Raw genomic sequence first — 72089 nt, forward strand, 5'->3', positions numbered from 1 at the left:
GTCTCACATCAAGTGAAGCCACCTCCCATAGATCACAATCTTCAAGCAAGTCTTCCATCTTGAGTTTCCACAACTCAAAATTACTGCCATTAAATTTCTCCACCTTCATTTTTTCGTATAATGAACTAGTCATCTCAATCTGCAAATAAGATTTAGAATGCTCTGCACAAAAAACTCCCACTCAACTTGTGATTAGCTCAAAAAACCATACCCAACAACTAGGATCAAAAGTTGATCAAGCTTTGATACCACTTGTAAGGAAACTCAAGTGTGGAAACAACTTCCTACACTAATCCCTTAAGGAGAGTATTGTGCATATTCTATTTAAATCCTTACAATTTAAGATTTGATATTATATAAACAACAATATTGTAGTCAACCATGAATATAAAAAATAGATGGAGAAAGAAAACACAAACACAAAGATATGTCGGTGGGGAAAAACCTTTTGGTAAAACAACCCCACCCCTCCAAAACCTGCATAATGTATTATCTTCAACACAGTGGTTACAACACACTTGCAATGCAAGTTCTTCTAGGACACAGAAGACAAATCTAGTTGTAACAAAACACTACCAATAATACACTTTTCACTCTCAACTATCTACAACCCTAAAGTCGCTTATATCATGCACTTTCCATTTTAGGGCAACTTCCAAAGAAGAACCATATTAGGGTTTTACCATTCTTTGAAAAATTAGGAACCCAAAAAAAATTTCGAGCCAATGCCTCGAACCTTGTGCGCTAGATGGAGACTTGAGTTTACATTACTCGATGATCAATTGCCACATGTCTTCAAGTCTTCACCCATCATCATATCTTCCAAAGATAACTCTTACATGTTATAGGAATCTGTCATAACTGTTTTAGTCATGATCTCCTTACCATTCAAGATGCTGAAACATGCAAGTGGAGTGACATATCAACATGCCAACTAGACGTGTACACTCACACTTAATTACATTATTTTCAAAAAATACATTTACAAAAAAAATAATAAGAATAGGAATTATCCAAGGTTGAGACACCTTATTCCTAACACTAACCGGGATTCAAAGTCTCCTAACAGGGATTGATATGTATTGAATATTGTTATAGACTCCTGACAAGGTCCATCCTCTAATAAGGAATATTTATATTAGTACATCATCTTCTGGGTACCATCCCCACAGAAGTTTTGCCTCTGATCAATGGTTTCCCCAGTTAACATATCTAGTATTATTGTGCACAAGTATTTTGTTGTGGTTTATGATTATATTGTTCACAGGGTTAAGTTTTATTAAGGTTGATATTCACACTGCCCCCCCCCCCCAGTTATATTGATGGACTATATATTCTAACAACTTAAGTGATGTAATTAGATTTAGGTGTCTACACTTGATACTAGGAAAAAAATCACCTAGATATAACTTGGCCAATTTTCACATAAATTTCATCATACATGAATTGGGAGTGTTCATTTGGGCTCTAGATACAAGATGAAAAGCTGAGACCAATAAAATTAGCCAATTTTTATAATTCAATTTGGGGATAGATCAAAGTAGAATTGCAGAAAAAAAAATCATTTAAATATCATCAAAAGATCTCTCAAAGTGATCATTAGTAGTGGAAAAAAGGTGGCACAAATTGTCAATAGACAACAATTAAAGAGCTATGTTTCTCGTGTACTTTCTTCTTCATAAAAGGATAGTGTTTTGTGATAAGAAAATAGTGCATGCCTAAGTTCTTAGTTAAAAAGGTACACAAAAGAAAGGGTGTTGAAGGGTCATTATGTATAAAAGAGTTTTCACATAGCCATTTAAAAAAGAGTTATCAATCAATCGTCAATCAGATTATAAATGTTCATTAAAATCAAATTAAATATATATTTTAAAGATAAAAATTTAAAAAATAACATATTAATAATTAATTTTTTTGTTGAAATTAAAAATAATGTGAAAAAAATCGTTTAATTGATGAGCAATTGTATTAGTTAAAAAATATAATAATTAATTAATTAATTATATATTTAACCCTTTTTTAGGGTCCCATCTCCTTTTTCCTTTTATTTTAGATTTTGTCAAAACACATAAATGTATTTTTCTTTTAAAACTCTATAATATATAGGTTATATATTTCTCCGTAATCCATGGGGTGTTTTAAAAAAAAAATTGATGTCCTTTGTTAAAAAAACAAAAATGTGATTGGCATTTTGTTTTAAGATGTTGGAACATTGCAAAAACATTGTGATTGATAAATAAACCTTACCCAAAAGGCCAAAGAAATTATTGCAAAAATGTCTAATCCAATAACAACAATCATAAGGCTAAGCATCTGAATGATGTCGAAGAAATTCCAAGGAGTAGTCTAATCTCAACAGCAAACTTAGTGTGATGTCCACTAAGTGTAAAAAGCGTGCATTCCTCGAAGAAATCAGGAGGCTTCTGACAAATTCGGCATTTCCTTTTTACCATAGGCCTATCTACACATCCATTGGTATCTTTTCTGCGAGTCGGTAACTAAGCTGGTTTAATCCATAAATTTTACCTTACCTTGATTGTACTTGTACTTGCTTCATCTATATCTTCCCACCAATATTAACTCTACACTTAATGTACGTTGGTTCTTATTGGAGGGCAGAAGTCTCTTACAAGTATTGCATTTCTTTTGTATTGTTTCATAATTTTAATTTGATTTAATTTGTGTATTAATTTATTTCTCTTTTGAATTATAATAATATATATTGATTTTTTCCTTAGGTTAAATGACATAACTTATGATGCAACATAGTTTATTTTTTCATTCAAAATCATAGTGTCAAGTTTTTAAATTAATTTTCACTTCTAGATTAAGATTGTGTATATCCTTTCATATAAAGACTATATATATTATATTCTTGTATTTTAGTATCTTCATAGTATTTCATTATTTTTTCTTATATATTTATACCTTTATAATCTTTATATGTCTTTATCTTTATCTTTTCCTTTCTTGTATATCAAAGCATTTCATTATAATTTTTAATTTTTATATTTTGAAGTGCATTATGTACTATATTTTTAGTCTATTTTCTTTTGCATTTTCTTTTCTTCTCTATTTATTGTTTATGTGTGTGCTTTCATTTTTCATTCATCTATTTATTTCCTCTTTTTTATTTTTCTTTTATTTTTTTGGTTTAGGTTTATTTTGGTTTGATCTCTCTCTCTCTCTCTCTCTCTCTCTGAAGTCTACTATAATTTTTCACTTCATATGGTTGATACAGTGTGACCCAAAAAATGTTTCTTGTCTCAAAAAAGATATACATAATCTCAATCAAGAAGCAAAAACTAATACTATAGATTATGGAAACATATTTGCAATACAACCATTATATCATATTGAACATATAAGCTTGGCATATAGAAGTTAAGTGTCATTATAAATTTCTTTTACATAATATAGTATATAATATTTTTAAAGTGGAAGTCTACATTTAGATAGAACATTATTATACTTTAGTGTAATTTATTTCCAAAAGTAAATGTCAAAATTCTATATTATCGATAATGATTAAGACAATTAAGACAACTCTAACTCTTAATTGTGTACTGAGGGGTCTTTAAGAAATAATTTTTAAAATATAGATGATGCAAAATAGAAATTATGTTGTGAAAGAAAGATTGAATAAAAATAAAAATAAAATTGAATCAAACTTATAATAATAATAGAAGAAGATTAGAAGTAAGATTGCAATTAAAAATAGAATTATAATCCAAGCCATAACAATAATAATTCTAACATTAATTGAATATGCTAGTAATTACTCGTAGATAAGATATTCTGTTAGCTAATATCTGAATCAATATTACTAGGATGGATAATCTATTTTTAATTTTGAGGAAAGGATTGTTAATATGTTGATAATATCTTAGCTATTTTTTATCATTAAAAATGGTAAGAGGGTGTTGGCCCATATAAAAAGCTAGCACATTAATAATACCAGTGACTTTCAACACATAAACAACAACATAGAACTTGCCTCTATCAAAAACAAAAAACGTAAAGTTCAAAGTATCAACAGTATCGGTAGTGTCATGCATAAAATTATAATAATAGAGTATTTACATCACATTGGGTAGGGAAACATTCTAAAGCCATCCAGGCTCAACAAAAACTTAGGAAAACCCATGAAGCAGAAAACTAAAAATTTCTCAACCGCTTAGACAATAGTGTGGAGGTCCACTCTTCCTTGAGGAAAGCCACGTAAACTTCTCAAACAGGGCATAAAGGGTCACCAAACAAGCATGCATAACTTTAATAGAAAATTTATTGGAGTCCTCAAGACGGTTGTTGAAGTCGTCGACCTCCCTTCTCAGTTCCTAAATCTTTGAGTCTTGCTTGTCAATTTTGTCCTTCACTTTGCCTACGTTAGCCTCCTCTAGAACCTACACAACATAATATCTTAGCTATTAATTTGCTACATTTGAATGATTTATCCATGATAAATACTTTTAATATCGAAAATATAACCTTGATTTGAATTGAATTAAAACATAACCTTATTTAAACCCTTAATAATCAAACACTAACTCATCAAATTTGATTAAGCTTTAAAAATAACCTCTAATAAATAAATCCTTGTCAATATGCTGACTTTAAACCTAACTCTAATTAAATCCTAACCCTAACCAAACCTAAAGGTTATTAATTTAACTTTAAACCGAATTACTCGAATGTCCCTAATAAAAAATGTTTTGCTACAAAATCAAATCTTGACGAGGAAACAACCGTAGGGATGACGTGACGACAGTCAAATTCGAGACGGCGAAGTATCGAACTCCTTGAAAACGCTGTAGTAAGTAAATATAAGATATACGAGGAAATTGTGGTTATCGATGAAATTTAAAAATTTAGAAATATTTCTCTGGATTCGGAATTTCTTGGAGCTGGTTGCATGAGATTCATAAAATATTTCAACTTCGAGCAAAGAACTGCACCAGGCATGTGCAACAATGGGATTCCTCACCCGCAGGAGGTCACAAGTTCGAATTCTCAGACGCTTAAAACCGTAGTAACATGAAGAGTTAGTCACTGTTCAGTGCGTGGGGCCTCGCAAACAGTTGCGCCGTTCGTCCGTGCCTACGGCTCTGCTTACAGAGCACCGTATGTATTGGCACCTTTAGCATCCACTCACAAAAGCACGCGGCTGGAACAGGATTCGAACTCTTGACCTCTATATCTTTGCCTGTGTTCCTGTGACTTGGAAGCCTGCGGAAATAAATTTCAGATCTGGTGTAATCTTGAGTGCAAATGAAGAATTTTGAGTGCAAATGAAGTATTTTTGATTGCAAATGAAGAATCGAGCGCGGTTCATGGAGATATTTTGAAGAATTCGAGCGTTTTTGAGGGCGGGATGAGCGTACACAGTTCGGAGCCAAGCTTTCCAGATGCGTCGTCTACTGTACATGCTCAATCCAACCCCTGTTGTTGTGGCTCCGGCGAGGATTCTCCGGAAGGACAAGAAAGCAAATCTTCTTGTCTCGTCAAATCGTCTTCCGTGCGGCAATGTCTCGGGTTCGAATCCGAGGCAGGGGTTTCTTCTTCCTCAGATTACGATCTGCTCTACGAGACGATCGAGGGGTTGGAGAGCATTGAGTGCGGGAAGTCAAAGAAGAAGGGGTTTAGAATGAAGCGGAAAATGTGCCGATCGGACTGCAAGAAAATCGACACTGAAAAGCGCAGGGAAAATGTCTGCGGAAGGCGCCAGGCTTGTAACTGCGTAGCGAGCTTTGCTGCAGACTGCGCGGCCGTGTGTTGCTGCCCTTGCGCAATTCTGCACATCTTTGTTCTCGCCTTTGTCAAAGCCCCTTCTGTTTTAGCCAGAAAAGCTTTCTGCTTTGTGAAGAAAAAGGCTCGCAGTAAGAGAAAACTGGAGCAGAAGAAGACGAATGATGATGAGAGCGGGGACGAGAGTGGGGAAAAATCTCGGTATTACACGCCTCCATGGTCTTGCAGGGAGTCTCCAGAGAGGCGCAGTGCTTTGGACGGATCGCTTAGTCCCAAATTGGACAGCCAGAAGATCTGGTCAGAGTTTTATGCTGCAGGGCACATGGGATTCGGAGGACTCCCATTTGAATGGAACAACGAACCCTAATAGTCAGCCTCGGAAATCTTTTAGCTTATTTATACAGCCATGAATTTAATTCAATGTAGGTCTCTTTCGTCAGGTTTTTCTCCGTCTGTGTTTCATTACAAATCCTTTAATGTGAAGAGCCTGGATTTCGCAACAAATCCGCAAATATGAAAGAATTTCAGGAGTTTCGCAGTTTCCTTTTCAACGGCGGAAGAAATTCTTGTATGCTATGCTGATAATCTCATTGAGCCTGCATTTCATTAGAAATTCGCAAATGTTAAAGAGTATAGGAGATCTGCAGTTTTCATTTCAGTTGCACAAGAAATTCTTACACGTTTTGATGATATTCTTGTTGAGCCTTTATTTCATCGCACGAAATCCGCAAGTATTATACAATTTTACAAGATTTGCAGTTTCGTTGAGCTTCACGAGAAATTCTTTTAGAGTAATCACAAAACACAGTCGGAGAGTGAACTATTTAATTTAGTAAGGATTTAAGAGAGGTTTTAGCACAGGATTAGGATCGATAAGAGTTTTTGCTGGCCAGCTTACCGCCTTCAGCTTTAATGGCTGCCGTACTGTATTATTTTGTAAACCTGTTACGGAAATATAGTGCTGTATTATTTTGTAAGCTTATTTGGATTCTTATGGTAATATATTTCTTTCTCTACCTTCGTAAGATTCGTATTTTTTGAAATTTGGATTCTTATGGTAATATATTTCTTTCTCTACCTTCGTAAGATTCGTATTTATTGAAAAAACCCCTCTTTCTCATTTCATTTTTAAAATCCTATTTTATTTTATTTTCTAATATGGTAAATATAGTTCACCAGTTCAGGTATAAAATGAAGAGTGGAAAGAGATGTTCGTTGCTGCGGATGTAGTTTGGTTGTTAGGGTATCATATCATACTAATCTCCAAAGGATCTATCATATGTATATGGCAGGTGTCAATTAGGTGGATCTGCACTTAACATTTATTTAATATTATTTATGTTATATTATAAAAGAAAATTATCGAGCAAGCACAAGTCTCTTATGTGGTCAGCCTTTCTAACTCTACAACAATTCACAGCATGTTTAGAACAATTGAGAGTATATTCAATTCATGTCAATTTTTATCGATTCATATTTGATGATGAGAGTTTTCTTTTTAAAAAAACTTTGATGGAGATTGAGTAAAATGAAAGGCAAATTTGTGCAATATTTTAATCTTAATTATAAAAAATATATAGAAAACAGTAAATACAAAAAATAAAATAGAATCACCTTTATATTTGGAAAAAAAAAGAATTAAATCCAATTTTTTAATAAAATGAAAAATATTTAAAAACTAGAGTATTGATATTTTATTAGAGAAGGAAAGAGGCAACATCTTAGAACTAAAATTAAGGCATTTTAAAAAATGTATTCTTAAAGTTAGGGTTAGGATTAGGGTTATAGATAGGGTTAGGGTTAGGGTTAGGGTAAGGTTCTAGGTTAGGGTTAGGGCTAGGGTCAGGTTTAGGGTTAGAGTATGAGTTAGGGTTAGAGTTTGAGTTAGGGTTAGGGTTATAGTTTGAGTTAGGGGTAGACAGAGCATTATAATTTGGGTTAGGATTAGGGTTAGGTTTAGGGTTTGAGTTTGAGTTAGGGTTAGAGTTAGGGTTAGAGCTAGAGCTAGAGTTAGAGTTAGGGTTAGGGTTAGAATTAGGGTTAGTTTTAGGGTTTGAGTTACCAATAGAGTTAATTTTACAGTTGGGTTAATGTTAGAGTTAGGGTTAGGGTTAGAGTTTTGAGTCAAGGTTAGGGTTAGAGTTAGGGTTAGGGTTAAAATTAAAATCCAATTATGGTAGAGTTAGATTTACAGTTAGAGTTATGGGTAGGGGTAGGGTTACGCTTATAGTTAGGGTTAGAGTTAGATTTAGGGTTAGGGTTAGGTTTATATTTAGAGTTAGGGTTATATATAGAGAGAGTTATATCAATGTTAAGGTTAGGGTAAAGGGATTGAGTCAGGGTTAAGGTTAGAGTTAGGGTTAGGGTTAGGGTTTCAGTCAGGATTAAAGTTAGGGTTAGGGTTAGAGTCTAATTATGGTAGAGTTAGATTTACAGAAAGAGTTAGATTTAGGGTTAGAGTTAGGGGTAGGGTTAGGGTTAGGGTTAGGGTTAGAGATAGGGGTAGACAAAGGGTTAGGCTTAGGCTTAGGGTTAGGGTTAGGGTCAAGGTTAGGGTTAGGTTTAGGGTTAGAATATGAGTTACGGTTAGAGTTTGAGGTATAGTTAGGGCTATAGTTTGAGTTAGGGGTAGACAGAGTATTAGAATCCTAGCTACGATTAGGGTTAGGTTTTGGGTTACGGTTATGGTTACGGTTAAGGTTAGAGTTAGGTTTAGGGTTATAGTTATAGTTAGGGTTAAAGTCCAATTATGGTAGAGTTAGATTCAGGGTTACAGTTAGTGGTAGGGATAGGGTTACAATTATAGTTAGGGTTAGGGTTAGGGTTAGAGTTAGAGGAAGGGTTATATTTAGAAGTTTTCTTATGGTTACAGTTATAGTTAGGAGGGGAGTAAGGGTTGGGATTTTAGATTATATTTATTATTATATAAGGTGCCCTATATAATAATATGTATATTCCAACGCTCATGGATAAGGTTAGGGAAAGAAGTAGGACTGTGGTTATTAGTGTTACATTTAGAATTTCATTTAGGAGGGCATTGTGTGCTATTTTTTCCCCCTATTCAACCCATTACTGATGTCTGATCTGAGAGACCTTAAATGGGATAGGTTCTTTGCAGAGGGTTAACATCGCTAAAGTTGGCGGCTAACATTTTGTGTTGGCTCGGTTTCTTCATTGACCACGCTGGATCATTTTTTCTTGGTCGGGTTGATTCATGCTGTGAGATTCGATAACTCTTATTTCTTCGCGAGCTATCTTCCCATCTTCCCAAAAGTGCAAGATGTTGCCATGCATTCCCATTCTAACGTTTCTTTATATGCTAGTGTCTTCGAAACACTGTAAAGCCTAGAATTGTAGAAGATGCTGCCATGCATCTCCATTCTAATGCATCGTCATGCTACATTGTTTCTTCAATTCTCTGAAGCCCAAAATTGCATCATGCTACCACGCATTGCCTTTCCAACATTTCCCTCACTCCACAATGCTTTCATGAGTCTTTAAGACCCAAAATTGTGCCACATGGAGGGGGTTCACACCTTTTGTGCTATCTGCTTCGTTTGTTGGGAGGAATCTCTTCACTACATCTTAGTCATCCATTGGAAATAAAGCCAATCTTGATCGACAAATGTGACTTAATCCTTCATTGGGAGGAGTTTCCTCGTTGCATCTCAGTCATCCTTTTTGAGGGGAGAATCTACATCGACGGTTGCGACTTAATCCTTCATTGGTGAGGATTCACGATGCATCTATGCCGTCTATTTCGAGAGGAAGACCTTCATCGATGACCATCATTCATTTTTGGGGAAACCAAATTCCCCCTTGGGATCAACCTTGCATTTTTTGTGGGAGGTTAAGACATCATGTTATCTCTTTTCATAATTTTTTGCCAGCGACATGAATGTCTTCCCTCTTCTTTCCATGAGTCTCCATTCTAGCGCCTCCTTAAGCTGCATTGTTTCTGCAATGCTCTAAAGCCCAAAATTGCATCATGCTACTACATGTCACCTTTATGACATTTCCTCACTTTGTAGTGCTTTTGCAAGGCTCCAAGACCCAGAATTGTGCCATGTAGCGGGGGTCCCCACCTTTCGTGCTATGGTTACAATTTAGATTTTAGGGTTATGGTTAGAATCAAGGTCAATTCTAGAGTTTATAGAATATTTAGATTTAAGATTAGGGATTAAATATACATGAGGGTTAGCATTGGGTTGTATGATAATTACAGTTAGGATTATAGTTAGATATCTCATTTAGATTAGGTTTTAGTCAGGGTTTAATTAGACTTAAGATTAGGGTGAGGATCAAGGTGAAGTCTATATTAGGGTTCATATCATGGTAGGATTGAAACTAATGTTAGGGTTAACATTGAAATTATGATTAGGGGTAAGGTGAAGATTTATATTTGGTCATGATCGTGGTTTGTGCTAGGATTAGGGTCTAAGCTATGATTAATTTTATGATTGTACCTTTAGGGTTAGGGTTTTGTTTAAGTTTATGATTATGGTTACAACTATGGTTTATGGTTCAAGTTTAAAGTTGGGAATGTGATTAGGATCAGGGATTAGTAAATTTTTTAAGAGTTTGGTTATAGGTTTACACCATGGTTAGGACCTTGGGACTGGATTTAGAGTTTAATATCATGGTTATCCATATAGGTAGGTTTAGGATTTTGATCAATATTTTGGAGTTTTTTTTTTACATTATGGTTAAGGGTTAGATTTTAGGGTTAGGACTATAACCAATATTAGTGTGTAGGTTTTTGGTTTAGATTATGGTTTGGACTGAGATTTTCGTTATATCAATAGGGATATGTTTTAGTGCTATAATTATAGTTTAATGTTGGATTATAGTTATATTGTACATCATTGTTGGGGCTAGGGCTAAGGTAGGGGTTGTTGTTAGGGTTAACTAAGGATGACAATTAGGATGGTTTATCTTTTCAAGTAGAAAAAAAAATTCATATTGATTCAAAAACAAAGAAATTATACTTCGAAAATATTTTTCTATGTCATAATAGATTCATTTATTTTAATTATTGTATTAGTTAATTAGTTGTTTGATGTTTCAAAGTAAACATGGCTTATTTTATTTAAATTTAAATAATATTATTGTTTTGAATTGAATTTAACTTAATTGTTAATGATCATATTTATATTTCTAATATTAACTCCAATTTGATCAAAGACCAAATATATTTTTGGTATTTTTGTAAACGAACTTGCTTAACACTTCCCTATTTCAAAGTTAATAAAATATCATTTCTATTGTCTTATATTTGAGAGTAAGTATATTAAATAAGTAATAATAAATGAACATTATGATTAATATATTTCTAAAATAAAAATATATTACTTAAAAACTTGTTTACTTTAAATGAATAAAGTACTCATTTACTTGTAAATTTTAAAAATAGAAATTAATCTACATATATATAAAATATTTATTCTTTTTCCTATTTGCATACAAATTAATTAAAATCTAAACTTTAAACTACATAAATATTTTTAAAATATATATCCATCAATAAATAGTTTAGAATAAAGTAAAATCTAAAAATTAGACACATATAGAATCTTTTAAATTTATATATACATGTTTTTCTAATTTATTTCTACAAACATGCAACTGATATTTCTATTATCCATTTTTTTCCATTCTAAAAAAATCTAGATGTAAATAGAATTTTTTTAGATGCATGCAATCTTTCTAATTTTTTCCACATACATATATTAACATTTCTATTTTATATTTTGTTTTTACATTATGGTTATTTCAATCAAAATATGTAGATGTAAATAGAATTCTTTTCAAAAAAATTTATTTAAATTTAAATAACATTATTGTTTTGAACTGAATTTAGCTTAATTGTTAATGATCATATTTATATTTCTAATATTAACTCCAATTTGATCAAAGACCAAATATATTTTTGGTATTTTTGTAAACGAACTTGCTTAACACTTCCCTATTTCAAAGTTAATAAAATATCATTTCTATTGTCTTAGATTTGAGAGTAAGTATATTAAATAAGTAATAATAAATGAACATTATGATTAATATATTTCTAAAATAAAAATATATTACTTAAAAACTTGTTTACTTTAAATGAATAAAGTACTCATTTACTTGTAAATTTTAAAAATAGAAATTAATCTACATATATATAAAATATTTATTCTTTTTCCTATTTGCATACAAATTAATTAAAATCTAAACTTTAAACTACATAAATATTTTTAAAATATATATCCATCAATAATTAGTTTAGAATAAAGTAAAATCTAAAAATTAGACACACATAGAATCTTTTTAATTTCTAGATACATGTTTTTCTAATTTATTTCTACAAACATGCAACTGATATTTCTATTATCCATTTTTTTCCATTCTAAAAAAATCTAGATGTAAATAGAATTTTTTTAGATGCATGCAATCTTTCTAATTTTTTCTACATACATATATTAACATTTCTATTTTATATTTTGTTTTTACATTATGGTTATTTCAATCAAAATATCTAGATGTAAATAGAATTCTTTTCAATAAATCTAGATGTATATAGAATTCTTTTAATTTTTTACATACATAAAATCTTTCTAATTTTTTTCTACATACATAAAAGAATAATTTTTATTTTCTATTTAAAAAAAAAAAGCTATCATAAAGATTGATAAAAAAAATTGATTGCGTATGCATTCTTTAGTTTGTGCACTAAATGCACAAAATAAATTGTATAGATTAAAACTTCCCGTGCTGGGCACGGGAATATACAATAGAAATATCAGTTACCAAGAATAGTCGGCCATAAGCAATCAAATCTTAAACTCTGCAAAATTTCTTGCAAGCAATCTTTGTTCTGTCTTCGGCTGAAAAGGAAAAAAAGAATTTCAGATCTGAGATTGTTTAGATTGCCCTATTCGATTCAAAAAGCCATGGAAGTCACCACAATTACATCTCCAAGAGGCCTAATGTGCCTTGATTCAGTAGCCACATGCTTATCTCCACGAAAAACTCTGCACAGGTCCTCCAGTGGCCTCAATTTCGGTCATATGAACAAAATTCTAAATCTAAATGAAATTAATTAAAATTGAAATATAAATCAAAGTAGAATATTATAACTAATTTTGAATTTCAATTTACTTCTACATCTAAATCTAAATGAAAATGTAAATAAAAAATAGAAATCTCACCTGCAAAAATGTTACTCCAAAACTTCAATTTACTCCTATTCAAAAACTCCAATCTAATCCTCCAATAACCTCCACCTCTTCCTTCCTGCAAAAACATAAAATGAAAATGAAATGAGGAGCCTTGGTTTTATAACTTCTAAGAGGCTTCTCATATCCCCCAACAGACATCTCTTCACATTCCACGAATTTGTTTCAAATTCCCCCACTCCCCGCAAAAAAAAAACATGAATGTGCATGCAAAATTATATTTAACAAAAAAAAAAATCATTTTGAAATTATTTCGCCCCTATTTTTTCGGTCCCTATTTTATCGGGTCCTACTTTTTCGGGCCCTACTTTTTCGAGCCTATTATTTCGGCCTCCATTTGGCTTCCTATTATTTCGGCCAGCTATTATTTCGGGAATTCTTTTTTAATATTTAATTTGGAAGTTTGTAACTACTCCCAATTCTTTTTTATTGACAAGGAATCTTGGCATATTCCCGTGCTGGGCATTTGTGCTGCCATTGTATAGAACGCCTCTCGGCGTAAATATATATATTAGATAATGCTTAATACATCATTTGCATTAGTGAAGTATCTAATGTTATGAATCTCTATTTATGAAATAAGAATTAACAAAAAAATAAATTACAAACTTTATAATTAAGTTTTTGATAAACATAAATTATCAGATTTTGATCTTCTAAAGAAAATAAATATCTACATAATTTTGCTTAAGTTAACTATATAAAGACATCTAATTTTAGTCTATATTAATCTAGATAATAGAATTGGAATTTGGAATGAACAATTAAATAAATGCTAGAAATATTTGTTCAAGAATGGACAAATATTGATGGTGTACATTAGAATTAATTTGAGATGTGTGGTAATCATATGATAGAATATATCTCTTATAAATTTCTCAATGTCATCTTCTTATTATTTGAATCTTCAAGGTGCTATCTAAAGGTCCTATTTTAGGTGGTTAGGTTCTCATAGGTCTAGCTCTTTGATAGAGTAAGTTAATGGCAAGAAATATATAGAAGACCCCATTTAGGAAATGATGATGAGTACTTAATGTCCTAATAATGGTGGGCAAAATGGTCAATCGCCATTTAAAAAACCTAAAAAATAATTGACTCTTAATATATATGGTTTCATTTGTGAAACTCTTTTAAGAATGGTAATTAGGACGATCTATGACAAAACTATCAATGTTAATCCTTTATTAGTTCTTATGTCTCTTCCCTTAACTATTTTTTCTTAAATGAAATGATAATTATTAATATAATCAAGTGCATAATTCATAAATATATTATTTCCTCAAAATATTTCTACCGAAAACAAGAACCTACCAAAAGAAAAAAGCATACGAATATATTTTTGTTGAGTGGACTGAAAGGGCATTTTTTTTTGGAAGAAATCTCATAATCACAAATGTACATAAAAGATTTTGATGTAATCTTAAATAGGTAACTTTCGGTCATTATGTTTTTACTAGAAGCCGTACGAGATTGTCAATTTGGTGGCCATCATTTTCAAAGCATTAATGAAATCGTAAGCAAAATTGGCTACGTAGCATACTCTATAGGTACCCTACACTCCACTTTAATCCCTCTTAACATTTCGAGATTCTCGACTCCAATTTACCAGCGGTAAAATTTTGTTTTTTAAACCGCTGGTCACATTCTTTTGTTTCCGCCTTAAAATAATATATTATTTAAAAGTTGGCTTAGTGTGCCAAATTCTTTTTGTTAGGTTGTAATTATGGATTCCAAGTATATATATTCTCATTCAAGGCCACCTCACAATTATAATGATTTATGTTAATTAAAAGCAAACTTGAAAACAAAATGTACTTACTTTATAGAAGTAGTATGATGGCAATCTTAAGTGGCGGGCAAGTGCTCTTGGATGGGACAAAAGTCGTAAAAGTATCCCTTCCTTGCAGAAAAATGTTGCTTGAAAAAGTGGAAAGGGATCCCATTCCCATTGGATAACAACCCTTTATCCACCTCTTCAAATTCCAAATTCTTTCACAATTTCAAAGTTCTCAAAAGCTCTTAGTCCTTTTGACAATGGAAACTAGGATAATAGTTTGCATAAAAATCTTCAATTGGGCACTTAACGGAAACTAACTTTAGTAGTCGTGGATCTAAACCAAGACTTTCATTTAACTTTAAAATACAAAGTCATCCATTCATTATTGACCACTCTATTAGCTATTATGAGTGAACCTAGCATACAATAGGTTGTTTTGTGTGCTTATTCCTTGAATTTAAGGATATTTGTTCACTAATTTAAAATCATGTAAGAGTTATCAAAGAGTGTGTTTAGGGTTTTTTCTATATGTAAGTTTGATAACATTTATAAGGAAATTATTAGAGCACATCATTTGGGTGTATTACATGTTTTATTGTCGTCTTTACAAACATTTCTTAGCCATAAAGTTAGTTATCTTTGAATCTAACTAGGGTGAACTTTACCCTTGGATTCTAATAGATTCTTTAAATGTATCTGTAACTAATCTTTGTTTTTGATATCGACAGTAGCCAAAACACAGGGGCTTTCCCTTAGTACATTACTGTGGATAAACCATTCAAACACAACACATTAACAACTAAAACATTATCAACACATTATCAACCTCTCCCTTAATATCTGGTACGAACCATTGCACCAAAACCTTGAGGTCCTAGTGAAGGCCACCCACCAAGATCATAACATCCCACCATGCTCTGTAGTCTAGACTCTGGGTTGGATGTGTGCCCATACAGTGGGGCCTCCCTTGGCCATATGAGCCTCAGACGAACACTGCAATGCTGACGTTGCTATCCGTTCTGAGACTTGAACTTGGGTGGAGGCTCTGATACCACATGGTACAAACCATTGCACCCAAACCTTGAGGTGCTAGTGAAGGCTGCTCTCCAGGATCATAACAATATCAAAAATAACATACCCATCCAACTAATATTAAACTAGATATTAGCTAATCGAGTATCCCATCTACTCGTAAATTCTTGGATGGATAGGCCTATTACCATTAAAGATATTTCCTTCCATGTGAGTGAGAAGATCATCAACACGGCAGCTAGTTTATCTCTGGATGATTGAAAATGGCAAAAGATTACAAAGGTCACTGGTGAAACGAATCTAAATAAAAACTATAAAAAAGATGAAGAAACTATGAGATTCAAGGGTGGATTCAGTCGTGAAGACCTCACGTCCCCATGGAATGAGGTATGTTTTGTTCTGATGGAGTATATGACCCTGGAAGGTAGATTTGGAGTTTGTTGCTAGTAGCATTTTTCGGTCCTCAATCATTTTTGACATCATGATGATGTTTCTATTTCATTCTTTCTTTTGCATGATCTTGAACCTACTTTAGGCATGATGATGATGTTTTACATGTAAAACATTCATAAGACATTCATCATAGTTTGACACTAGGATTTTATGCGGAAACTCAATTTAGGAAAAACAATTAGCAACATGCCACTCTTTTTCACTCTTTCACAGTGAGCTCTGTTAGGAGCCAACCCTGTTAAAGGTTACAAAACACACTGTTAAATGTGACCTGGTTAGAGGATTTAATCGCCCTATTAGGATTGGCCTTATAAGAGGATTTTGATCATTCCATTTAGAATGCCACCTAGTTAAAGGATTTACATAGACTGTTAAGTCTTCAAATGACTGTTAGGTCAACCTTTGTTAAAAGGATTTCAATACAAACTATTTACAATGATAAGAAAGAAAAAATAGGTTTTGATTTGATATCCCATACCAATCAAAATGGAACCACCCCCTTGACATGTTTCCCTAGTCCACTGATGCCTTTATGTGGTCATCTAACAAAATAGTGTGGAACCAAGTAAAATGGAGGTCCATGAAAAAGTCTAATTATTTTTTATAGCTATTGTGCAACCTGGGAGAAAACTTCAATGATGGATGCCTTTTACCTTGTTACTGTAACGCCCCGCTCGGGAACCCAAGAGAAATAAACCTAACATGTTACAATGTTTACTGAACTATTTTTTTTTTTTTGAAGTTTAAACAACATCAAGATAACATTAATGCGGAAGCAATATGAACATACACAACAAATACACATTTGCAATTACAGATATAGTTTCAATTCCTCAAAGGTTCCTTTACGTTGAGTCACATTTAATAATCTTAAATTAATTAGTTTAAGTTTCAAGTACAATGTCTCTAGATCATAAAGGAATAACAGATACATAGTCGCATAAGCAAATGCATAAGTATAAACAATACAATGAAAGTACATCCAATCAATAACATCCACTGCACATGTCGCAGGGAATGTGAAAATAGATACTGTACAACAGAATACATGATAACATATATACTTCATCTGAAAAGAAGTCTCTGAGATAAGAAGTAAGAATGATAAAGGTACATCTTCTACAACGAACATCCAACAGCTGGAAATGTGAAGGGGAACCCAAATGGTAAGAAGGCACTACCTCCCGACCGCGTGGTTACCTAGTCAGGCTTCCACTCCCACCGTGCAGGGAAGATAATGAACGATCCACATACGGCTATCAAACATAAAACATTCCTAGGCAAGGTACCCCTAATAGCCAAAACTACCTCAAAGGTAACACATACTACTTAAGAAGATAAAATAATCCAAAGAAAGAACACTCAATCCAATACTGACACCACATAACCAAACATCATACACAAACCAAGTATAAACCAAATACCAAGATCATAAGATAAAGTCAACGAAAGATAATCATCTCAAGTCAAAAACCACATGTCAAAAGTACTACATAATGAAACACCAATCATCATCAATGAAAGTAAGTAACCACAATAAACACATCCAACAATAGATACACCACCAACAATAAGTACACCACATCCAACAATAAGTACACCACCAGAGATACACAAAAACTACATAGGAGACTTAGGCTACATACTAGGGAGTGTCATCACATGGCTGCTTGAGTTACCCTGGACTGATCTCTTAATAGACCTCGAACCCTCAAGCATTGAGTTACCCTAGACTGGTTACTCTGAACCCCGGACCCTCAACATCACACATATGGAAACTAGAAAGCCCTCTCAAGAAGACGAGGCACTCATCTCATTCCCATCCTTAGTCTATACAAGCACTCAAGGCATGGGTAAATCAAAAATCTCTAACTTATCTTTTTAGTGTGTTTTCCCCCCCCATAAATTTTAATTACTATGTTATCACTTATTACATAACTTGCATTAGGTTACCCTGGTACTGACCACTTTGGGTCCCGGACCCCTATGCAAGCCACTCCCAAGTCACATACCTAGACAACCTCTCCTAAGCACATAAAAACACAGTTGTGTCCCATACCACAACACCCATAAAGATCAAACTTGGTTCCTTAACAGGCAACCTGATAACAAGATGGATCAAACTAAATCCAAATACACATGAATGCTCACAAAACAAATCTCATAAGTATAAACTCCAATTTGAATCACAAGAATCATCATAACATCTAGCCACATAATAGTATCCAAGAAATCTCACAAAACCTCTGGTGTACATCCTAGACTGGTCGACATCTAAACAACACCAAAATCCAAAAATAAATATAGACAGTACATAGAAAACATCATAGTCTCACAGTTGGATTTGATTGATAATATATTGTTGAATTAATGTAAGGTTTCAATTTTCGTTTTCAATATAAGTTTCAATTTGCGTTTCAATGTATGTTCAAGTGTATACGATTCTTAGTATTACTCATACAATACACCCGTGTATTTGTTTGAATTAAGGTTTTAAATTTCCAGTTTAATACATGTTTTCAAGTAAGTAAGTTTTTCAGTTAACCTTCACAATTAACCCTTGCAATTAAACTTATTCTTGTTCATCTAATAACATATCAAGACTTAGAAGTAATATTAATCATTTATTAAATTATTCGATTACTAAATAGAAATATTTCCCAATTCCATTAATAATTCAAATGGTTAAATAGTAAATATTATTAACCATACCACTGTTGTCGTAGCCTGCGTCAGCAGCGTACGGCGCCGGCAGGGGTTATAAAAAATTTCGTTTTTTTTTTTTTTTTTTTTAAAAATTTCTTTTTTTAAAATTAATTTTTTTTTTTTAATTATTTTATTTTATTATTATTATTATTATTATTATTATTTTTATTTTTTTAAAATTTTTATTTTTTGTTTTTTTTTTTTAAATTATTATTATTATTATTATTATTATTTTTTTAAAATTTTTTTTTTTAACTAAGTCAAATTTCAATAATTTTGTTTAGTAGAAGAACAACCCTTCTAATAAATTTAGATAAATTATTATATATGAAAATTTTAAGAATTGTATTATAATTCTATATTCTTTATTTTATAATATTTTTCTCAACGAACTTCATAACAATATTATTTTAATATATACATATTTTAATAACATTTACGATATTAAACTGATAGGAAAAATAAATTGAACTCTTCGAATTTTCAATCCTAAGATTTTCATTTCCAAAAACAAACCCCTTCCAAATTTAAATTTCTTAATTCCATTTTAATTCAAAACCCAAATTTCAATTTAATACTAAATTTCTTTCAGAAGTAAAACAAGGTTTTCTAAATAGTTTTTCAATCCCGATTCCTAGAAGAAATCAAATTGCAAAAGATTCAGAAGAAAGGTAGCAAGATTCATTCAATAAAATTTGAGAAAGCAATTTCCAACAAGCACGAAGAAGACGAAGATCTGAAAGTGTTTCTACAATGGTTCACAAACCCTACCTTGATCTGATGCTAACAATCTGGTGAAACCCTTACTAATCCGAACCCTTCCAAGCTTCCAAAGATTTCTTTGCTCCCCTTTCCAAAAGTGTGTTCCCTAAAAACCTGTGTGTGCAATAATGACCCAAAAACCCTCTAATATAGAATCTAATTACCTTTTAGGGCTTCTGTCCCCACAACTCTAAAATAATAATTACTTTATTTAATTAATTCATTCATGCACAATTAATTTCCCTTTTAATTAAAATTATTATTTTATTATTCCTTTCATGCACGTTAAGTGAATTGTTAAATTACTTTATTTAACTTTCCACTTTACTTTAATAAATTTATAACTTTTTAAATCTCATGTGCACATTATTAAAATATCTTTATTCAAGTTCACATTTTTATTTTTTTAATTAATTTTATTTTTAACTCATGCACAATTCATGCGAACTATAATCTTTATGATAATTAAATATCTTTTCACTTTTAATTTCATTTTTTAGAAACTTAATTGATAAAATATTTATTAACTTAAATAACAATAATATTTTGCATTTATTTAAAAATGCACTCTAAATATATTATTATTAAATTAAATAAATATAATCACGTTCTAAATTTAAACTTTAACTTTTATCTCCAATATTTAATTCTCTCTTATTTAATTAATTCATTCATGCACAATTAATTTTCTTTTTAATTAAGATATTCTTTTATTAATCCTTCATGCACTTTAAGTGAATTGTTAAATTACTTTATTTAACTTTCCACTTTGACTTTGTTTTTAAAGTTAATTTATAATTTTAATCTCATGCATACTTTATTAAAATACCTTTATTCAAGTTCACATGTTTTTATCTTTTAAATTAATCTCTTATATTTAAAACTCATTCATGCGAACTTAAATCTTTTCCATAAATTAATATCTTTTTTTTTTCCCTTTTTAATATATTTTTGAACGTTTTAATTTGATAAATATTTATTAACTTAAATAACAATAATATTTAGCATTTATTTAAAAATGAACTCTAAATATATATTATTATTAAATTAAATAAATATTATCATGTTCTAAATTTAATCTTAAAACTTTTATCTTCAATTTAATTCTTTATATTTAATTAATTTCTCAATTAATTAAATATTCATAATATCATAATAATTTTTTATTAAATTAAATTATTAATTTAATCTATTAATTAGACTTAATTAATAGAAAATACATCAAACACTCACAAAACAACATACACACAAAAATACTCACGGGTTTTAAAAAGGGTAGACAGTCTATTACGAGTCCTCCTTGCAAGACAAGTATTATAGGCTTATGGCTAGGATTGGACCTGATCATTATCTTCCCATTCTCACCATTTGAGTATTTGTAATAGGGCGCGCTCATCCTGGCAATTCAGGGAAGTCGATGCCCGGTACCTACATCCTGCATAAAAGACGAGCATGTACATGTATATAATATATCTAAACTAAACAGACAATGGCGGGGAGTGGTTCATCGTGTAGATCCCGACTAGCAGGTGACTACGACTCCCTCCCTTAACCACATCAAACACGTCAGACAGAAAGATAAAATAAACACACACACCATACACATGCAAGTATGGGGTAAGTATCATAAAAATCACAAGTCTAACATCAAATGCGTACATATAATAATGCATCTTTATTAATACAACATAATCATCACTAAAGACATCATGTTAACATTGTTACAAAAGAAACCACATTTACTAACTAGGATCATCAAAATACCATTAACAACACATGAATGAAATCAACTAAGCAATAATAACCGATGCATTTGTAATTCAAGACATGAAATAATATCATAATATTGTAAATCCAATATCTCTAAACTAATCAATGCATAAAATTATCTCAAAAGAATTTGACAATGATAATAGAATGTGAACTAGGGGCAGGCACTACAGTTACAATCATGGTAAGGGTGATATATATTTGTTTGTGGTTCAATCCCATTTGTAGAATGCATAACACATCAGTTCATGAGAAAAGATTTGGTCTACAATTTCTAGTGAAGGGTCGATTTCTTATAGAAATATCATATGTGTGGATTTGGGATTTGATTCAATTCAATCCCATCATTCATATTTGTTGTATCCATAGAAGTGGTTGTAGGAATCCATTCAAACTGGCAGATGAATGTAACCATATTCATCTTTTATCTTTTCTTTGCCATTCTTTAGTGCATTTGTGAGAAGGAAACACAACACCTCCCCACCAGTAAAAAAATTGTTCATGCATTACCAAATGTAGCAAAAGATTAAATGGAAATGGCAAGTTGCTTGGGCAAAAATGATCTACATCATTCGCAAAATTAACACCTCATCACTAGCTGCTTGACCTCCCCAATTAAGACTATATATTTATGGAGGGTGGCATTCCTTTTTAGCCCTCTAGCCGATAACCCTTGTGCTTTGACACCTATATGTGCTAGTGTACAAAAGATTTTTTTTTTTTCATAATTCAACTAGTTGCGGCAATTATGATAGACCCACCTTGAAAGCGATGGTTAATTCTGACACTATCTGTCCCTTTCACAACATAACTGTCACAATAGCATCATAACTATGACAACATGCTCTGAGAGATAACCATTGCTTCTACAATGCAATTGTTGCATATGCATTGCAATTATGACAAAAGAGTCAAAGTTTCAACCATCTTAATTACAATGTTGTATTATCGCAATTGTGATGTTGTGAACATGAACTCTTGTTCTTCCCTTCTACCCAGTTATGACAGTGTCTACAATTGTAATTATGATGGATTCCCTCACTGTCATAATTTGTGATAGCAAAAGTTCGACGAGAGTTGACAAGTGAGTCTGGCGTTAGGCAATGGTTGGACATCACAATTGCAATGTTTTTATGTCACAAAACCACTCCAAATGTTGTAGCGCCAAATTTTCAATTCAGTACCAAAATTCATCTCATCTCAAAAATTAACTTATGTCCTTATGCAGCTATCATTATTCTGATTTGGGCTTACATGCATACAATATTAGGAACTAATGTATGATATATAAATTTGAGGCATAGTTCCATACATACCTTATCATTTCGTTTCAGGTAGGGGAATTACCTAATCCATTGGATTCAGTGACCACAACTTCTCCATTTACACTATTGTCTCCTTTTGACTTCTTTCTCCATGTTTGATTCCTTTCATTCCTTCTTCAACATTGACCTTTGCCTTTCCATTGTTTACCTTAACACTTGGTGTTGGTGCTTGGTTCATAGAGTCCTTTCTTAGATGATTGAATTTCTGATAGTTGAAACATATTGGTCCAAAATTCCTCTAGTTTCCAAATCTTCTTCTATGTTGTATTTTAGACAATTTTCTACAATGTGTCCGTATTTTCCACAATATTGATAATTTAACCAAGTATTGAAATCCTAATTTATGGCATTACCTTTCTTAGGTGCTTTGCCTAAACCTTTAGGTGTCAAATTGTTCTTTTCTTTAGATCTACAATCCCATACTTCTAAAATGTATAATAGTAACCTTCAAATCTAGAAGTAGTTGGTGCTTTATTGAACTTTGGTCTATACTCAACTGCTTGATGACCTTGTCTATTGCAAGTGAAATAATAACCATTGAGTTTAGGTTTAGGGTTTGACTTACCAATCTTGCTCCTATAAAATTATTTTGTATGGCTTGATTATCCATAGTGACAACGTGTGGGCTTCTTTTTCTTTGATTTTCCATTTGAATTTCTTTGTTCTCCTTTCCTTGATGATTCTCCTTACTCAACACACAATATGAACTCAACATACCCTAGTCCAAAAGTGTCATTAGTTATCCTTGGTGCATTTGTTTATTCATTGAGAAATCTCATAACCTCTTTAGCTTTGTTCAACCTCTCAACAAATTCCTTTTCATCTTTCAACTCATTTATCAGTCTGTCATTCTTGGATTTCAAATTTACAATCTCCAAATCTTTTCATGTAATCTCATGATTTACACTTAGTAATTGATTGATCATGTCAAATTGATTATGGATCAACTTATGTACTTTATTGATCCTTTCATCAATTCTTGTAACCATTTTTCTCTTGTCTTCATCAACAATTACCTTGTCATCTTCAAATTTCTTCTTTTATTCCATGACTTCACATAACCTTACTCAATGCATCTCATGTTCTCTATTCAATGTTTTGACTTCCTCATTCAAGGTATTGTTCCTCTCTAATAGATCTTCTATTGCTATATCAGACCCACTAGACCTTTCTTCATCAAATAGTTCTTCAACAATCTTTTTTTTTTTGGGTGTCATTTTGTTGAATTTCCACCCCCTTCCTTCTCTTCAAGGATTTCCTTAATATCTCTTTTGTAGCCTTGACTTTTTCATATGCAAGTTACACATGAATCTTCTAGTGCTTAGTGACATTTCTCAATTTGTAGGCTTCTATCTTGAAGATCTTTAACTCTCAAGTAGTTAGAATTCTACCAATTTAATTTATATTCTCATACTAATTGTTAGAAATCTAATAGGGAAAGTGAGATACTGAGAAGGGAGGTGGAGGGTGGGGGGCGAGGTGGCGGGGGGTGGGGCATGAATCAAGATCTATAAAAAAAATTCTCATTTCAAACATGAAACATATTTGATATAACCACATAAATTCTCATTTAAACATTCATCTCATATCAATGTAACCCATTCACATTAATATAATATCAGGTCTACCTTCTAACTCTATGATTATAAACTCATAAACACATAAGACATACATAGATTTGGTAACACAGAAACTCTCTAAGGTGAAGGTAAAACAACAGTGGGGATGAGACCCACAAAATATTCACTACTACAACAATAAAGTGTGCCTATTAAGGCTCCAATGTTTGATCACTTATAATGATCTACCATGTGAGGGGTTTTCTCCATTAAAGGCTAAAGAAACTATTGGGTTCTACCTTGGTTAAAAGATTTATACATCGCAGCTAAGTGAGTACTTTGTTAGGAGATTTATAAAATTCTGTTAAAGCTACTCTATTCTTGAAACACCTATCAAAATGTTTAGTACTTGATCCTTTGGTTAGCACTTCAATTTTGATGACATAAAATAATATTACCTTATTGTGATTGACCTTCTCTGTCTCTGCCAAGAAACTCTTCACTGCACTACTCGGTCTCTTCTGACTTAACACTCTAATTCACCTCCAAAATTGCATATGCAAATAGACTCACTCTTCATCCATACATACTCACGCAAGATCATAAATATGAACTAGGTCATACACCCTCCTTAAATAGATTTTTGTGTGAATCTTCTAGATCCAAATCAATGATCTAGATTCATTTCTTTTTACCACTTAATCCTTACAATTTTATGGTTAGTGGATTGCCTCACATAGGGATTAATTATCTTCCTTTGAAAGTGTAATCACCTCCTTAATTACCTCCTCGATCTTTGAAACACACTTCCATCTCGATAAAAATGGTTAACATAAAATTTAGTGCTATTCCAAAAAAATATGTTAAATTGTGTTATTATCCACTTACATCATATTGACGCTCAACATAAAATATTTCATCCCCTTGACCTTAACTATTCTCGACATGAACTAAATTAATTAGCCTTTGTATCACTTGGCGTCATCTACCCATTCCTGAAAAACTCGACAATCATTGAATTACTCAACGACCATTAGCTTGTTTGGTAGTAACTATTTCTTGGCACATGACTTGAAATATATATATAAGTTTTCAATAGTTAACTTGACCTATATAGGATGACTTAGTCACAGTGATGAGTGAATAACCCTACCTTGTGAATGACTAAGTGTTTAACACTAATAGATAACATGACTTATGGACCAACAAGTTTATGCGTGTTGAAGAAAAATTAGAAAAAAAAGGCTATAAAGAATAATAATGGAATGAACACAATGAGCCCCAAATAAATCATACCAATGAAGGATGAAAGATAAATGGTGTTGATATCACCATAGAGGATAGTTTCACCTTAGATATTCCAAAATAGTTCAAGGTTAGTACTATAGAAAAACATGTGGATACCCCAAAGAACACAAGGGTGTGAAAATTCATGGAAGGTTTCATGATTGATAATGCCATAATGAATATACCTACCAAAGAGAACCAACAAGTACTAGTAGTAGATATAACTAGAGGCGATGAGAACAAACTAGATCAAGTGCATACTAAAGATGTGTAGGTAGAAGATGAGAAATGAAAGCAAGAGAAAAAGAAAGGTACTATAAATAAGGAGAAGGAATATATAAAACTTGTATAGTTCTTGTCTAATATTAAACCAAGCTTGGATGAAGGATATGTGTTGGATACAATTATTTAATTATATGTTATCTTTGATGTTACACAAATATCAAGTATATATTGAGCAATCAGTGTATGCCAAGCTCACTTGGGAGTCAAAGGAAGTTACATTTGTATGATGAGTTTCTCATTGTTTACCAAGTATAGAGTGAGTGTTAACCGAGCTCACTCGGCTACCAAAGGGAGTTTGCAAGAAGATAGTGTCTACCGAGTTCACTCGGCAGCCAAAGAAAAGTTGGCATGGAACCAATGTTAACTAAGCTCACTCAGTTACCAAAGGAAGTCTGAAGGAAAATTGTTTCTAAGTTAGTGTTGACTAAGTTGGCCTGGCTAATGAAGGATTTTCCTGTATCAGTTTTGTTGGTTAGTTCCACACGATTCGCAGGTTAAATTTCCTTTATTTGAAATTATATTCAAGCCAACTTGACAAGGTAAATCATATAAGTATAAGGTCAAGTTGAGGATTGAATTCTGAGAAAGGAAGGAAGCATGGGATTGGAAAGATAAATCAAGGAAGTGTTAGTTTTTCGTGATTGATTAGGAAAGTAGTGTACATAGTTGCATGTAATTGTTATTTGTTTGCATGGTTTAATCCTAACAAGTGGTATCAAATCAAGGTTGTTTTCTAGTTATCCTTTATAGGAAAGTCTCATAGTTGAGTGGGAGTGATGGCAGACAAGGGTAAGCTGAGGGTTGACAGGTTTAATGGGCATAACTTCTAGTTATAGAAGATGCAAATGGAAGACTATCTTTATCAGAAGGATTATGGAAGCCGTTAGCAGGCAAAGCCAAGAATTAGGGATCTATGTCAAATGATGAATGGGATCTTTTAGACAGAAAGGCACTTGGAAGCATTAAATTATGCTTGGCACCATTATTGGCATTTAATATTACAAAAGCAAAGACAACAGAAGAATTGATGCAATCCCTAGCAAAACTGTATGAGAAACCCTTTGCTTTAAACAAGGTATTTCTCATGAAACGTTTATTTAATATAAAAATGGCAGAAGGTGGATCTGTTGCAGATCATTTAAATGAGTTTAAATCAATTACATGCAAATATAACCAATATCAGAAAATAATAGATCACACAAAAAAGAACACATGGCACCAAGATTTAACATGGTTCACCCAATCCCTAGGCTACGTCCACCAAATAGCAAGTCTGATATTATTACAATCTTGTAATTACAACTTGATTACAATCCGTAATCCTTTACAACTCAATACCACCGCAAGAACCAATTTTTCTTATCATCACAATCAAACAATCCCTAACCCTAAGCCCTTTTATACAAGTATTTTTACCGCTTCAGGGTTATAATTAATAATTACATGTCGGCCCAAAATCTCGATAAAAGAGGGCCCAATTTTTTTTTTAGGGTGATGCCCTGAGCCCCAAAGAATTTATGAAGTATGTAGAGTACTTTCTTGATCAGTCACCACAAACTAACAATCTACCACTTAGGGATTGATCAGGCTCCACACTAAACAACAGGAAGCGAGTTGATTGAGTTGCAAAGAACATTACGATCAAGGAGGATCAAGTATTCAAGCCAGAACATATATCTAAAATTAGAAAATTCAGTTTGCATTAGCAATTAAGTCATATCATTGTTACTCTAATAATTGTAGCAATGAATCAAATCTCTTAATAGAGTTAGCTTAACAACTATTTGCCAAATCCTCTAATAAGGTAGCATTTCTAGATTGAAGTTTCTAAAGACCTCTAACAAGGCCACTCCTAACAGGGTGAACTAAATCCTTTAATAGGGTCATACCTAGCAGTGTCTTTTGTAACCTTTGACAGGGTTGGCTCCTAATAGGGCTCACTTCAAAGGAATCAAAAATAGTAACTAGTTGTAATTGGTGGTTTTTCCCAAATTGGGTTTCCATGTTAAATCTTGGTGTCTCTTGTGTTAATGTTATTTTTTTTATGATTCTACAACTAAGTTAATTAAGGTTAATCATACTTGATATCATAAGATCTGCATATTCAATATTAACAAAGTAACAATGCATATATTCAGTATTAATTGAGTGTTTACCAAGTGACAATGATTGTTAGTGTAAATTGAGTTACTATTTTGACTAAGTGTTTCAGTGCTAACTGAGTTACAACAATATATTCAACAGAGTTTGATTTTATTTTGTACTAACATCTTAAGGGATCTAGGATTTGTTTTTGGTGTAGAGGTCCTCAAAAAAGTGTGAATGACTCTAATCACAATCCTTCAAGGTAAATATATACCTTCCAAGGGTCTTTAAGACTCCTTTCTCCCACACTTCAACTTTTCACAAACTTCTAAGAAAACTTCCATAATCTTCTTCACAAACTCCACAAAGTGACTTTAAAAGCCTACTTTGATTCTTAGGGCCCAAACTTGGAAATGATCACAACAAAATCCCCTAACTCTAACCAAGACTTGGAACACTTCAAGGGACACACAAGGATTAAGTTTCCACTACAGTTTGGATTCCCCAACTTTCACAACCATCAAATGCACTAAGAGGCCTAATTGCTCCTAGTAGGACTTTTATAGGTTTCAATGAAACAACTTAGAAATTTCTAGAAGAACTTGGTAAAAAAATTATAGTTTTAGACATCCTTTTGGACCATCTATCTATCCCCCAACTTTTAACTTTCTAACCTAGTCCAGCACCCTTGAACTCACACAGGCTTCTTAGGCCTAATTGGCCAAAAGAGGCTTGGAACACCTAGAAAATAGAAAGAATGGGGTTTAGAAACTGATGCAGAAGGTCTTCCTCCAACTTATCCCAACATGAAACAATCTTGTACCAAGTTCTAGACTTCCATATCTTCGTTCACCTTGCAAGCCCTCACCAAATTGGTTGAATACATGTGAATATTCAACCTAGGGATCGCTCATAGGACCTTTAGATCTCCTGATGCAAATCTAAGTATACATTGTTGTTAAGGATGAATCAGATGTTGAGAATGATAAGATGGCCCTTATTTCACATGTTAGTAAGAATGATACATAAATTATTGATAGTAGTTGTTCTCACCACATGACTGGTGATAAATCTAAATTTGACCACTTGGAACACTATGATGGTGGGAGTGTTAGAATTGGAAATGAAGAACCTATTGGAAATATAAGAGGAGTAACTAAGAGGGGAGGGATCAATCAATTACTACAAAATAAATTTCAGATCCCTTAGATGTCAGTAAAAAATAACCTCTGAAAACTGAACTCTGTTGAAGCTCAGCAACCACATATAAAATGTTGTAACTCGGTAAACATTGAAATAACTTGATAAATACTTAAAATGAAAATATTATGATGTTATCTATGATTATCATTACTTTAACTTAGTTGCAAATACATAAAAGAAATAACATGAACGCATATGATACCAAGATTTAACATGGAAACCCAATTTGGGAAAAACCACCAATTTCAACTAGTTACTAATTTTCACTCTTCTGAAGTGAGCTTTGTTAAGAGCCAACCTTGTTGAAGGTTACAAAACACATTGTTAGGTGTAACCCTATTAGAGGATTTAATCACCCTGTTAGGAGTGACCTTGTTAGAGGTCTTTAGACACTTTAATAGAAATGCCACCTTGTTAGAGGATTTACAAATAGCTATTAAGCCAACTCTTTTAAGAGGTTTAGATCATTGCTACAATAGTTAAAGAGTAACAATGAAATGACCTGATCTAGACGAAACTAATTGATGATTACAAATCTCAATTTTGGCTTGTATAATTGATCTTTCTTGATCAAATATATCTTTAAGCTCCAAAGGATATTTTTCTTATCCTTTTGATTTGCTTCCTCTTAGCATCATTAAATCTTCAATTATCTTCCATGCATTTACACTTTCTAAATCTCAACTTGACCTTATACTTATATCTTTCATATTGTCAAGTCAACTAGAATTAAACTTAGAATAATTAATATTCATCTCCTTAGTTAGCTAGAACCAATAGATAAATCAATTGAACTTAATATGCCAAAATAAGAAAATCCTTCGTTAGGTAACTAAGCTCGGTAGACACTAACTCAAAAATATTTTTCCTATGTTAACCAAGTGAAACTCGGTCAACACTGGATACTTGCAAAGTTCATTTGTTAACTGAGTGAGCTCGGTTAATACTGGTTCCATCCAACATTTCCTTTATTAACTGAGTGAGCTCACTTAACACTCATCTTCCACAAACTTTCCTTTGGTGCCTAAGTGAACTCGGTAGAAATTGTCTTCTAAACTTGGCAAACTCTAGAATGCTCGATAGACACATAAAACTATCTTCAATGCCTGAGTGATCTTGACATACACTAACTGGTGATGATATGACATTTTGTGTACAATCAAATACAATACACAATTACTCAATTTTTTCAATTGTCTCCCTCTTTGGCATTGATGGAAACACAACATGTCATAACACAATGAAATTTTGGAGAAAGAATAAAATAAGGAGCATATCATTAGTTTCATTCTAATTCTCATCCATGAGAACTCCCTCTATTAGTGTAAACTCTTTCTGTCTTCAATTTCTCCCTCTGTCAGAAAGCTTCTATTTGCTAGAACTTCTGCCAAGTTCATTCCTCCTCTTTGACAATTCTTTCTATGAGATATGACAGAAAACTTCTCCACAAAATTTTTTATGAGATATGATAGCAAGCTTCTTCCTCTTTGATATCTCATGCAAAAGACAATGTTCAATGAATATCAATATACCTCAAGTACTAATTCATTTGCAATATACCCTTGTCAATACTGCACCAACTAATTGATCTTCAACATGCTTTGGTTGATGCATCACTAAACTTCATTTATTGAGCTTCAGATAGGGGAATGACCCCTAGCTTACCTCTTAGATATAAAAATGCATCCTTAGGTAATGGCTTGGTGAATATGTTTGCAATTTGTTCTTTTGTACTCACATATTTCAATCTAACTTCTTTATCTTGTACCAATTCTCTAAAGAAATGATATTTTATAGCAATATGTTTTTTTTTGGTGTGCATCGTTGGATTCTTTGATATATTGACTGCACTAGTGTTATCACAGTATATGACTATTGGATCCTTGATTTCTATCTTCATACCTACCAACTATTGTTTGAACCAAGCAATATTAGAATAATTAACTGTTGCTGCCACATATTCTACCTCTGATATGGATTGAGTGATAAAAATTTATTTCTTGCTTCACCAAGACACTAGTCTTTTACCAAGAAAGAATGCTCCACCACTAGTGTTTTTTCTGTTATCAATACTTCTTGCTCAATTAGCATCTGTGAATACTTTTAAATCCAAATTGCCTCCTATTTTGTACCATAAACCATAGTCTTCAGTACCTTTTAGATATCTTATGATTCTCTTGATTGCCATCATGTGATTTTCTTTGAGATTTGCTAAGAATCTTGCCACCATAACAATTGCTAATGTAATATCAGGCATTTTATGTACTACATACTACAATTTTCCAATCATTGATCTATATGTAGTCTAATCTACCTCTTTGGAATCATCATTCTTGAAAATTTTATGTCTAGTAGACATAGGGGTTCCAACTGGTCTTGAATCTTCCATTCTAAATTTCATTAGTATCTCCTTGATATATTTAGATTGAGTAATGTAGATTCCATCTTTCTTCTATTGAATCTGCAATCCAACAAATAATTTTATCTCACCAAACATAGACATCTCAAATTCTTTACTCATTTCTTCTAAAAATACCTTGCACAAGTCATCATTTCCTATGAATAAAGTATCATCAAAAAATATTTCTGCCAACACAATCTTCTTGTCTGGTCCTTTGATATATAGACTACTATTATCATTTGTTATTTGAAAACTAATCTATACCAAGTAGTTATGAAGTCTTTCATACCTTTCTTGAGACCATATAATGCTTTGTGTAATTTGCAAACCATGTCCCTTTTGTTAGGATGTACAAAGCCTTCTGGTTTTTCAATGTAGACTTCCACATCAATAATTCCATTCAAGAATGTAGATCTTACATCCATTTGATAAACTTTAAATCCTTTCTGAGTTGCATATGCTAGTAAAGTTCTAACACCTTCTTATCTTGCAATAGGAGCAAAAGTTTCACCATAATTGATACCATATTCTTGATAATAGACTTTACATACTAACCTTGCTTTGTTTCTAGAAACTTCTCCATCTTTATTTAGCTTATTTTTGAATATCCACTTTGTGCAAATCACATTTTTATCCTTGGGTCTAGAAACAAGAATCCAAGTTTTGTTCTTCTCTATCTATTCTATTTCTTCATTCATTTCTTTAATCCAAATTTCATTATCCAATGCATCTTTAACATTTCTAGGTTCAAATTCAGCAAGTAACCATGTACCTTTCAATTTGTTTATTGTCGTTGTTTCATATGATCTGTCTCCAATGATCTGATTAAGTGCATGATGCCATATGACATATCTTGCTAACATAGGTTCTTTGGATTTTGAATGAGTTTCACTAATTTCATTATGAACACCAGTATCAAGCTCGGGTCCCATTGTTTGTGACTCAGATCCATCATACTCGATTTGCTCTAGCTCAGTGGCCTCTGACTGCAACTTGGGTCCTTCAGACTATGACTCGGGTTACACTATCTACAACTCAGTAACTATTCAAGATTTTGGGGACTCAAGAGTTGAAGCCTCCTTTCTTCCAGATAGATTTGGCAGGGTATCAAGTTCATAGTAAAAAAATCTTCTATAATCCTCTAGCTCTTTGTTTCTTTCTTCTTCACTCTTTTCTACAAACTCATCAATTCTCACATGTGCACTTTCTATAATTTTATGAGTAGACAAATTCAAACACTTGTATACTTTACTTATGCATGAGTATCCTAGAAATATGCCTTCATCACCTTTGACATCAAATTTACCTTTCATAGATTCTTTCAAGATATAACATTTGCTGCCAAATATTTTCAAGTAACTTGTTAGGAATAAGGTATCTCAACCTTGGATAATTTCTATTCTTATTATTTGTTTTGCAAATGTATTTTTTGGAAATAATGTAATTAAGTGTGAGTGTACATGTCTAGTTGGCATGTTGATGTCTCACTCTACTTGCATGTGTCGGCATCTTGAATAGTGTGTAAGGAGATCATTATTGAAACAATTATGACAGATTCCTATGATGCTTAAGAGCTATCTTTGGAAGATATGATGATGGGTGAAGATGTGAAGACACGTGGCAATTGATCATGGAAAGCACATGATATAAATGACTTTAGGGTTGAAGATACGAGTGAGGGAAAGTGTATTGTTGGTAGTGTTTTGTTGCGACTGCATTTGTCTTTCGTGTCTTGAAAGAACTTGCATTGCAAGTGTGTTGTAGCCTTTATGTTGAAGATAATACATTGTGCAGGTTTTGGAGGGGTGGGGTTGTTTTACCGAAAGGTTTTTCCCTACCGGCATATCTTTGTGTTTGTTTTTTCTTTCTCTATCTATTTTTTTGTATTCATGGTTGACTACAATATTGTTGTTTACATAATATCGAATCTGAAATTATAAGGATTTAAATAGAATTTGCACAATACTTTCCTTAAGGGATTAGTGTAGGAAGCTATTTTTGCACCTAAGTTTCCTTACATAATTTACATTAGGTTTATAGCCATACCATAATTTATAAGGAGTTTGATTTGAGTCTTTCTTCAACTATACTTTGTTCAAGGTATGAACTGTAGTGCTGATTACTTCCTTCCAGTATTTGATTGCAAGATTCTTTTATATCATTAGTGTTCTTATAAAATCCATGGTTGATATGTTCCTTCTTTCAACTATGTCATTTCGCTGATGTGTACCAGGGGTTGATACTTTTCTTTTAATTCCTTTTTCAATGCAGGATTCATTGAATTCATTGGAGATGAGTTCACCACCTCTATTTGATCTCAAACATTTCAACTTCTTTCTAGTTTCTTTTTTATTCTTGCCAGATACAACTTAAATTTTTGAAAAGCTTTTGATTTTTCTCTTAGATACGTTGCAGTCATCATTCTAGAATAATCGTCAACAAAAAGAATGAAAAACTTTTCTCCACTGTAATTCTCTATTCCAATAGGTCAACATAAGTCTATATGCACAAGCTCTAAGACTTCTTTAGAATGATAGTTCTTTCTTTTGAAACTAGTCTTTTCCATCTTTACAAATTTGACAATTTTTGCATAGACCCATATCAGGTTTCCTCAAACTAGGAATACCTTTTACTCTTGTTGAAATTTGATTGAAAAAGAGGGAGATTGTTGAAGAAGACTATGTGTTTCAATCATTATTTTATCACTGATGTCAAACTTGTTATTTATAGGTAAGACAATTGCTTATAAGGTTCAAGTACTATCACTTAGTTGATTAATGAGGAGGATTTGATCAATAAGATGTAACAAAAGCACCCAAAGGAAAGGTTGAGTTATGATTATGTAATGAAGTACATGGATCAATTAAGACAGTGATTACATGATGTATTGATGATCTACTTAAGGTTACAAAATGGCTAGCTACACTTAGAAAGTTTAGAAGAATAAGTTAAACAAAGTTTGTCTGCCAAGCTTGACTGAGTGGATAGTAGGTGCCAAGCATAGTTAGTGCAAGCCGAGCAAAAAGACAACTGGAGCTGAGTAAAAGCAAAATCTAGTGGATGCTAAGCAACACAATTTATGCTGAGTAAAGTTTAGTTGATGCCTAGCACCAACAAACTTTAGTTGATGCCGAGTGATTTTATAGATGATGCCGAGCAACGCAGTATGTGTCGAGCATCAAAAGATTGATAATGTCATGCTGTTGCATTATGATAAAGATCGAACATTCATCGAATCTAAGCTAGCTAGTTTTTTTTATTGAAACTTGTGAACCAAGAGAAAGATAAGATTGATGAGCTGATGGCACATAATTTGCTGTAAATTGTTTTTAGGCAAATTAAAATGGATTCTAGGAGAAGTTTCTAGAAAAGACAAGATATGGGGTAGATACATTGTAGCCTATCTAATCCATCCATAAACCCCAATTTGGACGATGGATAATGAGAGAGAAAATATTCTAATTTACTATTTATAGGAATGTCTGGTCATGAAGCAAAAGAGGTTAGTGTCATGGGCGAGAACCTAAGGAGGAGAAGGAATTAAGGGTTTTGCTTTATCAAGTGACCCAAGAAAAGAGTATGTAATGGCATGTTAAGAAAGAAGGCTTAAGGAGATGAATGCTTGAAGGGTGAACAAGCTATTAGAGCTACAAAGTATGAAATCCAAGCATAATTGAGGACTAAATACAGATCTATAATTTGCAAATGAAGTTGTAAGTTGTATCAGATCAAATCTCTATTGTTACCCTCTAACAATTGTATCAGTCTAAGGTAAATCCTTTGGAGTATGCTTGACCTAAGAGTCATTGGAAAATCCTTTAACATGGTGGCATTTCAAGTGAATGGCCTAAAGTCCTCTAAAAAGGCTCAATTTTAATAAGGTGATTGAAATCCCTTAACCAGGTCACATCTAATAGTGTATATTGTAACCTTTAATAGGGTTGACATTTTATAGGGCATCACTTCAGAAGAGTGAAGAGAAGTAGCATGTTACTGGTGGTTTTTCCCAAATTGGGTTTCCATGTAAATCTTTGTGTCAAGTGTGCCAATGAATGTGTTGTGTTTCATGCTTTACATTTTTGCAAATTGTTTTCACAGTAACATACAAGTTTTAGTAAATACACAATGCATGCATGCATTGGTATGAATGTTTTATGGGTTCATTGAATTGGTGAAAAGTTTTATTTATACATTTGGACCTTGAATAACTGATTCCCCCCCCCCCCCCCCCCCCCACTCTCAATTATTCTAAAGTAATTCCAAAAATTGGTATCAGAGCCATCTGCTTAAGAGGACTAGTTTTAAGGTACTAGAAGTACAAAGATTGAGATGTCTAAAAGAGGATTACCCAAGCTCAACAGAGATAATTTTCTTGCATGGAAAATTTTGATGAAGCTACACCTTGGAGGACTTGGAGATCATGCACAATCTACCATTATAGTGGAACATGTTGATCTAGTTGGAGTCCTAACTACTGAAGATTTGAAGAAGAAAAAGGAACACAATTAGGCAATGTTGGAGATTGTCTCTGCCCTAAGATATGCCAAATTTGATGATATCAAAGGTTGTAACATTGCAAAAAAAATGTGGGATGCCCTGAACACCATCTATGGAGGAGACAAAAATATTCAAAGAGCCTTAGAGGTAAGTTTGATGATATGAGAATGGAAAAACGTAAAACAATTTCTCAATATGTTGCTAGGATAAAAGAAGTTGTTAGTGCAATAAGAGGAGCTACTGGCCATATAGATGATGATACTGTGTTAAGTAAAGTCTTGAGAACATTATTGCCTATTTATGCTATTAGAGTTTCTACAATCCAGGAATTGAGATGTATTCCAGGAAATGATCTAACCCTTGAAAGTTTGGTAGGTAGACTCACTACTTTTATGCTATCTAACATTGACAATTAGAAACCAAAGAGTCTTGAATCTACATTTAAAGCTAAGTTATTATTGAATGATTTTGATGAGGTGGAGTAGAAGAAGAAGAAAAGAAAGATAAAATATGCATCCAGTAACAGTGATACAAATGAGGAAGATATCGAATAATTGGAAGAACTACTAGCAAGAAGATTTCATAGAGGTAAAGGCAAGTTCAAAGGTAAGTTACCCACATTTGTTTTAATTGCAATGAAGTTGGTCATATTGCTACAAGATGTACACAAAATAAGAACTACAGAGAGGGAAACAAGTACAAAAATAGAAGAAGAAATGGCAATAGAGATTACAAAGACAAAGGTAAGAAGTCATGCTACATTTTTGATGAACATGATTCTAATGAACATTATGATGAAGTGGTATATGTCACAATGAAGGACGAATTTGACGAATATTAGGCAACTACACTTGTGACTTGTGTGAACAAGAATGATAGATGGATCATTGATAGTGGGTGTTCACATCACATGACTGGAGACAAAAGTAAGATCATTACCTTAACTTGTTATGATGGAAATAGTGTAAGATTTGGTAATGATGCACCATGTTTGATAAAAGGAAAATGCTCTATCAAACTCACATACAAGATTTCATGTGACAATGCTTACTTTGTTGAAGGACTAAATTATAAATTGCTAAGTGTGTTACAATTGAATAATTTGGGATGCAAGGTTGAATTTTGAAACAAAACTACCAAGATTTATGACACAAATGTGAAACTAATTGGAAAAGGTGATCAAACTAGAAGCAATTTTTTCTATTTGGATATAGAGGATGCTACTTGTCTTGTTGCAAAATTTGATGATGTATGGCTTTGGCACAAGAGATTATGTCATGTTAATTTTGATAACTTGGTTAGTATTAGTAACATGAAGAGAGTTCTAGGATTACCTAAGTTGAAGAAACCTGATAATATAGTGTGCAAACAATGTTAGTTAGGCAAAATGTCAAAGTCTAGCTTTGAGAGTAAAGCTTATACCTCTAAAGAAATACGAGAGATTGTTCATACCAACTTATGTGGACCAATTGAAGTGCAAAGCTATAGAGAAGATAAGTACATAATGCTATTTTTTGATGATTACTCTAGGATGATGACAATTATGTTTCTGAAACAGAAATCTGATGCTTTTCAAATGTTTAAGTGGTAAAGAGATAGGTAAGAGTTTGAAATGCTTGAGATCGGATAGAGAAGGAGAATTCACTTCAAATGAGTTTAAGATGTTCTATAATGACAAAGGAATCAAAAGATAGACATCTGCCCCTTAGACCCCTCCATAAAATGAAATTGCTGAAAGAAGAAATAGGTCTATAATGGTATGTGCTAGAATACTTATGATTGAGAAGAATGTTTCTCTGAAATACTAGACAGAAGCTGTAAGTACTGCTATATATACCTTGAACCGTGTACAAGTCAAGAAATATACTCATTCAACACCTTTTGAACTGTGGTATGGATATTCATCTAATGTAAAATATTGTAAGGTATTTGGAAGTAAGTGTTATATTCTTAAAGATGTTAGGAATAGAAAGTTTGATGCAAAAGGTGAAGAAGGCTTATTCCTTGGATAATCCATAAGAAGCAAAACTTATAAGTGTTTAAATACTAACACTAACAAAATTGTGGAAGGTGCAGATGTGAATTTTTATGAATTTACAAAAGTACATCATGGTTGAGCCTATGAAAGAACTAGAAGAATAAAAATCATTTGTATACTTTTATGAAGGAATTCCTATTGAAAAAGATGCTACAAATCAAGTTACAAATCAATAGTAAGTTTTAGTAACTATCAAGTCACATCCTGTGAATGTTGAGTTGCATTCAGGAAATGAATTACATTCAGATGTTGAGTTGCAAAATGAAGAAGATGAACATTCTAGTTTAGAGATCAATACACATGAAAGAGATGTTGAGATACCTAACATAGATGTACACAGTGACTCTAAAGCTAAAAGACAAAATGTAGAAACAAGAGCTGAGCCAAGATTATCTAAGTATGTCAAAAGACATCATCTTATTGATCAAATCATTGGAAACAAAGATGCTAGGCCAATGGAAAGAGATAAATTGAGAATTGAATCATGTTTGTTAAGCATGAAGGAGCCTAGAATAGTAAAAGATGCATTAGAAGATTATGACTGGTACAAGGCCATGGAAGAAGAGATTGAATAAATAGAGAAGAACAAAACATGGAGTCTAGTTCCTAGACCAGAAGACTAGAATGTGATTGGTACTAAGTGGGTATTCATAAAAAAATTAGATGAGAATGGTGAAATCACAAGAAACAAATCAAGATTAGTTTACAAGGGATATGCACAAGAAGAAGGAATTGACTATGGAGAGACATTTTCTCCTGTTAGAAGAATGGAAGGAGTAAGAACTCTATTTTCCTATGCTGCATACAAAGGTTTCAAAGTTTATCAGATGGATGTTAAATCTACATTTTTGAATGGCATAATAGAAGAGAAAGTCTACATAGAATAGCTAGGAGGATTTGTTGATGATAATAATAAGAACATGGTATGTAGACTGCAAAAAGCCCTATATGGATTGAAGTAAGCACCAAGAGCATGGTATGAGAGACTTCATACTTATCTTGTGAAGATTAGATTTGAAAGGACTGATGATAACAAAAATCTATACATAAAGGAAGAAAAAGGAAAAGGTATTTTTCTATCTGAAATATTTGTTGATGATATCATAATTGGAGGTAAAGATGCTCTATGTGAAGACTTTGCAAATTAGATGAAGAAAGATTTTGAAATGTCTATGTTTGGAGAAATCAAAAATTTTGTGGGATTACAAGTATATCAGATGAAGTATGGTATATACAACACTCAGTAAAAGTATGTCAAAGAGATATTGAAGAGATTTGGATTAGAGGATTCCAAACTAGTAAGTACACCTATAGTGACAGGACACAAGTAGTCAAAGAATGATTATTTAGTTGATGTGAATCAAACATTGTACAAGTCTATGATTGTAAAATTGTAATATGTAGCAAATAGAAGACTTGATATTACATTATCTATAGGGATAGTTGCAAGATTCTCTACTCATCCTAGATAGAATCACTTGATGGTTGTGAAAAGACTAATGAGATACTTGAAAGGAACAAAAGAGTTTGGTCTATACTACAAGAAGAATGAAAGGTTTGACTTGAGAGCCTACACTGATGTTGATTGAGCTAGAAACATTGATGATAGAAAGAGCACCAATGGAGGAGCATTTTTCTTAGCCAAGAGACTAGTTACATGGACAAGCAAGAAACAGAGTTGTACTTCCCAATCTACTACTGAAGTAGAATATGTTACTGCTACTGTAAACTGCACAAACATTGTATGGATCAAACAGCTACTCAAAGGAATGAAGGAAGAAATCATAGAACTAGCGATACTTTATTGTGATAAGTCAAGTGCTATCAATATATCAAAGAATCTAGTGATGCACACAAAGATAAAGCACATTGTAATCAAGTATTATTATGTAAGAGAATTAGTTCAAGACAAAGAGGTGAAGATGGAATATGTTAACTCAAAGGAGAAAATTGCTTATATCTTTACAAGACCATTACCTAAGGATGCTCATAAGTATCTAAGAGGTAAACTAGGGGTGATACCCCTATCAAAGGCTATGTAAGAAACATAAGGAGTGCCTTGTATCAAACAAGTTGATGTTCATATAATAAAAATTGATGTAGTGGATCTTACTTTAGGAATTGCCTAAAGTAATCACAGAGCTGAAAATTCAAATCGGTCACAAGCAAGCTGACAAAGGGAGAAACGTAGGAATTTGCATAGCTTAGATCTGCATATTTTAAGGATGACATTTTTTTGGTATAGGTCTTTGGCATTTTTGTCAAAGAGGGAGAAAGTACATTAAACTGATCATCATCAGAAGAAGAGTTTTATTGATCAAGTGCAAGAGATAAGTGGGAGAAAGTCCTAAACTAATCTGCTGATTAGAGAGATTAGAGAGGGAGAAAGATATCAAGACTCAAGTTAGAAAAGAGGGAGACATTGATCATAGAGTTAGAAAGATCACATCAGAGGGAGATACTCTACTGATCAATCTAGTTCAAAAGAAAGAGGGAGAAATCAAGAAATCCTAATCTAGTAAGAGGGAGATACAAGAAGGAACTCAAAGGGAGTTTTAAGAAAGAGCTTTGTAACCTAATTAGAAGATGGAAATGGTTGATAGAGGGAGGAATACAAGTTCTTTTCTTTGATATTGCCTTACTATTTTAACCTGGTCAGATTGGTTGAACAAGATGTTCATCATTTGATTGACTTGGTTGATCAATTTGGTTTGCCATAAATGCCAAAGAGGGAGATTATTGAAATCTGATTGAAAAAGAGGGAGATTTTTGAAGAAGACTATGTGTTTCAATCATTATTTTGTCACTGATGTCAAACCTGCTATTGGTTGGTAAGACAATTGCTTATAAGATTCAAGTATTATAACTTAGTTGATTGATGAGGAAGATTTGATCAATAAGATGTAACAAAAGCACCTAGAGGAAAGGTTGAGTTATAATTATGTAATGAAGTACAAGGATTAGTTAAGATAGTGATGAAATGATGAATTGATGATCTAATTAAGGTTACAAAATGGCTAGCTACACTTAGAAAGTTTAGAAGAATAAGTTAAACAAAGTTTGTCTACCAAGCTTGATTGAGTGGACAGTAGGTGCCGAGAAAAATTAGTACAAGATGAGGAGAAAGTTAGTTGGAGTTAAGTAAAAGAAAAATCTAGTGGATGTCAAGCAATACAGTTGATGCCAAGTAAATTTTAGTTGATTCCCAACACTAGTAAACTTTAGTTGATGTTGAGTGATTTTAAAGAGTCTAGGTGGGTTGGAATCATAGGTTGGGTCAGGTTGGGTCGTAAAATAAAGAATGGAACCGAATATGCTACCCTATAGAATTGTAGGCTACTAGTCTTAGGTATGCTTCTAGATCCCTATAGAATGGTATGACAAGCTCTCGACCTGGTGCATCAAGATGCTGCCCTTGCTTCTGCCACTATAGGATCTACTGCAATATGTGCTAAGCATCAAAAGATTGATAATGCTGAGCCGTTACATTATGATAAGATTGAAGATTTGTCAAATCAAAGATGAAAATTTTATTTTCTTGAAATTTGTGAATGAGGAGGAAGATAAGATTGATGAGCTAGTGGCATAGAATTTGATGTAAACTATTTTTAGGTGAATTCAAATGGATTCTAGGAGAAGTCTCTAGAAAAGACAAGATATGGGGTAGATATATTGTATCCTACCTAATCCATCCAAATCCCTAATTTGGATGATGGATAATGAGTGGGAAAATATTTTAATTTCCTATTTATAAGAATGTCTGGTCATGAAGCAAAAGAGGTTGGTGTTATGTGTGAGAACCTAAAGAGGAGAAGGAATTAAGGGTTTTGCTTCATTAAGTAACCCAAGAGAAGAGTTTGCAATGGCATGTTAAGAAAGAAGGCTTAAGGAGATGAATGCTTGAAGGGTGAATAAGCTATCAAAGCTTGAAAGTATGAAAGCCAAGCATAATTGAGGACTAAACAAAGACCTTTAATCTACAAGTGAAGTTGTAAGTTGTATTAGATCAAAGCTCTACTATTACTCTCCAACAATTGTATCGGTCTAGGGTAAATCCTTTGGCGTAAGGTTGACCTAATAGTATTGGAAAATCCTTTAATAGGGTGGCATTTAAAGTGAATGGCCTAAAGTCCTCTAACAAGGCTCACTTTTAATAGGTGATTGTGTTGGAATTAATCAAGACTAGCTAGGTTATTGAGAGGGGAGGGGTGAATTAGTAAACTTACAAAAAATTTCATAAATTCAACACTTAACAATGTAAATCATTCACCATTAATTGATCTAGTTTATTGCATGCATAAGAAACTGAAAGATAAACAATCATGACACATGAACATATAATTTTGTGACCTAGAAACCTTCCAAGTAGAATGTAAAACTGGGGTGGGGATGATACCCACAAAACCTCACTAGTGAAGTATAAAGTTGGCCTACTAAGGCTTACATTGACCACTTCTGATGATTTTCCTTGTTAAGAGCAATTTGGACCGCTAGATCCACTTTGTTAGAGGTTTTACAAACATACAATGAAGTATGCACTTTGTTAAGAGATTTGAAGAAAGACTATTAAGTCTACCCTATTAAAGGATTTAGAAAACTGAGTCACTTGTTAGGATGAAATATTAGATCTGACTTACAACTTGATTGCTAATTAGATCCTTGAAGTACAGATCACCTCTTGTGATAGATATAACTTTACTACTCCTTTTAGACCTTGTTAAATACTCTACTTTGCTGCTGATTCGCATTCACTCTTCTCCAAACATTACATATCCACACATCCATATATTCATATGTTCATTTATATATTGTAAATGATACAATACATTAAATATATATACCATTCCAATATTTACAAATACAAGGGCAGCTAAAACACAAGTAAACAAAATATTACTGAGTCGGCCAAATGGTAGAAACTGAGGTTCTATAAGCTGAATTGGTGAACTTATGATACTCAATGTCCACTACATTACTCAGAATCATCATGCACTTAGTAGAAGTAGAGGCTCGGTCCATACTAATCACACAATGTAGCTTTGAACTCGGTGACCATTGGAGACTCGGTAGATATAGTGTCACTCGGTGGAAACTAATTTCTATTTTTACCTTGCTTTCACTCAGAAAACACTACACATCCATCACTCGATAGACACTGGCTTCACATCACACAAACTAATCACTCGATAGACACTATGAAGCTCGGTGACCACTAACTACTCAATGATAACTGTTGGACTATGCATTGTCTGCTTTCACTTGGTAGCTTCTGGAATGCTTGGTATGAACTGCTTAACTAATGAACTTACTTGGCAACCACTGAATGCTTGGTATAAACTGTAGACTGAGTTATGAGCTTGGTAACTTTATAGAGTTGAATAAGTGTTGTCACTAATTACAAATATAACATAATGCCAAGAATCTCCCCCTTTGACATTAGTGACAAAAAACTTATAAGCCAAGACTTATGTACACTGACATACTAATTTTTATTTTTCAAAATTTATCTTTGTAAAGCTATTGTATATACATTTTTACATATCTCCCCCATACATAAGACGTAATATATACATAGTCTCTCTCTTTTATTTTGTACATATATCAAACTATTCTCTCCCCCTTTGTCTCCACATATCTCTTACTCCCCCTTTTTGACAATAATGCCAAAGAGTTATGCAATATATTCAAATAGAGACATCAAAATGTGAGAGAAACTTAGAGTGTACCTTGAGAATAAGAGCTAATGTCTTATCCCAGTTGTCTTGCAAAATTTTGTAGGTGGAGAGTGCCACTTGAACTTCTGTTGAAAGTTCAATCATATAGTCTATAATATAAAAATTGTTATCCTCGACCAATGTCTTTGAATATGCAATGTGCTTTTGCATTGTGTCCATGATGGGAAGGATCATGTTTTGGATATCTATCAATGTGGATCTGATCCTTTCTTCTTCTTTCAGCAATTATGCTTGCATAGCTGACAAAAATCTCACCTTAATGTGATGTGTTGCGCTTGAGCTAGGGTCAAGCTACAACTTTTGAGCACTGGACTTCATATCTATATCAATCTTATTCAGTTTTACTTTTATCTCCTTGGTGTACTCAGTAACATCACATAGTTTGTCAAAAAGAGATGTTACATTCACTAGTACATTTAACCCTAAATTTTGACCTTAAATTTCAACCACAAGTATAATTTGCTTGGTTGATTGAGCATTATAAAGGAATTTTTTATTTATTTAACACATGCCCATGTTGGTCTCAATTGTGACCAACATGGAAACATAAGATTAAAAAAATGCACCAATGGGCATTTCACTTTCAAGCATTTTGGAAAACATTAGAAGGTTGAACTAGCAATTTCTCTCTCTCTCTCTCTCTCTCTCTCTCTCTCTCTCTCTCTAAATAAGGAATTTCTAGTGTAGGATTTTAGATTTCTAGTGCAGCATTTCCAATTTCATAGCCTTAAATTCGAACTGCTGAGAGTATTTGGAGCATACATTGCAACATATATAGAGAATTTGGGTTTAGCGCAAGTGGGCACGAAGCCAGTGACATGAGAGGGGTTGATTCATGTTAAGATGATGTGTTTTGTTGGAATTGTCCAAGTTTCGTGAACATCTATCCAAGCGCAAGGTGAATATGGTTTGTGAGCATTTGGCATTTTTGTGTGTCTTCTTGTGAAAATGCTAGGTTTTATGGATGTCTAGGTTAACACAATGGAAATCGAAAAGATCTGTAAGATAATGGGGATTTGCATTGAGTTTCAAGGTTTTGATGGCAATTTATATTAGTTTAGGTAATGGGGATCTATAAGATATTTTTTAGTTTGGGATGTTTTGGGCATCTGCATTTGCATTGAGTTTGAAGGTTTGGTGGCATTTATGTTTAGTTAATGGGGATTTGTATCTATATTAAGATAACACAACTGAAATGAATTTTAACTTTCTTTGTTATATTTTTATGTCATTAGATTCGATGAATTTTAAACAAAATTACCTTTGTTTAAGCCCTAGTTTGAGGAAGCCCTAGTTATGAGGGCCTAAATAGGAGAGTTTGTAAGTTGAGGTACCATACTAATAGGAAGATAGGTCATTGTATCCTAGACTTAAAACTTATACTTAGAATCATATTATATAGGTAAAGATATAACTGTGCAAACATCCCTTTGAATATAAAACATGTTTATTCATTAGTGTGCAAAGAGAGGGAAACTAATTGAGCTCTAGGTGGTAATTGGTGAAGCTTTAGAACTTGAGGAAGCCAACTTAGTCTAAAAATCCAACAATGCTAGTTAAGTGGGAACATCTACAATCTCCACATATTTTGATAGCATTGAAAGAACATTAGACATTGATGGCCTCTGAATTGAAGTTGCTTGAATGCAAAGAAGAGCAATGTGTATTGCTATTGAAATATGTGTTTTCTCATTGTGAGTCAGAGTCCCTAACTGGAGCCTTGGATCAGCAATATTGATGCTTTCATTTCTTTCATATAAACTCCATGCCTACATCAATCAACTATATATTAACATTACCTATAATAATGATACTAATTGAAACAAAATGAAGAATTTCATTAATATCTAGTTTTGTTTGTTGAGACATATACATTGAAATCATAGTTTACAGATTAGGATTCAGAGAGTATTGGTCTTAAGGATAGGGCCTCCTCAATGTACCCTCTCCAAGCACTTCTAGGCTTAACCAATGATTGATTCACCATACATAGGACAATACAAGACAATACAATTCATTAAAACTATATCTCTTTCAGGTAGATTAATGGCTGTTGCTCCCAACCAAGCATTTACTTAAGGAATCCTTCCACAAATTTAGTCCTTCAACATACAAATCAACTTCTCAACGTGATCACCTAAAATGTTGCCTTCATTCTTGCATTTATAAGGTTAATTTATCATAATACAAGTCATGGATTCATGCCAAGTCACAGTAATCACATTTTAGGGATGAATCCTTAATTCATGTTTCCAAATCAATGCAAGCCCAAACACATGTAATAGACCAATCAATATAATTTGCCAAAAATTGATATAAGGAAGATGAATGTGATTCAAAATGATCAAATGCAATATGCTTGAGCCATAGAAATGATTCAGAATCAACAACACATCAAATGGATACCAAGAATGCAAGAAAACCTTAATTTTTTTTTATTGCCTTCTTCCTCACAGTTCGTACAAAATACTTCACCAATCAGTACCATCCCCATTTTCCAAGCATTAAAGGTTGTTTATAATATTTTTCCCAACTTCCATAACCAACCCCAAGTGGTTATAAGTGTTTACAATTTGTTTTAAGCCTTAAAACTCATTTTCCCTCCAATTTTCATATAACCATTAATATTCAAATTTTATGAATTTCTAACTATTGTTTTTTTCTTTTCTTTTTTTCCCCCTCATTGTAACTTATCAGTATTTATTCTAATTTTTTCCTAGGACCTAATTGACCCATAAAATCAATCTAGATCCCTATTTGGCTCTATTGACCACCCATACAATATGTTGGCCCTAAGTCCTTACCAGGACTTCTAGGACATTTAACTTTTAAATCAAATTGATTATTGCAAATTGCCGTTATTGGCTTCAATATTTTCCAATTAACATTCAAACATGATTATGATCCTTTGACTCCATTTGGTTTCAAAGTGGACTTAGGTGATTGGATAGGTGCTCCTGCACCATTACAGATATTCTAGGCATATCCTTCCACACATCTTTCTTTATTTGATATGTTGAAGACCATATTTCCTCAAATCCAACTTGTTAACAAATAGATCATAAAAATAAATGAGTCAAGTCTCCCTAGATATATTTCTAAATCCAGAATTGGGCTTCAACACTATATGAGGTTGATATTATAAATTCAAAATCACATTAAAAAAATTATGTACCCGATATTATTCTTCAAAGTAAACAAATATATATGATATCTATTCACATTCTATAAAAAAAAAAAAAACAATATTAACTCAAACAAGTAATTTTTTTTCATAGTTATATAAGAACAGTTTCCAAGAAATAAGAACTGACCAATGTTCTGTAATTTACACTCCACCACAAAGTTAATAGACTGTTGAGAGTTGGGATGTCCATATTCAAAAACACAAACTTCTACCTTGTTAAGATTGATTCTTTGAGTCAATTTATGTTCCAAATAGAAATCATAACTTGTACCCCAAATCATGAATCATAGAACTGACATAAAATACAAAAAACTAAAAATTAGATTCTATCACTTGAGCCCCATAATATGTATGCTATTTTTTCCAAATGCATCATTCCTGGCATATGAATCAACCGTAGGCCAGTGATTGTTTTAGTGATAAATGTGAAGCTACGTGGACTTCTTGTATAGGTTTCCCTTGGTGCCAATACAGGTGGTGCAAGTTTTAATATGCAGGGTGAATTGTTATATCATCTAGACTAATGGAAAGAAGGGTAAAATTAAGAAGTGGCTCAATTTTTAGCTTATTTCCATGAGCAACATAACCCTAGAAATCCTTCAAGTGCCATTTCTGGGACCCCTTCCACAAAAATCAAGCAAATTAGGTAAGCGTTCAAAATAGAAAAGAAAGGATTTTGTTTTGAAGATACATTCTACGAAGTACCCATATCTTGATATTTTTTATTCATATTTTCTATTTTCTTATCAGCTTACAACTGACATCCTTGGAGAAAAATAAACCCTCAATCTTAAGGTTTTGTGAACCAATCTTTCTCATGCTCATCAAAACTATATAATCCACAATATGTGGCCATTAGTTCTTTGAGGTGAGTGCCTTTAGATTCTAGGAATCTAGCCTTTCTGCATCGAGTTGTACAAGGATATGGCTTTATTTTTGTGAAAACTTGTCATTTTCTTTAGGACCTTACAGTGTGTGGCAGTGGTAATGTTTTCAGGATAGTAGGAAAATACATTCACTTTTGTATACATTGACACTTAATTTTTTACTTTGACCATGTTCAATTCCCCTTCTTCTAATAAATATAGGTGTTCATTAAATTCTCCACCCAAATCAAATCTCAACCAGACTAACAACACTAATATGGAGAATGGTCTTGAGGAAGGTGCAATTAGAGAAGTTGATAAATTTACCCTTGTTCTTGAGCATAATAATGATGAAACATCATCTGTAAAGATGGCCCCAATCATTAGTGAATGAGATCTCTTATTGATCTAGAAACTTCTCTAGGGCTAATGTTTTTTGTATAGATCATCCTTTGCCATTCAACTCAAAAATTAAATTAGCTTTAATTGGTTTAATGTATTCTTCTCCAAAAAATGGTAATATATCAATATATAAAGACTTGAATACAGTTCCCACACCTCTTGATACTATAAAAAGAAAACATAATAGTCTAAGAAATGGACCTTGATTCTCTGGTTGCCAGCCCAAAAAATGATAAAGGAATGTCACGTACAATCTCCCCTAAACATACACAAATAATGATAAATGAAGAAATCTTGGATGAAAACTTCACTAAGGTTATGGGTGAATTTATTGATTTGGAAGCTATTAATAAGGAAAGGGAAATTCTAATAAACAAAATCTTAGATTTAGAAACCCAGTCTAAAAATCTCAACAAATCTTGGAAGAGGAATTAGTTGAGCTTGAAAATATTAAAAAAAACACAAAGTCTATTAATGTAGGGATTTCAACAACTATTTTTTTTTTCAGTGACCCCAGATTGTAGAAAAACTTTTTAAAAGAGGGGTAAGAAATCTCTAATGGAACTTAGAAATAAAGAGGGTAATTCTAAAACCAAACCAAAATCACTTCCATGTTCAATATAGGGAGGGGAAAGTACCCTCCCAAGGGCTAACCAAATACTTTAATGGAATGTTAGAGCCAAGAATGCCCCTAAAAACAATGTAAGATAAAATATTGTGCAAACAAATTTGAACCAAAAATGATGCTAATCCAAGAAACTAAGTTAACTATGAATGAACTAAATAATTATAGAAAAAACTTGGAGTTTGAGAGATATATGGGGTCTCGACTGAAGGTGTCTCTAGGGGCTTGCCATAATTGTGGACCCGAGGAAATTATCATACACAACTTTAAGTCATAATAAATACTAGATGACGAGGAAAGTAAAGAGTCTTAAATCTAATTTGGCATATATAATCATTAATGTTTGTGGTCCTATTTGATTGCTAGATAAAAGGAAAACATGGAATGAACTTAGTATTAAACTTAACACCTACCCTAATAAAACCATCTTCATTGCTAGGGAATTTGATACTATATTAAATATCAATGAAGAAAAGGGTCGTAAATGAATTAATACTAAAATATGGAAGATTCTAGTCTTGGGTACATAATAAATTCCTTATGGACATCAAAATAGAAGATGAAATAATCACATGGGCTAAAAAAATATAAATTAATGATAGTATTGTCAAAAAATTAGGCAGGTTCTTTTTCAAAGGTAATTGGACATAATTTGTTATCCTCTTTAAGATGATATTCTCCCTTCCTTAGGGCTTGATCATTTCCCTATACAACTAAATATCTATGATGACCTAATAGTGTAAGGGTGCCCATTCAAGTATGAGATCATTTGAATTAAGGATGAGAATCTATTACTATTTGAATAATGGTTGGAAGAAATAAACATTAAAGGCTCTAGATTATTTTTTCTGGTAAACAAACTTTAGACAATTGATAATAAACTAATAATATGGAATAAGGAATAGTTTGGAACATATTTAAAGAAAAGGGAAGGGTAAAAAAAATTAGAAATACTTAAAAAAAAAATTATTAAGGAATAAATCCTGACATTTTTCAAAAATTAAAATCCCTTAAAATCAAACTAGAGGACATTCAAATTTCCAGCAATGTTGTTTCAAACATGAGGGCACTTCATTGGTAATGAAGTGGTGGAAGCATTAGAGGGTCTATGAAACTAGAATTGTTAGAAATAGAACATATTGGTGGGGGTGGTGTGAATTAGTATTATGTCCTACAAATAGATATTGGTAATTACTTTGCAACATGCATGATCATGTGTAGTAAAGAAAGTGAGAAATGATGGAAATCCAAACAGGCAACCCACCATAGACCCAAAAATTGATCCTTGACATGAGCATTGAGCTCTCATGGCTACAATGCATATGATCCTTCAACTCACTTCTCTCTTCAACCTGTGCTCCAACCCCCTATACTTCACCAATTTGCACAAACACCACCTCAAACTTCCAAATTCCCTCAATTTGCAACATCAATAGTCTCTGATAATTCATCCACCCATACAAAAACCAAGCAACACTTTGGGACAATTTTAGAGCATAAATTATAGCTCTTCCCTCCCTCAAAATACCAAATAACTTTACCTTTTCCCAAAACACTGGGTTAAGTAAAAGCATTTTCAAATACCCTTTTCCAAATACCTTAGTATACCCAGACCTTACTATAGATTTCTTTGGACTAGGTATGACTGTCTGCACAATGTGACCCTTAAGTAGCATAAAATCCCATCAATTAATATAGCATCCTTACTCTTCTCTCATCCTTATCACTCCAATCTCTCAGCAGAGTCATATAATGGCTAAATATGACTAAATCCCAAAGGGTTAAGGCTTTAATGAAGAGCATGCAGCAAAAGCACCAAAATGCTCTTCCAAACTTCAAACAACACCTTAAATTACTTTCAAGGATATTGACTGATCTAATGGGCTTCACCCTACAATTGGACTCCACTTTACAAGCTCAACCCTCAAACCTAGGGCATTCAAACAACTTAGATCAATCACAACTATTAGGGACTCCCTATCACCAATAGGCCTAAAATGGAAAATACTTCTTAGATTTATTAGGACTCAACTTCTCTATCAAAAAATTGTTTCTATAGATTAAAATCAATAAGAAAATCCAACTTTGAACATCTTCTCATACCCAACAACAAATTTGCAAAGATTGTTAGCAGCATTCTACTAGGACAAATTCTAGTTTCCACGGTCAAACTCCCAAACTGTACAAAGGACCACCCAATGCTTTTGCACCTTTAAAAACCATTCAACCACTCCTAAGAGATTGCAAAAGATCAAGCACAAACTCTGCTCCAACATCAACTTATGCCCATTTTGTGTTACAATCCTGATTAGCCAGATTAGGCTGGGTTACAAGGAAAACATAAACAAATGGGTTCAAAGACTTGGTTCAACCCCTTGGATCTCTTCCACACATTAAATTTTTCCTTCTAAACCTTTCACCTAGGTCAAATGAATCAACTTGGGAGCCTGATCCTTCTTTTTCCTTCAAAACTAGACTAGACATAAGACTATGTTTAGTCTAGGGCTTGCTAGTAAAAATAGGTTCCCTACTCCTACAACCCTGAAAGTCTTCCATCTCAAAGATCCCTCTCCTAAATTTCATTCCACAAAGTGGCATTGAAATCCCATGGTGGATTTTCAAGTTAAGAGGCCATCTTGCTAAAACCCTCAAATTTAGGGTAAATCTAGGTAACCTTCACAAAAACTGCTATAACTTTTGTTCTAAATAAGATAAAGCCTTTAAACCAATTTCAATAGAACCTCAACTCAATCCTCTATCCAACCATATGAAACTTGTACTACTACCAGTCTATAAAGGCCGTACAAAATTGAAAAAATAGAGAAAAGGTAGAAATTCTAAGTTTTATTCACTAAATGTTGTTCACCCGTTTGTACAATGACCTTCTCCACTTGTGGAGACCTTAAATAAATGATTAATGGTTACAACTAATATTTTAATGGTTGGAATACCATATAACCCCTTTTTTAGTTTGACAACCAAAATTGCAAAAATTGCTATTCAACAACTTTTTGCATTTTGCAACTTTCTTGCACTTTTTGCAATTTTTTACAAACCCTTAATCCAATGGTGTCTTAATGATTCAAAAATATATAAACACACTTATACCCACCTTAAACTTCCTAAAAACATCAAAATACTCAAAATCACATAAATTAAGACACTTTGGTTACATATAGTTGCTTGGTTTATAACCACACCAATGTGCCAATGTACCTTACAAGTGAGTCTTTATTATAAGTATGGAACAAACCTATTTCCCAAAGATTCTAATGTATCAAAAAACCTTGAGACCATGGCTTGGAGATTTAGGTGCCTTGCACTAGACTCAATTCACCGAAAACCCCCAAAACCCCAATTTATGACTTCCAAACACTCAATCCAAGGGTTTCTCAAATCCACTATATCTTATCAATTCCAAGAACAACTAATAGTTTTTTCTCCTTTATATGATCATACTAAGATGGTTCAAACCATAAAATAGGTTCCTCCTTCAGACCAAAACTCTACTATTGCTATGTACCCATGAATTCCTTCTAGGAAACCTACACTATTTCATAATAGTCAACCAATGTTGCATTCTCCTCTACAATTAAAATGTTAGAAGACAATTATACATGTTAGAAATGCACATCCCATGAAGTATGGGCCCTTAGAATTCATGGGATGGCCATAAAGTAATAGGTCTTAGGACTGGTTACAAGATAACTAACAGAATCAACACTTGTTTACTTGCACCAGGCATACAGACTTCTCAAAAAAAAGTGAAGTTCATTCAAAAATGATTAAAATGGAATCAGTAAGCCTTGCTAATTCATAGATATGTTAATCCAAATAATGAAGAGTTCAAAAATCAATAAAATAGAAAAATGAGGATTTTATTGCTCACTATTTTTATTAGTCTATACAGCCAGATCTCTACTGTACAATAGATGCATTTATGCTATAATAGCCTTCCCCAAACTGTCACAACCAACTCTTACCGGTTGGAGGCTTAGTTTAAGCCTAAAGAAATCCCAAACACTAATTCCCTCCAAATACCTTTATAGCCATTTGTTTTTAAATATTTGAATTTTAACTAACAAAAATGGTTTTAAATTTATATTCAACCCTTATTCTAATACCTAGACCTATCCCCTGCCCATTCTAAACTTCTTGTAAACATAACTTAGGTTTGGATAACATTAGTCCAATACAAACAAATTCTTGGTCCTTTAAGGACATTACAAGTATGACTTTCAGTCCTTTTAGGGCATTAGAAAATAAACTCATCTAATTACATTGTTTGCTTATGAAAACCAATATAGCTTTTAATTCTAGTCCATTTGTATTGCTTGGATATCTCCTTATTCTACTCACTCCTCTGGTCTTCATGGTATGTTTTGGTATCTTCGTAGGATGATCTTGGTGCCCCTACACCACTAATTAGGCCTCCAAATTTTCCATTTTGAAAATATTTTTTAAAAAACTCAAGAAGATACTATTTAAGTTATGGTTTTAGAGAGCTCGAATATTTTCAAGGTTTTAGTTCTTCAACCCCTCTATACAACTCATTCCTATAAAATAGCCTACTTACAAGGGTTTTAAGACTTTACTTGTTGATGAGCCTTACAAAGATTCAAAAGGAACACAAAAAGATTCAAATCCTTCTTAGTTCTTGGAAACTATACCTTTAGATATTTCTATTCGCACTCCAATCCTTGATTGACACAAACCAATCAAACTACTACTCTATCCAAACCCTATAACCATCAAGTCACCTTGTCAGGTATGCCTAAATCCACTTAGGGATTGATTCCAAAAATAGAAGACCATTTCATATTGACTCCAAGTTATTTATGGTTCCCTAATAGATTCTTAAAGGTTGTTGTGTTCCAACAATTAGAAATCAAATTATAACAATTTCTGTGATAACTATTGATGTAGAGGAAGGATGGTTGGTATTAAATACACAATAAAAGTTGTAAACTTAAGAGACTTAGATACTTGTGCCTATCGACAACTTCAAATTCTTCGAGGAATTAACTTGTTTAAGTATATCACAATATTCCTAGATGCTAACTTGGTTTCTTAAACACCCAATTAACTGGCACAAGGGTCTTTAAGACTCTAAGACAATGCCATACTTCTATAAATTTGGCTCAAATGCACAATACCCTACTTGTTAGTCCTACTGCATGCTTGGAATGGGGACAACTTTGGTTTTCCTCAAAATGTTTGACAATCTAAAGACACTTCCTAATACCCTTTTTAAAGAGTTTTATAACATAGCAAAGGATTGTATATGGTTACCATAGACCAATAGGATTGTATAAGGTTACCATAGACCAATATGTTTTCACTTTGTCTTTGTCTTTGAGCAAACTAGAACATTTATGTTGAAAAAACTACCAGATCTGAAGAATGTCAATTATCTTGTCTTTGTCTTTGAGCGAACTAGAATATTAGAGACTCTCCTCTCTCTAGATCAGCATTTCCTCTTTCCCCTTGGTCACTTTGTGCATCCTCCTCTTGAGCCAAATGGACTCTCCTATTCTCTTCTTGGCTGTTGTTGCCCATTTTCTTAGGAAGTGCTTATATGTAGCAAGTGCAATATGTAGAGGTAGAGTTATGGAAGGTCAACTAAGTATTTGTTTCTTTTCATTTTTTATATTTCTTTATTTCTTTATCAATCTATCTCTCTATCTATACCTCTTTCTATCTGTCTCACTTTAGTATTCATTTCTATATGTGTCTTCCTCTTACTACTCCATTTGCAGGATGCGAACAAATCATCCTTCTTCCACCAATGAGTTATCCCATTCAAGAAAGACCATGTCTGACGATATCAATGCACAAAAAAAAATAGGGAGACAATTGCTAGACTGTGGTCTAACTTAAAAAGAAAAGGTGATGGAAACTGTTATTATCCTTGCAAAAATTGTAAGGGTTTAAAGACTCGAAGACATCTAATCAAAATAGCTGAGGAACATTGTAGGAAACATGGTCACAATGAAGGGGGAAATGAATATTGTCCATTGGTATGTATTTTAATAATTTATAAATTACATAAGACATGATTTGATGATGACATCATAGTCATGGCTAATATAAGGTCATCATTTTCATATAGGTCAACATCCTTGAGTTTCATGTTATGGACCATGACAATTCAGAGAGTGTGGATTTCCAAATGAGGGAACATGGAGGTGTGAATATTGAAGTAGAAGGTAATGATACCATGGAAGAAGAACACGATGATGAAGATCAAATTGATCAAGATGATCATGATGATCAAGATGATGATGATGATGATGTTGACGCAGAGCTTGATGTACCTATACTTGAGAAGACACACAAGTCCCTATATGAAGGCTCCGAAACAACTCTTCTTGCCACTATATTGTTGTTGGTGAACTATATAGTTGAGAGTTTGTTACCACCATCAAACATTCTACCTCACTCATACTAAGAATTATCTGCCATCATGAAAGATATTGGAATGGAGTATCAAACAATACATGCATGTTTGAATGATCATATTATATATCATAAACAACATGAATTTGCAACACAATGCCCTATTTTTCATACTAGTAGATATCAATTAGATCGATTAACAAAAAAGGTGCCTCACAAAGTTCTTTGGCATATTCCCATTATTCCATGTGTGCAATGATTATTCAGGTGCAATAGCTTGGCACAATTTATGGATTACCATGCATGCAATAGAATTCAGGATGGCATAATGAAAAAGCCTATAGATGGTTCAACATTTAAGGAAATAGAGGAAAAATGGGCACACTTTAAAGAAGAACCTCATAATCTCAAGCTTTCATTGGTAGCAGAAAATGTCAATCCTTTTGAAGAGATGAGATCTGCTTACTCGGTGTGGCCTATTTTTGTAATCAACAATAACATAGCTCCTTGGTTGTCCATAAAGAGAGAGCACATAATGTTGACACTGATTGTTCCAGGTATTTTTTGATTTAATGGTCATCTAAATTAATTTATTATTACTAATCCATCAAAATGGTCATTATAATTATGTAATGTTTTTATTCATTCAACTAGGTAAGTACCAAGTTAAAGATATCAATATATATATATATATATATATATATATATATATATATATTGAACCCCTTATCGATGAGTTAATGGTGTTATGGAATTGGGTTAATATGTATGACATCTATAGACCAATATGACAAAGAAAATTTCAATTTCATGCAGTGCTTGTATGGACAACACATGATGCCCCTAGGCTAACCATTTTTGTGGTATGTTCTCTTCTTAACACCTCTTTTTTGGTATGCTATAGTGACAACACAAAGTTAACACATTTAATCCAATTATACACGATCTTGTACATCTTTAGAGAAAGGGGAAATTTGCATGTCTAGTTTGTGCTCCAAAGATGAAATCTTGTCATTCAAAAAGTTTAAGAAAGCAAGTGTTCAATGAGAATAGACACTTTTTGCACAGAAATCATAAGTATCGAATTATCAAAAAACTTCTCTTCAATGGGAAATAAGAGACTACATCAAAGCCATAGAGAATGAAACCTCACCTATGGAAGTTGGCATACAATAAAATAAATCATTGAAGTAATGTCATTCCATTTGATGGTTTTTGTTTCAAATTTATATTTCGATATTGTGTTTTGATTACTGATGATGTAATTGATGCTTGTGAAGGTCATCAAGGCATCAATGACCAACTTCCAAAAGGACTAAAAATTTATCCTTCATAATTTGATAGATTTTCGTACTACGAGCAACTCCCAATTGTGCATTTGTTTGATCCTATGCATATTGGAAAGAATGTAACAGAGAAATTATGGAAAATCTTGGATGGAAGGCATGACAAAGACCAAATTGTCAAAACTTGTAGTGACATTGAAGAATCCAACCATGCAATGAAAAATGGCATTTGATCAAGTAACAATGGAGACCGGATTGATACAAGTGCCCTTAGTTGGTTATTTTTAGAGCAATAGAGAAATTCTATAAAAGAAGTCATAAAAAAAATATGATTTCCCATAGGATTTGCTACAAATATAAACAATCTCATATCAAAGAAAAGTGAATTTGGGCCAAGGTTGAAAACACATGATTGGCATACATTTATTAAGGTAATTAACGTTATTTTGCATTCACTATATATTGTATACTACATTTAGTTTTAATTGCATTCTTTTATAAAATATTGACAAGATCATTTTACAAATATTGCAGTATGTTCTACCTCTATCTCTCCCACACCACTTCACCGACAATGTAAAACAAGCTATATATGATCTTGGAAAATATATAAGGTGCTTGTCATCTAAAGAAATCAATAAGGAAGATATAAAATATTGGAAGAAAAAAATTCCTCTTCTTATGTGTGAAATACGAAAGTGTCTACCTACAAGTTTTTTCAATGCACAAGAACACTACCTCATACATCAAGTTGAGGAGATTGAATTGTGTGGACCTATACCAACTAGGCAAATGTCGATGGTTTAGAGGCACTTGAAATTTTCGAAAGGCTTGGTTTGACAGAGAGCACATCCTGAGGGTTCTATGGTGGAGGGATATATGGTATACCAGACCATGGTGTACATTAGTGAATATCTTCCTAAGTTTGCAGCAAAGATCCATGTAGATCATATTTGGGATCCCAACTCAATTAACAAATTTAAAGGGGAGTACTTGATGGGAAAAGGTAGATCGAGGAAAGTGAGAGGTAAATCTAAGATGTTATTGTAGTTAATTAATTCTTATAAATCTTCAATATAAGTTATTTAATATTGGTGTATTTTTTTTGATACAGGTGGTCGAGAGTGGGAAGCAATACATTTGTATATTGTGAACAATATTGATTGGATGATGGTATGGATTGAATTATGTCAAAAAAATGGTTTCTCATTAACATGGGAAGGTGTTGCTTCATTGGTTACAGAAGTTCATCATAATGGAGATTCCAATATTACACCGATTGTAGTTGATCTAGTAAAGGGTTTAAGAGGTGGAGAGGTATGTAGAAATTTATTAATGATCATAATGCGACATATGTTTCGTATCAACACATGATGCAAATAATTTACACACGCTTCAAAAATTGTAGGTCAAGCACCAAAAAGCTATGTACTATTATGGGCACAAATTTTGCATAAAAAAGTTGGATGACACAAAGAAAACTTGTGATTTTGGGATAACTGCAATTTTTGAGGTCACCAATATATCATCAAGAAATGGCATAAATCCTCAACAATCTCAAAATCAATACTATGGAATCTTGGATGATATAATTGAGTGTGACTTTAACTCTTTCAAAGTAGTTCTATTCGTCGTTAAATGGTACAGGCTACAACTAAATCAAAATGATCTAGATAGAACGGTTATTCAACATGATAATGGATTTATAATGATTAATACAAGGTCATTTGAGCTAGTTGGAGATGAGCCCTATGTTCTTCCAAGCCAATGTGAGCTAGTTTTTTACTCAGAGGTTACACATAAATAGGGTTGGTCATTTTTTGTTAGACATGATCTAAGAGGAAGGCCGATAAAGTATAATGTTATGGAAGAAGAAGATATTGAAGATGATGAAGATCAAGATGATGGTGATGACAATGATGGTGATGTTGATGGTGATGATGGTGATGATGATGATGATGGTGATGGTGATGATGGTGATGATGATGGTGATGATGGCGATGATGATGGTGATGATGATGATGATGATGATGATGATGATGATGATGATGATGAAGAAGAAGATAATCAATGACTATAGACATCATCACCCCTTCTATTGACAATCTTGCATTCCATATATATAAGGTAAACTTGTTCATGTTTACGATGTTGCATATTGTTCATGTTGTCTTCTAAGTTATTTGTAGCATACACGTATCATGTAATTTTTAGCTAACTTAAGATAAATGATTAACATATGCAGGAAATATGATTAAAAATTTATTGTGTTCAATTCTAATGATTAAAAAATATGTTATTTATAATTACCATTGTTTATATTGTGTTTGATTATCACACTTTTTGCAAACAATCAATTGACTACAGACAATCGTCACCCCTTCTGTTGACAATCTTGCATTCCATATATAAGGTAAATTTGTTCATGTTTACGATGTTGCATATTGTTCATGTTTTCTTCTAAGTTATTTGTAGCATATGTGTATCATGTAATTTTTAGCTAACTTAAGATAAATGATTAACATATGTTAGAAATTTGACCCCTTTGGCGTGGATCATGTACAGTGACATGGATCAATAAGTATAAGTCAATAAATAGACATAATTTTCTTATATTATTCTTGTTTATCATTGACCATGTATGTTATAAATAGACATATTATATAATCATATAATTTATATATAGACAAAGAAGGTCCATATAGAAATATAAGTGTATAATCACTTTTAACTTACTACATTTTATATCTCTCACGTATAGACAAGGAAGAACTGAACGTATGAGTCATGACTTGATTATTCTATATATATTATTTAAATATTATCAAATTTCCATTTGATGGATTGTAAGTGCCACCAAATAGGTACTTCTTAGCTCCATCTACATCGAATGAGAGAAATGAGGAAATGGTAGATGAAAGCTCTACATGTAGTACGACTAAAATAGGGATATCAACTAGAGGTCAAAAGATTAGATTTTTTTTTTGATAAATGCATGCAATTTTTCCTTGCTAATGGGGGGTCATGTTCTTATGATGATGAGACCAAAGGTGACATCAAGGTTCCCTTTTTGTACACACACATTGATAAAGAATGGGTACCCAATGAGCTACCTCTAATTAACACAAATTTTTGTGTTAATGAGAAGATATATCGCATTGCTCCATCCTCATTACATAGTTTGGGCCTATTTTCCATGGATGGGATAAAGGTATGTTACAACAAATTTTTCAAATCATTCAAGTATGTCAGTCCATGTTACAATTACAGTGATTGGATGCGAATTGTTTGATATAAAAAAAGTATGCGTAGGTATGGACTATCAACTAATTATATACAATATAAAGAAAATGATCAAAGTAAAAGATTTTCTATGTACATTGATGGGAGACCAAAAGAAATAGGTAATATTGTAGGTTTTATAAATAGTACATGACCTTCCTCAACTAATAAGCAACCCAATTGCATATTTGAGGCACATGAGGGTAATGAAGTTTTTGTTTGTGTAATAAAATCAATAAGTGCAGGGGAAGAACTGCTAATAGATTACCATTTAAATCACATAGATACAAACAAAGTTACTATCATGAGGGTTGTAAGTACTATATGCCATTTTTTTAATAAGTTTTTTGTTGTTGTCTATTACTTTCAATTAGCTGAAGTTTTTATGTTTAATCTTTTTGACGGGATGATATGGATCTAATAGATGATAGAGGCCACGAGGATGCTATTCCCACCCATTCTTCAGCAAAGGTAAACCTTATTGAAATTGTACAAATTAGATAGTTTAAATTTTTTATATTATTATGTTTTTGATAAGATAAACATGTTTTATAGGGATCCTAAAACCCAAAAGTAGCTACAAACCAAGGCTGATAATAAGCAATAAAGCCTAGCCAGAAGAAATGAGTTTAAAGGTTGATAATAAGCATGAGGCCTAGCCAACAACAAAGGCCAACAAAAAGGCTAGAAAGATAGTCTATAGTGGAACTAAGTAAAAGCCAAAATGAAAAGCCAATAGAGCAACAAAAACACAAAAGATAGAACCAGAGGACTACTCTTTATTCTTCTTCTCGAAATCCTGCATGGTCTGGGTAGCCTCATAAATCTTCTGGTGCTCCTCAGCCTTTTGCTCTTGGATTTTCTCCATTTCCTTGTCCAAACTAGTAAAGGTGATGTCAGTAGCCATATCATCCTCAAACCTTTCTTTTTATCTATCCTTTCCTTCCTCACATACTAGCAGGCCTTTGTCTTTGATCACACTGGTTAAAGAGAGCATATTGTCATTGATCGAATTGAGGAGAGAGATCATCTAACTAGCCAGATTGTGATTATAGTTTTCAAGATTATTTATTCTCCTCTCTACCAAACTAGCTCTATCACTCCAATACTCTTGGTTCTCATTTTTAGTCTTCCTATTGTTGCCCTCCAACTGACACACCTTCTCTTTGACCTCTTCTAGCTCATTGTATAGCCACTTGATTGATCTAAAATTATCAATCATGGTTTTATGAGCATTGTTTAGAAGGTTCATTCCTATCTCCCTTGCATTATCAGAGATGACCACAATAGCTGGATCAATGAGCTCTTCAAGCTTGGGCTCTTCCTCATTCTCCACCATAATTTGAGGGTTCATAGCTTCTCTATAAATTCCCAATGTCGAAGTCCTAACATTGAAGTTCCTCCAAACTTTTCTCCTATTTTTGACAAGAACTTTCCGCTCTTTAGCACTGGCATTATCCTTTTCCTTCTCCTCAGAATGAGATTGAGGGTGGAGGTGAATAGGGGAAAGGGGTAGAATCAAAACATTTGGTTCCTGATTCGAAACCCTCACTATATCTGCATTATCCCTCTTCTGTTTCTCCCCGGGATGGTCCTCTTTAATCTCCTCTTCCATCTCCTTATCTTCATCCTTAGAGTCCATGTCCTCCTCATCCTCATTATATTCCATATCCTCTTTGCCAAAGGTTTGGCCATGGTCCCTAGGGCTCTTTCTCCTAGGGGTAATATCAGAGGACTGCTTCTTAATATGACCCTTGATTTTCTTTCCAGGAGAAATATTCCCCTCCTCCGAGCTTATGCTCTGAATTTCATCAGAGTCAGAAGAAAAGCTGGAGCTACCATTTTCCTCATCTACATCTAATGAAGGATTGTTGCTAATCATCTAAGCTTTGAAATACTCATGGACTAGAAGCAACAATCCCTCATGCAGAGCCGGGTTGACAATGGGTTTCTTCTTAAAGCTAGTAATAGCCTTGCTTATGGAATTAAATAAATAGAAAGGGAAAGAAATTTTCTTATCATGGCAGAAATGATTAAGAAAAACAAAATGGTGAGTTCTTACTTGATCAAACCTAGGGTCCAGAGTTATATATTCAATAATAGCACATAACACATACCTCCAGAGCTTTTTGATGGATTCCGTTACATAAAATGTCTCACTCTTAATCAGCTCATTCATTTCCTTGGTGCTTTTCACAAAATCCTTCACAACATTGGTAGAGAGTTTCTTGTTCCTATAAAACTTGAAACCCTCAATAGGAATCTTTGTGACCATAGTGACAACCTCCTTAGTGATAAAAAAGGAGACACCATTCACTTTCACCTTGCCGTCTTTCCATGAATTCACCATACTGTTGGTGACCTCAAGATCGAAACCATGAAGTTTGGCAATGTAACTAGTAACCCCTCCCTTTTCAATCTTTTCCAAACTTTTCCCCTTTTCCTCCATTTCTCCAGCTCCCCCACCAGCTCCTTTCTGCAGCATTCTCCCACCATCTCTTTAGTATTTGCTCCAACAATTCTCATAAATTCTAGTCTGCACAAATCCTTTGCAGGCAAGATTTTAGCATGGTATCTCTTATATGTGCCAAGATAATTCCCCTTACTTAAACACAAGTAGTAAATGAAAATTTCGACCCACAAAATGTGTGGAAAAGACAAATAAAGCGTCAACTACTTGCATAAACCAAAAAGACCTTTATGACTTGTACTCATATTTCATATACCTTTAATATTCATAATTACCATTAGATCTCCATTGTACACCCCTAGATTTTTTGTAGGTCAATAAGGGTGTTGGCTTCTATTGGAATATTTATTCTTGATTGCCATGTAATCAACTTGTTAGATTGCACACCTTCATTGGCAAACCAATCCGCAATAGGATTTGCTTCTCTAAATGCATGTGTGATGTGGACATTCTCAAATTTAGCAAGGGTGTCACGTATCTCTTCAATTAGATTGGCAATCGACCAAGAAGGGTGAGATTTTCCATTAATACAATTAATTATGTTATTTGAATCCCCTTCTAACCAAAGCTTAGTTATTCTGACTTCAAAATGATTAACCACTTGGCACGCTGCTCTAGCTTCTACAAAATGATTAGTTTTGATTCCCAATGGAAGAGAAAAAGCTGTGACTCCATCTCCAAAATTGTTTCTTTTTATTCCACCTCTTCCCAAGGGACCAAGATTTCCTTTTTAGGCCCTGTCAAAATTGGCTTTATGCCATCCCTCCAGGGGAAGAAGCCATCTGGCTTCCTGTCTTTTTCCTCATCTGTCTTGCTACCACCAACTTCAAAATCTCTTCCCTTCTTAACTTGATAAATCTCCTCCCTTCTCTCTTCAATTAGATTGGCAATCGACTAGGAAGGGTGAGATTTTCTATTAATACAATTAATTATGTTATTTGAATCCCCTTCCTACCAAAGCTTAGTTATTCTGACTTCAAAATCTAGATTAACCACTTGGCATGCTACTCTGGCTTCCGCAAAATGATTAGTTCAAATTCCCAATGGAAGAGAAAAAGCCGTGACTTCCTCTCCAAAATTGTTTCTTATTATTCCACCACTTCTTGAGAGACCAAGATTTCCTTTTGAGGCCCCGTCGAAATTGGCTTTATGCCATCCCTCCAGGGGAGGAAGCCATCTGGCTTCCTGTCTTTTTCCTCATCTATCTTGCTACCACCAACTTCAAAATCTCCTCCCTTCTTAACTTCATAATTTTCCTTAATTTTTTTATTAATATTCCTCCCAAGAACAAGAGCCAGCTCCTCTCTATCCCTAAAAATTCTATTATTCCTTTCCTTACAGATACTCTAGTAGAAGTGAGGCAAAATCCAGGTACTTAATTCCTGCAAAATAGAAGAATTGAATAGACTTTTCCATTGACTAAAAAAATCCAGAAGATTATTTGACATACACTAGCTAATCTCAAAATCCTGGGTTAGGAACTCCCAAACCTCCCTAGAATAAACACAATGAATGAAAGGATGGTTTCCTGTCTCTAGCTAGTTTTTTACAAAGAGGACATCTATTAGGCATTACATGTCCTCTCTTTTTAAGATTATCTTGAGTAAGGATTTTATTCTAAAGGGCTAGCCAATAGAAGATGTTGATCTTGGGAATGAGGCCAGGAAGCCAGGCATTAGCTCAAGGGGGTTTCTCCCTTAAACACTAAAGAGAGTTATAGCCTGAAGCCACTAAATAACTTCCATTAGGATTATCCCCCCAAATCATTTCATCTCTTTAAGTACTGAGAACCAATGAATTTAATATGATCATAATCGGCTTCAGATCTTCAGATATGAGGGAAATATCTCTCCATCCCTAGCCATTCCTATAATTGCTAACTTTATACCCAAATTGATGCGTACATTCATTCACCCAAACTTCATAAGCAAGATTGTTAATAAGGGGACCTTGGAAAAGACAACTATCAGACTAGAATTGAATATCCTCTCCATCTCCTAGTTTCCAAGAAACCTTGGCCCTTGCCAGTTCCCTAGCCTTTAGGATACCATTCCAGATAACCGACCCTTTTGGAATATCCTCATTATTTAAAATAAAATGAAGAGAAGGCCTTCTAATATATTTATTAACTAGGATATCCCTCAATTCACCAGTGCTATTGAATATATGTCATATTTTCTTCTTCAGTAGAGCCTTATTGAGATGGGTTAACTTTCTTATGCCAAGGCCGCCATACCTCTTTGGAAGACACACATTCTCCCAGGCAACCATAGGATACCTTTTTCTCCCTTCAAGACCAATCCATAGAAAGTCTCTCTGAATTTTTTCCATCTTTTTAGCAAATCTCCCAGGAATTCCATATAAGATCAAAGCATACATTGGCAAGTTCTATAGAGTTGATTTGACCAACTAATATTTGCTTGCCTGGTTGAGCGAAGCACCTTTCCACCCAACCAGCTTTCTACCTAATCTATCCAAATTCCCATTCTAGGAGTCTGGGGGAGAAGATCCCAAAGGGAGGCCAAGGTAAGTAGAGGGAAGCTTTCCCACTCCATAGCCAAGGATCCTTGCAATTTTTTTCTGTTGGACTTCAAGGGTGTTAACAAAGAAAATTGAGCTCTTTTGCCAATTGATTAGCTAACCAGACCCTCTAGATTATATTTCAAGAATCTCTTCATAGCCTTTTCCTCCCTAACAGAGGCCTCCCCCCCCATTATTGTGTCATCCACAAATTGCTAGTGGGAGAAAGGTTCACATTTTGATGAAGGCTTGATCCCCTTGAGACTTCCATCTTTATTTTTGCGCTCAATAAGCCTACCAATACATTTAGCCAATATAATGTAAAGAATAGGCAAGAGAGGGTCTCCCTATCTAAGAGCTCTAGTAGGTTTAAAGAAATTAGAGGGAGCTGCATTGACCAAAATAGCAAGAGAGAAGGTAGAACAAGCTGAGAGATAATCTTACAAACTTTTTGATCAAAACCAAAGGCCTGAAGGACTGACCCAAGAAAAAATTGGTCAACTCGATCATAGGCTTTAGATAGATCCAATTTAATCAACTTTCCTTCATGTTTACTAGCTTCCAAAGAATGAATAACTTCTTGAACCATCATAATAGAATCTAAAATCTGTCTCCCAAGGACAAAGCCAGATTGTTGGGGAGAAATAATTAGATGGAAAATTTTGAGCATTCTTGAAGTAAGGACCTTCGAGATGATCTTATAAAAAGAGTTGCATAAACTAATAGGTCTAAACTTGTCCAAAGAGTTAGCCCTCGAAGTTTTAGGAATGAGGACCAAGAAAGTGGAATTAATCTCCTTGAGAATACTTCTCGCTCCAAAGAACTCCTGAACTGCCTTCACCACATTTTTCATCATCACTTGCCAATACATTTGAAAAAAGAAGGTAGGGAACCCATCTGGACCTGCAGATTTATTAGCAGGTAGGGAAAAAAGAGCATCTTTCAACTCCTATGCATTAGGAATAGCTCAAAGCATTTTATTGTGGTGGGGTTGGATCATCTTAGGGATACTAGAAACATCAATGTCCTCCTGATCCACCCTTGATAACAAGGGGTCACAAGACGGAAGAGAAGAGAAGAAAGACACCACCTTAGCAGAGATATCATTTTCTTTGGTTAACAAAATCTATCCCCTCTTGATTCCAGAAATTCTATTATTAGCTCTATGCTTAAGAGTGGAGAGGTGAAAAAATTCATGTTGAGATCTCCATCCTTAAGCCAGTTTATTCTTGATCTCTGTCTCCAAAAATTTTCCTCCTTCTTGATGATATTGTGCAAGTTTGAAAGGATAGTCAACTCAACCTCTATATTAATCTCATTGTAACCTTCCTACTAGATATTTCCTTGAATTGAAGAAAGTTTATCTGATAGATCCTCCTTATCATGAAAGATGTGGCCAAAGTCCATCTTGTTCCAAACTTTAATCATTCTCTTCACATTGCTCAATTTCCTAGCAACTCTAAACATAGTAGTACCTTCCACCTCAATCCCCGACCAAAGTTTCACATTATCTTGTAGCTCTAGGTGGGAAGTCTACATTTTTTCAAACCTAAAAGGGAAGTTCCTTCTAGGTTCTATAGGAACAATTGAAAGGGAAATAGGAGAGTGATCAGAGCCAACTCTAGGAAGCAAAGATAATTTACAAGAGAAAGATTGCAGCTAGTCGGGAGATATTAAGGCTCTGTCCAGCCTGACCTGAATACACTCCTGACCAACTGTTTTGTTAGATGAAGTAAAAACACCTCCTAAGAGATCCAAATCTAGAAAATTCAAACCATTGATAAAGCTTGCAAGGTCTTGCTTACTCTTCCAATCTGGTGCCAAGCCTCCCATCTTCTCCTCATCCACAAGCGAAGTATTGAAATCTCTCATTATTATGCCCTTCCTAAATTTACTAGACTACACCAGCTCTCCAACTTTGGACCAATAATTCTTTCTTTCACTTTTATTGTTAGGAGAATAAAGATTCAACAAAAACAAGCTTTCATCAGAATGCATATGATATACTCTAAAAAAGAGAATGTTACCTTCATTATATTCTGGTTCAAATTTAAAATTCTTGTTACTGTATAAAATGAGTACTCCCCCTGACGGACCCTCTGAGACAGAAAAAAAACTACTCATGATATTGCTAAACTTAATGTTTACGAAACTTTCCTTTCTCATCTTAGTTTCCTGAACTAAGAAGACATCAGGCCTTTGGTCCCTGATCATATTCCTTACAATCTCTTGTTTGTGGCTACCATTGAGACCATAGATGTTCCAAGATAGGATCTTCATGCTTTGACTGATGAAAAAATTCCTGGATGGTACACTATGCTTTGTCCATTAAATTTCTTCTTATTTCCTCCTTTCTTAGTTGATTATTTCTTTTCTTGCCCGATTGACTAGAGATAAGGCCAAGATCATCTTTGAGTTTGCTCCTTATTGTAGCTAGAGACATAGGAGAAGGACCATGACTGTTCTTGTTCTTTCTATATCTAACCATAGATCAGGAAGCATCATCAACATCCTTACAATTATCAAATAAAACCTCCAATCTAGCCAGATGCCCCAGTGAGGTGGCTAAGAGATGGTCAATGATTTTGTTCATAGTCTTAGGGGTTACCCTCTTGATTGGGCTTGTGTTGGATTCTTGGGACAGAGGAGGATCTATAGTTGTTGGCTCCTCTAGAGAGTTTGGGACAAAGGATAACTCTGGTTCTGGATCAGTGGAATTCATCACCTCTAGTACCTTCTGAGGCCCCTGAGTCACCCCCTTACCAACCTCTTCTAGTATGATAGTAGTTGACTTCAAGTGAGAGAGAAAGGTCATGCCAACAAGTTTTTCCTTCATATCTTTATATAAGTATGCACCCACCTCTTGGGGGGCTAAGACCTTAGCTTGAGGATCTGTTACCAGATTAATATTAGCTTTCTCCACTAACTCCCCTACTTTCTTGTTTGAAGTATCTTTCTTCTTCTATTCCTTTTTAGGAGCATTGTTAGTATTCTTGCCAGCTTTGGTTTGGCCCTTCCCCTCCTTTCCTTTTCCTTTGAATAACAGGTAGGTGCTAGCTTTGTGGCCTACCTTTTTGCAATGAAAACATGCAAAAGGGACACTCTCATAGTCAATCTGTTGGAATCTACTTCCCAAATGGGACTAAAGTTTGATGACTTGGGGCATGTCCTCGCCTTCTGCCATGCCAACACAAATCCTTGCATAAGTAAGCCTCTTCTTAGCTACTGTGATAGGATCAATCGAAAGGAGCTCTCCAAACAATCATGCAACACCATCAAAAAAATCCTCATGCTAATATTTAAGAGGAAGTTCTAGCAATCTAATCCAAATCGGGGCCTGGGAGAGGAAGCCATTGTTTAGATCTAGATTAGAGGTCCATTTTTGTAGGATCAGAGTAGATCTCCCTAGAGACCAGTTTCTTGCACACAAGATTTTAGCATAGTCCTCCGAGCAAGAAAACTCAAATGACATGATCCCTTTGGCCATAGCAGTCACCTCAATATGCCCCTTAAACTCTGATTTGTTCCTTGTGAAGACCCTCACTAGGTCAATGTTGGGCCATGGGTTGATGAATTTTCCCACTAGAGTAGACGCCATACTAAGGATATTATGATCTATGATTTCTTTGGGGGCTTCCAGAGTGAAAGTGCCCTTCTCCTTATCAAATTTATCAATAATTATAGAAAAAGTCAACTTACCTATCAGTTTGACCCCAAAGAGATTCAACCATCGACCCCTGACCCCATAAGACCCTCCAGCCAGAGGGGGAGAAAGAATCTTCTCACCTAGATGCGGCTGCAGTGCTCATGGGTCCCTATCCTTAGATGCATCGACATCTTGCCCCCCCTTTTCCTGCTCTGCACCAGCAGGATGGTCCCTGATGCTCGTGATCTCCAAGTTCCTGCCTAAAGCCCCATTCAAATTTTTTCTTCACCCTGCTCCTCTCTCCATCATCATTAGACTATCTTATGGAAATAACAAAAAGTTTTAAAATTTTATTAACCCTTGGTTGTAAGCACTATAGGCAAGAAGCCCCGCTATTTTACCAAGGGTCAATGGAAAAAAATTCTCAATTAAGATCCACAGTAGAGAATGGCCCTGTGGGTACTTGAACCTTGGTTGTAGGCCCTATAGGAAAAATGCCCCACCATTTCACCAAAGGGACAAGCCTACATGTTTTATTATTACATCATTTTATTTACAATTTTTGAGTTTTTATGATACTTTTACTAATATTCCTCTCACAATCTGATGTTCAGGATAAGGGAAAAGCACCTGTAGTAAGTATAGAGCCACTAGCTACCCCTTCTGATGATGATATTGCAAAATCTCCCAATGTAACAATAATGTTGAAGAAAAAAAAATTTAATTTAGAAATAATGAGAATTTTGGATGAAGCAAATATTCCATCTGAGGAGATGATGAAGAGGCTATCTGATTTGAGAGTGCAAGCTCGTTGTTATGAAGTAAGTACTAATGAATCTTTAGTTATAACAAAAGTTCAACAAAGATTTATATTTTATAATATTTTATGTTGTGAAGTAAAATATGTAATATGTGTTCTTTTTAAAGGATTTTTTGGCAACTGATCCAAAACCTGGTCAAGGACAATGCGGTGAGGCCAGTAGTAGCAGAGCTCTAATTGCCACTGGTAAAATAATCTTTTAGTTGACAAGTTACAAGGATTTTTTTATTTTGAACATTCAAAAACTTCTTAAGTTAACACTTACTTTTATTATTTCAGAATGTCTTTGCCAACAATGTATTGTTTAGGTCATCAAGTGCAGGAGACTCCTAGGAGGTTGACAGACATCCATAAGAGATTGCCAACTGCAATGTTGGCAACAAGGGGACGTCTAACTGGTAAATCCAAGTTGTTTTGCTATATTTTGTTTTGTGTTAATTATGAGTTGATAATTTGTACTTTTATCTTGGGTGCATCATATAGTGGATTTTTTTTTGTGGTAGGAGATGCACCGTCCACTATGCCAGATACAGATCATAGTACATGTATTGGTGATGATTCACCATCATTTCATGGAGCTACTCGTGTTTCTAGCATGGGAGCTATGCAGACATCATTGTTAATTGAAAATGATGAATCAAAGCCTTTAAAATGTCATAAGATTCCAAGTACTTTAAATAAATTTTTTATATTGTAATATGCATTTACCTATTCATAAGAAGCTTTGGATTGATTATCCCATGACATTTTTTGCAAGAAACGATAAATTTTATAGGAAGCTTTATGACCTCACATTGAAAATATTTAGGCCCACCATAAGTATAAGGTGGAACATCATAAGTGAACTAATTTTATCCCACTACTTTTTTTTAATATCATTAATTGGTGCAACATTTTTTCTCTCATTTGGGTCTTTTCTTTTACTAGCTATATCTAACAATTTTGTGTTTTTTCTTAGAAGGTGGAGCTTTCAAGATAAAAAATTAAAAGATCAACTCATCAAAGATTTAGAGCATGAGTTTGGTAATAATATTTTTGATCATAAGAAAATGTTACAAAAAGCTTCCAAACATCTTAAGGTTGTGAGGGACTCATATAGAAAAAGTCTCATCCTAAACTCGAAGTACGAGCGTCCTCCCTTTATTACAGTGAGGGAATGGAATGAGTTCATTTTGGATGCAAAGGAGAAAGGGGATGATTGAAGAGAAATTACCCCAACAAGTCTAAGAAGGTATGCAATAGTATTAACTACTAGTACATTAATGTAATAATGCACTAATTAGTACTGATCTTTATATCTATATCATCTAACATATTTCAAACTTTTCATAGGTTGTAGGACACATCAAAGGCAACAAAGGCCAGGCTGAAAAAGGTTAGGCATCACAAACTTGGCTCTGGGGGATATTCTAAAATCAAAGCACAAGTTGTAAGTAGCAGTAAATGAATTGCAAAGAAAAAGTATTTATAAAATTCAAATAATTTTGTTAATTAATAAAAAAATGCAGGGCATTGATTTTAATCAAGAGGCCACAGAAGAACACAAAAGAATTGCCTTCAAGCAAGGCTATTTAACTGTGGCTGAACACCTATGCAAGCTTCCATTAACCCTACTGAACAGTCTCTTGCATCATGTGCACAAGTAAATATACCAAAAAATATATTATAAATTGAATACTTGAGCAACAATCTATTTGATAATAATGTGCATGACATTGCAATGCAACTTTTTAATCATGACACATATCATACACTGATCATGAAGCCCCTGATGTGCATCGTACTATCCATGGAGGTGCTCATTTTCTATTTAAAACTAATTATGTAATTATTAATACAATTTAACATCTTTAATTGAACTTGGTGTAACCTTTTTGTGTATATTTTAGAAGATATAGAATCATGTCATGTTGAATGAGTGCCAGAGGATGTTTAGATTGATTAGCAGGCAACTCATGGCACACATTCAGGTAAAGAAAATCTATGTTTTGTTATTTTAATTTAATTTGTTGATTTATAGTTCTTTTACTTAAATAAAAACTCATAATTCACTAATATAAAATGGTGTGAATTTAACTCATGAAGTACTTGTTATTGTAGTGGACCCCCCTTTGGTGCAATAGCCTCATGATGTTCTTGAATGGATGAGGAGAAGACATGCATTAGAACTAGTAAAGGAGGGGGATGATGAGGACATTGATATTCCTCTTAGAAATTTCATGAAAAAAAAAAACAGCAAGAAAGCCAAAAAGAAATGATTTTTGTGTGTTAATGAATTTTATGTGTTAATGACTTATTCATGAATGTTGGGTGTTAATGAATTATTCATGAATGACTTACTCTTGAATGTTGCGTGTTACTGAATTTTGTGTTAATTATTTATTCATGAATGTTGTGTGTTAATGAATTTTATGTGGTAATGAATGTTATCATGTGATTATAATGATTGAATGTTATATTTCAAAATTGGATGAATGAATGAATGTTATTACATGTTAATGGGGAATTTAGAGTGATGTCGGCAGGGAGGGGGGGCGGAGAGGGGCCAAATGAGCTTCCACCTTAACGTGGTTGGGCCTATTTACTAGAGAATATTAAACTATTCTCAAAACCAAGTGAAGCTCAAACTTTAAAGATAAGCTTATAGTTAATAGTGACAACCAATTAGCAAGTCCAAATGAAGTTCTTTGTTACAGGTACCTTTTTAGT

At 33.5% G+C, this 72089-nt stretch overlaps 1 protein-coding gene across 1 annotated transcript; it reads left to right on the plus strand.

Annotated features, from left to right (window-relative positions):
* The first annotated feature begins 4753 nt into the window (after positions 1-4753).
* Positions 4754-6770, plus strand: LOC149568623 (uncharacterized). Its single transcript, XM_089821488.1, has one exon. The coding sequence runs from the start codon at positions 5372-5374 to the stop codon at positions 6110-6112; it is 741 nt and encodes a 246-aa protein (XP_089677614.1). The 5' UTR covers positions 4754-5371; the 3' UTR covers positions 6113-6770.
* The last annotated feature ends 65319 nt before the right edge of the window (positions 6771-72089 follow it).

The sequence above is a fragment of the Cupressus sempervirens genome, chromosome 3 (assembly GCF_028749045.1).
Source record: "Cupressus sempervirens isolate cs-2001-9-10 chromosome 3, ASM2874904v1, whole genome shotgun sequence".
Taxonomy (NCBI): domain Eukaryota; kingdom Viridiplantae; phylum Streptophyta; class Pinopsida; order Cupressales; family Cupressaceae; genus Cupressus; species Cupressus sempervirens.

What these genes read in the sequence shown, in the direction of transcription:
- LOC149568623 (XM_089821488.1), top strand. Translation starts at nt 5,372, where the DNA reads ATGAGCGTACACAGTTCGGAGCCAAGCTTTCCAGATGCGTCGTCTACT.